The 72,089-nt window shown below is 39.8% G+C and overlaps 3 protein-coding genes across 4 annotated transcripts; 2 read left to right on the top strand and 1 right to left on the bottom strand.

The window, feature by feature from the left end:
- Positions 1-2,203: 2,203 nt before the first annotated feature.
- Positions 2,204-20,815, top strand: LOC143127448 (3-oxoacyl-[acyl-carrier-protein] reductase FabG). The gene is made up of 8 exons (XM_076288966.1): positions 2,204-2,328; positions 7,191-7,361; positions 14,560-14,738; positions 14,879-14,972; positions 15,197-15,266; positions 15,374-15,410; positions 15,529-15,592; positions 20,560-20,815. The coding sequence occupies exons 1-8, from the start codon at positions 2,305-2,307 to the stop codon at positions 20,716-20,718; spliced, it is 798 nt and encodes a 265-aa protein (XP_076145081.1). The 5' UTR covers positions 2,204-2,304; the 3' UTR covers positions 20,719-20,815.
- Positions 20,816-21,444: 629 nt separating this feature from the next.
- rpgrip1 (RPGR interacting protein 1) lies at positions 21,445-50,677 on the bottom strand. Of its 2 annotated transcripts, none has more exons than XM_076288965.1 (25): positions 50,496-50,677; positions 50,193-50,246; positions 47,615-47,738; positions 47,209-47,414; positions 46,900-46,999; positions 46,271-46,393; positions 46,065-46,170; positions 45,293-45,316; positions 44,321-44,467; positions 44,097-44,170; positions 42,199-42,407; positions 41,481-41,587; positions 41,334-41,384; positions 37,467-37,646; positions 37,224-37,341; positions 36,552-37,007; positions 35,747-35,913; positions 33,028-33,382; positions 28,320-28,531; positions 24,168-24,222; positions 23,765-23,859; positions 23,383-23,572; positions 23,191-23,275; positions 22,505-22,632; positions 21,445-22,073 (listed from the first exon to the last, which is right to left on the bottom strand). In XM_076288965.1, exons 1-25 carry the CDS (start codon positions 50,578-50,580, stop codon positions 21,946-21,948), a joined length of 3,579 nt encoding a protein of 1,192 aa, XP_076145080.1. In that variant the 5' UTR covers positions 50,581-50,677; the 3' UTR covers positions 21,445-21,945. The 2 variants fall into 2 exon arrangements, with proteins under 2 accessions (XP_076145080.1, XP_076145079.1); XM_076288964.1 differs by having other exon boundaries at positions 36,552-37,064.
- A 7,307-nt stretch (positions 50,678-57,984) lies between these two features.
- LOC143127449 (uncharacterized) lies at positions 57,985-64,972 on the top strand. The gene is made up of 5 exons (XM_076288967.1): positions 57,985-58,068; positions 59,292-59,615; positions 60,147-60,302; positions 60,411-60,505; positions 64,405-64,972. Exons 1-5 carry the CDS (start codon positions 58,008-58,010, stop codon positions 64,462-64,464), a joined length of 696 nt encoding a protein of 231 aa, XP_076145082.1. The 5' UTR covers positions 57,985-58,007; the 3' UTR covers positions 64,465-64,972.
- The last annotated feature ends 7,117 nt before the right edge of the window (positions 64,973-72,089 follow it).

Genomic DNA, 72,089 nt, shown 5'->3' on the forward strand with positions numbered 1-72,089 from the left:
ACATCTCTCTTGGACACAAATCTACGGCCAGATGCAAGCAATGAAAACTCTGAGAACGGGATGACTGGGATCATCCAGGATCGACCAGGCTTTTTTAAGGGCTGCTCTTGTTCAAGGAAGGAATGTTAACCAAGGTAGCCCTAGCAAGCTAGACTCATTGACAGGGAGGTCACTAGGATTAAAAGACAGGGGGTCCAAGGGATGGGGTCACCCGAAACGTTTGCACTTGCACCTGCACTTTTAGCCTACCTGTATAGTCTGAGCCAATAAATCACTTTTCGATGTGAAACTTGGTTTTTGAAGATACTTTTTGAAGAGCGAGCTCCTTTAAACTAACATAAGTTCTATCTTACATCTCTCTTGGACACAAATCTACGGCCAGATGCAAGCAATGAAAACTCTGAGAACGGGATGACTGGGATCATCCAGGATCGACCAGGCTTTTTTAACCCTTAGAACCCGATTGACGCAAAGTGCGTCAAAAAACACACCCTTTCTTCTCTGTTACATTGCTCCGGAACGGTTCATCGCAGCAAGATGAAACCTTTATTGCACGACAGAGCAGAAGTGGGGCTTTCCAACGAGACTACACACTTGTCTGTACGATCAAGTATGAAAATTAAAAAAAATCATGAAATTAAATCAAATTGCATCATATTTACAGTCTATACTTATCTGCATTCACCTGCACACACATTACTCTAGTTTGAATTACTTGCGAACCCGTGATCGCATCGATATGGCAAGCATATCAGATGAAAGAGGGGGCACAGGGCTATCCATTGGTACCATGTTTATCGATCCTTCTGGCTTATAAAACCAGACGAAGTGACTGCAAAATAATAACGTCATGTACACAAACCAACGCTGCACACTCATTACTCTCGTTTGAATTACTCGAGGACCCGTGATCGCATAGATATGCCACGCATGTCAGATGAAAGAGGAGAGCTATCATTTGATACCAAGTACATCCTTCTGGGTTATAAAACAGACGAAGTGACAGCAAAATAATAACTTCATATAGCTGGACTTACCCCACGTTTGTGTCTGTTCTTGTGGCAAAGCATGTTTATAATCCAATGCTATCATGTGTTTCTCTATGGCAAAGCATGTTCATATTCCGGTTTTGAGATCCTAGCAAATTCCTGCATGGCATCCAATTCAAGGCTCACATTGCACCCCTTTTTGTTCAACAAATAAACACCTTTTTTGCCTTTACTTTGTTCATGGCAATGCCGTAAAGAGTTGAGAATTATTATGACTGCATACACACAGGCACGCAGGCTAACACGCAACCTCGGGTCAAGTCAGGTCAGATCAGTTCGTGTCACAGATATGGAGTGCAGAAAGGTCATTTTTCATCACTAAATAAAAAATGGCATTTATTTCCGTAAATCACACAGCAAATATTTCTGTAAATTGCTCAGCCCCAGAGTATCCCTCCAACATGGCAATTATATTGCCCGATTCCGGACAGTCTGCCCTACACACACATGAAATGCATGTAGAGCTGTGAGCTTGCAGTGGTGAGATACATGTCGAAATATAATAATTTTTATAATACACTTTTTATATTTTAATTCTTTAAAAATCAAAATAAAATCAATGCTAGTATTAATACATGAAATGATGGCAGATCTGAATAGCCTAAACTCTCCTGAAAAAAACAATATATAATATATGTGTGTGGCACTTACAATGACCAGAATAAATCCTTATGAATAAAGGTAGTGAAAATGCCCTAAAAACAGCTTAGGGTTCTAAGGGTTATGGGCTGCTCTTGTTCAAGGAAGGAATGTTAACCAAGGTAGCCCTAGCAAGCTAGACTCATTGACAGGGAGGTCACTAGGATTAAAAGACAGGGGGTCCAAGGGATGGGGTCACCCGAAACGTTTGCACTTGCACCTGCACTTTTAGCCTACCTGTATAGTCTGAGCCAATAAATCACTTTTCGATGTGAAACTTGGTTTTTGAAGATACTTTTTGAAGAGCGAGCTCCTTCCTTGATTTTTGTACTGAAAATACTTTAAATAAAAAAGCATATTACCAAATGCAAAGGTAAAAGAACTGCATCATGTTGGTTTAACTGTCTATTGAACTAAATTAGCATAATTCTTTGGAATAAATGTGGCTTTTATTTTGAAAAGTGACGAATGGCGGCCATATTGTAAACTTTTAATGTTGCACTGACAGTGACGACACGTAGGACCAAACTAGCTGCTCTTGCGGGAAACTGCTATCAGGCGATATTTCTCTGAAACACGCTGAAACGCAGACGAGACGCTAGGACCTGTCATTGTGATGGCATCGGAGGAAACTTTCAAGGTTGCCATGTGGTTTTCTAGCTTACAACATACCCCTAAGCTCTTTCAGTTTGACAATGAAGATAATTAACCGTTTGTGAAATATCTTGTCACTATGCCGTGCATGCTTTATGGAAACGGAGGGGGGTGTCGAATTTTCTCCACGCCTCGAAACGTGAAAACAGCATTTTTGCCTTTTTTCTCTTTGGTTTCAATGAATGACCACCACAATGGTGGAGGAGGAGGACCTGTTTAACTTTCCTGTTGTTTTTGAGGTTGTAACGTTAGTTACTGTAAATGTTAAAGGTTTTGACCACATAACTCACCGTCTAATATGAGTGAATGTAGCCTACAACTTGGCTACCATCACGAATCTGTACAGGGGTATCTACATCACTGTTCTGTCAACTATAGAGCGGCACAGTCCCGCCCACAGCCGATGCCGGATGTAAAAAGTCAATGCAATTTCTCCATTGACAATTGCGGTGTAAGCCATGAAAACTTAACTGCACGTGGTAGACTTAAAACCAGCTACGGTACTAAGCGATTGTATATGCTCCTATAGACACCAAGAGTTCGTGGGGCACTAACCTTGTTTTGAGATAAATGTCTTTTATTCGCGATCTCTTGGATAAGTACTTCATTACCCACAATCCTGAACAATCCCACAGTGATGCCTCTGATTGGTGGAAAGGCCGTTATGGTCATAGTTTGAAACTTTCTCAGCGGAAAAAGATTGACAAAGATGGAGGAGTTTTTTACTTCCTATGGCGAAAATCTTAATGTGATTAAAAACTTTCTTGACGAATATTGGTACTTGTATCAACAAGGATTGGGGTTTATACATCACACGAACTTAGTCAGGGCCAATACACTATCAAATAGACCACTGTAAATGTTAGTTTAAACACTCAAACTTTTCAGGTAGGCTAGCACTAGCCGACAGGCTAACCTTTAGCATTTCCGACATTGTATGTCATTACATAATGCAGCTAACATTAGCCTACATGCTGCAACACAGGTATGAATATTATGTTTTAGTGAGTGTCCAAAGGGGTGAAAGCCACTTTAAATCGGGTCACATTATTGACTGTTGTGTGTCCGAGAGTCAGTTTGTGGGTTTTGTAAGGGTCAGCAGCATGAGGGACAAGCATAGACAGTAAGGGGGACAAGACCTACAAAGTTGTGGTGAGTTAGCTAAGCAGGGAGGTTGTAATGTTAATGCTGCTAGCAGTGCTAGTTAACATTAGCTAGGCTACTGTAGCCTTCATACTGTATGATTCATATTAATCATTAACCTAGGAATACTTCGTGCATTTAATGAACATTTTGTGTAATAATTCACGGCAAATTAATAAACTGAATATGGTGGTCCAAGAGCAGACCATGCATCAGCCCGACTGAGCAGTGATGACAGCATATGAGTCAGGTGATGTTATGAAGCACTGCCGTTAACGTTAACCGCTTTCACACACACGATATAAAATACACGATGATAAATATAAAATTCAATATCAAAACACTATTATTTACACGATTACTCCTGAAATAACTGCTATTAACTGCACATTCACTATATAAAAATCACTGTTTGGAGAAAAGGGTTCGCTGCTGTCGAAATGAACGATTTCGCGCTGGTTCGTGCTGCTTATATATTTTTCAGTGAGGCCCGGTGGTTTATGGGATGAGTAGTTCCTTCGCTCGGAAATGAAAATATGTACACAGTCTTGTACCTTTGACTTTTTTTGGATTTTCTCTTTGTTTTTTCACTCGAAATGATATGTTGTATGCTTATGAGTTATGCCGTAGCTGGTTAGCCTAAGACATGCTGTAAAACTCTTTAGATACGGATTTTTCCAAACGTCAATGGGACAAATGAATGGGAATCTTACATCCGGCACCTGACCGCGTTTTGGCTGTGGGCGGGACTGTGCAGCTCTATAGAGCACCACAGTCCCGCCCCTCCTCGGAGAGCTTAGTTTCCGGAAGTAAATTTCCCATTCATTTCTCCCATTGACGTTTTGGAAAAATCCGTATCTAAAGAGTTTTAGAGCATGTCTTAGGCTAATCAGCTACGGCGTAACTCATAAGCATACAACATATCATTTCGAGTGAAAAAACGAATAGAAAGTCCAAAAAAAGTCAAAGGTACAAGACTGTGTACATATTTTCATTTCCGAGCGAAGGAACTACTCATCCCATAAACCACCGGGCCTCACTGAAAAATATAGACCCTTTCAACAATAAAAACAAAAACAATGCTTGAACGTTCTATTTGGGCCCCAATCTACTTCCTCTGCATTAAGATAACATATGGAATCAAAGAGTATAGAAGTAACTTCTATACTCTTTGATGGAATGTTAAAAAGGAAGTCTTGTGGGGCCAACTATGATGCTGATAATGGAACACTCTTGAAAGGGTCTATATAAGCAGCACGAACCAGCGCAAAATCATTCATTTCCAACCGGCGACAGCAGCGAACCCTCTCCTCCAAACAATGATTTTTATATAGTTAATAGCAGTTATTTCAGGAGTAATCGTGTAAATAATAGTGTTTTGGTATTGAATGTTATATTTACCATCGTGTATTTTATATCGTGTGTGTGAAAGCGGTTAACGTTAACGTTAGCAACACTATGCAGTGCTTCGTATCTGACTGCCATCCTGATGCATGGACCGGTGCATGGTCTGCTCTTGGACCACCATATTCAGTTTATTAACTTGAATTATTACACAAAATGTTCATTAAATGTACGAAGAAGTATTTCTAGGTTAATGATTGATATAGCTCGTACAGTATGAAAGCTACAGTAGCCTAGCTAATGTTAACTAGCATTACCAACCTCCCTGCAAAACTCACCACACAACTTCGTAGGTTTGATAGGTCTTGTTCCTCATGCTGGCCCATACAAAACCCACAATCTGACCCTCGACACACAACAGTCAATAATGTGACCCGATTTAAAGTGGTTTTCACCCCTTTGGACATTCTTGATTTCGTCCTTGAAACTGAAATATTCTAGGGCCGGGGGCATGGACGGTTTGCTAACCATTTTACTGCAGTGTCTACCCGGTGGTAGCATCCAGCTTTGCTATCAGCTAGCTAGCTAGTTCAAAGGTTTAAGTTCTTAATGGGGATATACAGGGCTTTTTATGCCTGTGTAAGTTGATGTTTCATATAAACAACAATTCATGTTCATAGAAACAACAAGGTCACTAAAACATAATATATTTCATACCTGTGTTGCAGCATGTAGGCTAATGTTAGCAGCATTATAATGACATTCTAATGTCTGAAAGGCTAATGATTAGCTAGCCTATCGGCTACTTGAAAAGTTAAGTGTTCAAACTAGCATTTACAGTGTTCTATTTGATGGTGTATTGGCCCTGACTAAGTTCGTGTGATATATAAACCACAATCCTTGTTGATACAAGTACCAATGTTCGTCTAGAAAGTTTTTATTCACATTAAGATTTTCGCCATAGGCAGTAAAAGACTCCGCCATCTTGTCAATAATTTTCGCTGATTCAAGTTTCAAACTATGACTGAACGGCCTTTCCACCAATCAGAGGCATCACTGTGGGATTGTGGGATTGTTCAGGATTGTGGGTAATGAAGTACTTATCCAAAACAAGGTTAGTGCCCCGTTAACTTTTGGCGTCTATATGAGCATACACAATCGCTTAGTACAGCCGTAGCTGGTTTTGAGTCTACCATGTGCAGTTAAGTTTTTATGGCTTATACCCGAATTGTCAATGGAGAAATTGCATTGAATTCTTACTTCCGGAAACTCCTGTGGGCAGGACTGTGATGCTCTATTCAACCCATTGGACGCATGCGCATTACATAAAGCGTGTATGGCCAGAGAATTGTGTCTGGCTAAGAAGTCAACTATCCCAGTCATGAAAACACACAGATCATTATTTAGAACATTGTTTGGACCAAGTCATGGCATATGAAGAAATTGTTTTCAAGTTTTATACAATCCATCATATGGTTGTCTGATTGTCATTTTCTTTGTTATTAGGATTATTAGGACAGCAACATGTTGATTGCAGTAGCCTAAGCTGCATTTTCATTGTTTACATTCTTATAGCCTCAAAAGTTTAAATTATTTTATGGCAACACAATGTAATTCTTTTACTTTAAAATAGCCTAATGGCAAACTCATTTTGATGCTACACTGGCAATATGGAGAATGGAGTCTCTGACATTGGCAATGTAGAATGCCTGATATTGCATAATGTTATGTTGCTGTTGTAAGTAGGAGTATGCCTTATAGCCCATTATGTTGAACATTGACAAAAAGAGAAATTCCTGCACTATGTTACTTTATTATTTTGTGTTGCCATTGGTTATATCACCTGTATAGCTGAATGAAATTAACATTCCTGAGTCTCTCTCATGGGTGAATGGGGCTTTTTTCCCTTCAGGGAAATGGCAGGTAAACAGCCAATGTTGTGGGGTACGCGACAAAACTGGTTTTAAATTAGCTCAGTCTGAATAAACAGATGTAACCAAACAATTTTATGTGACAGATGATGACATGATGATGTCACAGATTACTTTTGTCGCCTGCATAGGCCTACTGTTTAGTTGATGCGAGTTAAAACCATGTGGTGAGATCAGCCATTGAAATCTGTGTGTGATAATGTAAAGCACAGACTGAGGACGAATGGCAATCTCTAGCTCATACTGCATTGCAGTCTTGTGTTTGGGCCATGCTACTGTGAAAATCTGTTAGATTAGTATCACGTAAACATGACACAGTTGCCGAGTAAATTACATTTGTTAGCTTGCTAGTTAGCATTTGCTTTGTAAGAAGCTTATGAGTGTAATTCTTTGTGTGTTTTAATGTTCTGTCTTTAATGTTTACACTTAGGTCAATTCCCTGAAAGACAAAGTGACCCTCATCACTGGTGCCAGCTCAGGAATCGGAGCAGCAACAGCCATATTGTTTGCCAAACTTGGTGCTCGGCTCGCATTAAATGGCCGCGATGTGGAAAATCTAAAAAAGATAGCTGAACAGTGCACCAGCTGTGGTGCCATTCAGGTATTATTAATTGTTTTTCTTCATTATTTAGTCACAGTGGTCTTAATGACCTATTCCAGCCATTGATTAACCCCAAAGACATCTTAGTTTCTCAGAAAGGTACTGCAGGCGCGCCTGCAGGTGTACGTCCGTACGCACTGTGCGTACCATCAGGCTCAACAACGAGAGAAAATGTCCCTTGTGTGTGTGTAATGTGTATTCACACCAAATTGGCCCACCATACCTTCCCAACTATGCACAGTAGGGGTGTAAAGATTAACCGATACGTATCGGTATCTGTTTTTAACGTGCAAGATACGGCTACATCGATATGTGAAGCCCCGTATCGGAATAAAACTGAAATGAACCGGTCGTTATATCGATTTACTTGTTACAAATCGGTTCATAACCTTTTCTGCTCGCTCAGACTCTGATTTACGTTAGAAGCAGCGCGTTCATCCCACTTCCTGTTTTGAAACTACATGTGGCACGGACTTGTGGGTAATGAAGTTCGTTTTGGGCTACACTCATTGCCCAAAGTAGACAAAGAACTTAATTACCCATCCATCTACTGCAACTTAAGCACGTGACAACTCGCACTCTGTCTGTGTTTGACAGATTTTACTCTTTTGTTTGTCAAAATCCAGCGCGAAATTAAACACTTACTATAGCATTCCTAAACGGCCACGATAGTCTGTAGAGTAGCCTTACGTTTGATGAAGGGATTTCCTTAATGTTAAAGAATAATTTGGCCCTTGCTGCTAAAATGATGTACAGATTATTATTATTTTGTTCATATTCACTCAGACTTGGAACAAAATAGGCCCAGTTCATTGATATGTAGGCCTATGTTGTTCTAGCTATGAGAAAAGGCCAAGATAGTCTTAAGCACCGTTTTATTTTATTTCGGTATTGTCTTACCTCAACAATAGGCTACAGCTCCTTGAAAACAATCAGATATAACTCTATAAAATCTATAAAGTCTATAAAAATGTATTTTTATGTTGTATTTGGCTGCTTTGTTTGGCTGAAATGTAGATTATTCTTTTTTCATTTCAATACAATATATGATACAAACCTCAGTTAAGATAATCACATTCACACATTTGTTTTTGCCTAATTGACATGACCATGATAATTTATAATATAAAATTAATTTGCACCTTAAGCAAATGATAAAAAATCTTTCAGAATGCTTTCCATTCTTCAACTGCATCGAACTGCATCGAATCGCATCGCATCGAATCATACTGAATCGTTTTTTATGAACATGTATCTTTTCTTGTATTGAATCGTGCCCATGTATCTAGATGTGAATCGTATCGTCTTTTACATGAGAGATTCACACCCCTAATGCACAGTATCCCATTAGCTGCCATCAGGCTATTTACAATTTTTTATTACGTAACTTAGTGAACACTTATCAAAATTAACGCGCACACATTTTGTTTGAGCAGCAGACACAATACGCATGCAGGCATGTAGGCTACTTGTTTTCTTTTACTCGGCTATCTATCTATATATGGTTATCAGCACACAATGTTGAGCTAATTCACTAATTCAATACTCATGATGGATCACAAGTTTAAACAACAGAAAGTATGGAGGCAGCAAAGCTAGAGGATTTATTCCAGATGGGCAAGAACAAGGTAGGCAATTGGTGTGCTTGTCAGAACGTTAGACTGCATTACAGCTGTTTAAAGCCAGACGTCAAGAACAAAACAAGGTAACTTCAGCCTGCATAGGGCTGTATCAAGTTGTCCAAATGAATAGGTCATAGTAGACGTTATTGTTGTATAATTCAGGGCTCCAGAGTGCGACCAATTTGGTCGCATATGCGACCTACTTTTTCAAAAGTGCGACTAAAAAAAATCGGAGGTCGCACCGGTGCGATCAGTTATTCGAGAGAGGAAAAAGTGTCCGCATTGAAACTCTACCTTTGGTTCAATAACAGACACATATTTGGCCAATATCGTGATTTAAACAAATCACAGATAGTGAAGGGCGGGACCTCTGATTGGCCGTGGCCCAGTGCCTGTGTGTAAATTTGAAAATGCGTGTGCTGCAGAGAGAGAGCGAGAGCGAGTGAGAGAGAGGTCAGAAACCCATCAGATTAACAGAGTGGATGTAGTTGCATTACAGTGTGGTCACATAGGCCGAGATAAATGTCCCCTCTCCCCACTGCCTTTCGGCGGCTGGCAGCAGCAAACCGATCAGACGAGCCCGAGATGATGATCAAGTTTATTGTTGCCTATGATAGGCCTAATAAAACTTCCCTTCACCAAGTTCAGTCCGAAATAATTATTCACCAGAAAAAGAGTTTGAACGTAAACCCGACGTACAGGAATGCCACTTGCGACAAATTTATAGGAGTAATTGCGGATGAAAAATTGCGTCTTAAAATTGCGAACCATGCATACAAGGCCTTCCCGAACGACAGAGATACAGATATCGCCGAAAAGGAGTGCGTCATTGACCGCAGTTACATGCAGGGAGTAACCCGGTTTTCAACAGCAATATTCGTTTTGCTCGCGAGTTGTGTAAACTCATTCTGATGGCATCAATCAATTTAATCCGGTATTTGGCGCAAACCGAATATCGCTGCTACATTTAAATGGCAAGTCATTGCAATAGCCTATAATAATAGGCCTACCATTTCGTTAATGCATTAACCATAGTGATGTTCTTATTGAAAATGTAAAAATACTAAAATTAAAAAGTAAATTGCATGGGGCTGTCAAATGATTATTGCAATCATCATTGCAAAATCACATAAAAATCCCCCAGGCTACTTGGAACATCTCTTTAAATTGTGCTCAAATACATTTCTATGGAAGATGCTAGCATGGCGAGCTGGTTTAGCCAAGGCCTAAAGATCATAAAGGATAAGACATTGAGCCATGAGATGCAGTTTGAAGCCCTTTAAAGACGTGCACTGTTAATTTACTCACTGTTATTTTTATTTAATTCATCTTGAGATGTTTTAAGTTTAAATTTCAGCTCAGTGAAGCACCTAAAGCACCAACACTTCATTAAGTTACTTTTCTTAAGTAACACTTCATTAAGTTACTTTTCATTAAGTAACTTATGTAAATCATAAGTCATAGGACAACCTATAAAGGACAGTAATTAAGGAAAAAAAGTGAACCTGCTGCGGTGTTAAATGCGATGTGGTTGAACATTTGGGTGCACCTAACTTTTGTGCTGGTGCACCTAAGAAAAAAAGTTAGGCACACCAGTGCAACCAGTGCAAAAAGTTAGTCTGGAGCCCTGTAATTGCATGTGGATGTTGTTATGCTATGTAGGCTAATTTTTGCTGACCAATGCACGGCTAAACCGGGAAACGGACAAATATTGTCCACGCGTATTTATTTATTTTTTGCGGGGGGGGGCGATGGGTCGGGTTTGAGTTTGAGAAACGCTGGACTTTGAAAGGCGACAGGAGTTGAGGACTTTGCAAATGAGCCTAACATCAGCATGTTCAAAACAAGTAGGCTACAGGCACTTTGCGCGTCTTACCACATAGGTTACTTCACTTTATCAGTTGGCTTGAACGCTAAAAAAATATGCGTCGTGACTTATTGACCATGGAAAATGACGCACACCTTGATTGTTGATATCACGGGCGGCGGCATGTTCGGTTTAACGTTTTTTTTGTATGAATGAATTACAGTAATGACACGCCGTTGCGTTGTCAACGTGAGACACTTCACTTCATTTATTTCAATTTCCACAATAGGCTACTATATTAGTCAGAGTCTGGACTAGCGTAACCTACTAGCTTATTCCCCCCACTTAGCTCTGCCTAATAATTAATTGCGCTGAAAGCAGGCAGGCACGCAGCTTTGCTGCTGGCGTTAACACTTGCGTGCATACGTGGGTTTAAAACATGCCAAAGTCTTAGTAGCCTGTTTAACATCCAAAGACAGTCATTGTACTTTTCAAGAGTTAATAACATAGAGTTAATATAACATTACAGCCGTGTGAGACCAAAAATAAATAGGCGGTCAATAGTAAAACGACTCTTCGACTAAAAAAATTGCCGTCGACTAATTTTCATGGTCGACTAGGTCGACTAATCGCGGCAGCACTAGTACCATAGCATTAATTCCTGCAGGCGCCCCTGTTGTACAACCCCAAAACAGAAAAAGTTGGGACATTGTGTAAAATGCAAATAAAAACAGAATGTGATAATATGCAAGTCTCGTAAACCAATATTTATCAGCAAAAAGGACATAGACAATATATCAAATGTTGAAAATGGAAAATATGGACTATTTCATGGAAAATATATGTTAATTTTGAATTTGATGCCAGCAACATGTTTCAAAAAAAGTTGGGACGGGAGCATGTTTACCACTGTGCTGCCTAAACTTTTCAATTAACAAAATTCTGTAAATGTTTAGGAACTGAGGAGACGAGTTGCTAGGTTTTGAGAGTGAAATGTTATCCCATTACTCCCCGATAAAGGATTTCAGTTCCTCAACAGTATGGGGTATTCTAAGTCATGTTTTTCATTCCATAATGCACCTAATTTGACAAATCTGGACTGCAGACAGGCCATTTTAGCACCTGGACTCATCATCTATGGAGAAATACTATTTAAATATGTGCAGAATTCATTTTGGCATTGTTTTCCTGAAATATTTAAGGTCTTCCCTGCAAAAATACATTGCCTGGATGGGAGTATATGTTGCTCAAAACCTGTGTACATCATTCTGAATTGATTGTGCTTTGCCAAATGTGCAAGATGCCCATGCTGTAGGCACTATCGCTCCTCCACACCATCATAGATGTTGGGTTTTGAACTGAACACTAAAACAAGTTGAATAGGTTGGATACTTGGATAGGCCCTCTCCTCTTTAGCCAAGATGAGTCCATGATTTTCAAAAAGAATGGCAAATTTTGATTGGTCTAAACACAGGACCTTTTTCCATGTTACCTCAGTCCATTTTAGGCCCAGATAAGATGGTGGTATTTTCTGTATCATGTCTCAATACAATGTTGGCTGATTTGACTGTCACAATTGTGGCTGTAGTTTTTGGATTGAGTATCAAACTGTGCACATAACCAATGGTTATCAGAGGTTTTCCTGAGCCCCAACAATGACAGGTCTGGAAACAGGTCTGGTGTTGATGCAGTGCCAACTGAGGTTCAAATGACCACGGCCATCCAATTTGTTTTACATCTCTTTCCCTTGTTTGCAAAGATTTCTCTGGATTCTCTGAATGTTCTAATGATATTATGTCCTGTAGATGATGAACTCCCCAAATACTTCACAATTGCATCTTAAGAAACATTAAAATTACATTGTTTCATCATTTGTGCACACAGGTTTACACAGAGTGATGAGAATACCCCTACATCTTTACTTCTAAGGGACCCTGCCTCTCTGGGATGCTCTTTTTCATACCCAATCGTGTTGCCAGTTACCTTAAAGGAGAATTCCGGTGTGATTTTGACCTAAAGTGTTTTGAAACATGATACCGAGTGTGAACGTATGTCTCATAGCCCATCTCGGCTTGTCCCCTGCACTCCGAAATCTGGCGCTAGTTAGCCGATGCTACCAACAAGGCGGTCAATGGTGGTGCCTCGGCATCGGCATAGCCATGCAAATAAATCACTGTTTTACACCATTTACGAGGCTCAATGTATCTCCACACTTCATTGGTAGACTTCCAAGGGCCCTGACATTTAAAACGAGACATTGAGAACTTTGAAAAAGCACTGGTAGTTTACTTACAAGACGATTTATACAGACAGTATCTTCTCGAAGTTTAGCGTTTGCAGGCATCTTGAATTTAGTCACGATAAGTCGAGCGACGAGTAAGAATGAACAGGTATGATAAGGGATCAGATTCCAAAAATAATTCCGTGGAAATGCATGGATTCCAGTTGCTGCTACTGGAAGAAACTGTAATCCATGCATTTCCACAGAATTATTTTTGGAATCTGATTGTGGTCCATTTGTGGAAAAACACTTAAGATACGTTAAAACGAACTGAATATGAACATTCTTACTCGTCGCTCGACTTATCGTGACTAAATTCAAGATGGCTGCAAACGCTAAACTTCGTGAAGGTACTGTCTGTATAAATTGTCTTGTAAGTAAACTACCAGTGCTTTTTCAAAGTTCTTAATGTCTCGTTTTAAATGTCAGGGCCCTCGGAAGTCTACCAATGAAGTGTGAAGATACATTGAGCCTCGTAAATGGTGTAAAACAGTGATTTATTTGCATGGCTATGCCGATGCCGAGGCACCACCATTGACCGCCTTGTTGGTAGCATCGGCTAACTAGCGCCAGATTTCGGAGTGCAGGGGACAAGCCGAGATGGGCTATGAGACATACGTTCACACTCGGTATCATGTTTCAAAACACTTTAGGTCAAAATCACACCGGAATTCTCCTTTAATTAGTTGTGAAATATTTTTCCTTTTGTTTTCTTTATCATTACACAACTTTTCCAGCATTTTGTTAGCCCCGTCCCAACTTTTTTTGAAACACGTTGCTGGTATCAAATTCGAAATTAACATATATTTTCCCTGAAATAGTTAAATTTGTCATTTTCAACATTTGATATGTTGTCTGTGTCCTTTTTGCAACGAAATATGAGTTTAAGAAAGTTGCAGATTATTACATTCTGTTTTTATTCACATTTTACACAACGTCCCAACTTTTTCTGTTTTGGGGTTGTACATAATCATGATTTTATCATGAAAAACATCCCTTCGTGGCCTTGAAATAGCTTGTATGGATTTCACCTCTGCCTCATCTTTGATGTGGCGAGTTAATTGCCCCCACCCTTGATGTGGTTCACACCTCTCCCTGCTTATGGCATGGAGTTCTCACATGAATCTCTAACTTTCTGTAAACTCTGTTACACAACGCTACATACAGTAGTGGCAGTTCTAATATTGGAACAACACAGGCTTGATAATAAAGGACTTCACCTATGGGGTACTGTGTGTTTGTACAACACTACATAATAAATAATAATAAAGGACTTCACCTATGGGGTACTGTGTGTTTGTGATAGCATTCATATGTGAGGTCAGGCCTACAAGTCTTTACACACAAGTCTTTACAAGTCATATTATTATTAAATAAATCTGATGCCAAAGGCTGAAAAGTATAGTCCTCACCAATGTTTGCCTGGATAGTTAACTGCTTAAACACTAAACAATATACTTTCAGTTGAATTGTTTTTGTCTCTTTTAGCCCTTGCTTGTGCCTGGTGATCTGACCGATGAGGAGACAGTGAGCAAAACTGTGGACCAGACTCTTGCCCATTTTGGCAGGCTTGATGTCCTTGTTAATAGTGCAGGAATCCTGGCCATGGGCAGTATTGAAACAACTGATTTAGCCCAGTATGATAAGGTCATGAATGTCAATGTCAGGTGAGTAAACGTTTAATATTACAGGGTCATTCCGCGTCGACTTAGTGGTTCCCACTTCATACTTTTGTTTCCTGGTAGAAGAAGAGTGATTATGATGGTGGAGACGGCGGTGAGTCCTTAATTATTTGTTTCTGTTGCAGGTCTGTGTATCACCTGACCCACCTGTGTGTGCCTCATTTAATAAAGACACAAGGCTCTATTGTGAATGTCTCAAGTGTCAATGGCCAGCGATCGGTGGGTGTGCACATATGTATATTGCTGTCTGGCCGCGGTCATAGCTGAGAAAGCTGGCGACTGTTATTGTCCTTATTTTACCCATGTTATTTTACCTGTAAGTGTTATTTCAGGCAAACAGAATAGGTCTGTCTTTGTATAGGTGATATTGTGTTTGTATAACATACTGTAGAATTATCATGTTGATTTCTCATGTCGATCTATTCTTATTGCTTGTGTCATAGTTTCCTGGTGTCCTTGCCTACTGTATGTCCAAATCGGCCATTGACCAATTCACTCGCTGCACAGCACTTGGTAAGACTTTATCAATTTCTTCAAGTTCTAAATGACATAAACATGTATGTAAATACATGCTGTATGAGTAGTGCCATTTTTTATACGGGGTGTTTTGTTTTATGTAGAACTGGCTGAAAAGCAAGTGCGGGTCAATTCGGTCTGGTATGTACATATTTTTTTTTGTCTGTGTGAACATCTGAAATGTTAAACATGTTCTGTAATTTGTGAAAATAAATGTAACAGAACTATATTTATTTAAGAAACTTAATTTTTTTTGCAGCCCAGGAGTGATCATAACTGAAGTTCACAAACGAGCTGGTTTGAATGAAGAAGAATATGCAAAGGTACTGGTGTGGAACTGAAAATTAAATATCTGTTGTAGTAATGGTCAATGACCTTTGTTAAACCAGGCTAAAATATTAAGAACAGCTTATTTACAGTTGCAGCCTGGCAAAATCAAAGCCTCTTCAGGAAGAGAGGAAAGAGCAAAAAAACAAATGACATTTCAGTACAATCAGCAGCCCTAAGAAGAGTTTCGTCTGCTGTCTTTGTTTACTTCTCACAGCTGTTTGAGAATTGCCAGACAGATATGATTAATAGCAGAGGTGGAAAAAGTACGAAAATATTGTACTCAAGTAAAAGTACCAATACCTTGATGAAATATTACTTAAGTACAAGTTAAAATACCGATCTAAAAAAGTACTCAAGTAAAAGTAAAAAGTAGTTCATTTAAAATGTACTTTAAGTAAAAGTTACTTAGTTACTTTTTTTTTTTTGGGGGGGGGGGGGGGGTACCAGAATAACCAGTTTTACCAAAGACTTTCTAATGAGGAGATACAGCACTCAAAAAATCCTCCATAGTAATGCATGGGGTTAGTTTGTAACGCTAATATGGCAGTTGTCTACACATCATATGTCTACACATATCACAACCCTTCCGTGGCAAAACGTCGACATGTGAATACATTGAGTGAATCATGTGGTGTGTTGTAAAATACATTGAGTCAATCATGTGGTGTGCTGTGAAGACATCGTGCCAATCATCTGTTGTGATCTCGCTGCTGGAGCAAGATTGGTGTCGTGAAGCCTTACGCACACGCATTTCTGCTGAAATAAATGCACGATAAGTGCCCAAAAAGTGTTGCAATATGGCCGCCGAGTGGAGGTACTTGCCTGAAAAGGACGTTGAGAAATGGAGATCTATGTGAAAAATCACCGGAGTTCTCCTTTAAGTTTGAGCAGTAGTTGATTTTCAAAGTTAGTTGCACTCATCCTTGGGTCGCTTTGCAGTGAACAGTAATCCAGCACAACTGAAAAGCCCCTCACAGGCAGCTGAGGCAGGCAGGCCAATATTGAGTTGCAGAGAGTTTTTTTTATATTTGGAAACGAGCAGAAGGTTCAGCAGATTAAAGGGCGTCGTACTGGGGGGGAAGTGGGAAGTATAGGGCCCCAATGGAGGAGAGGGCCCGTGAAAAGTGGAATACAGGGGGCACAACATTTTCACCAGGCATTAGTAATAACTCAGGTAATCCACACATAAAAAATCCAAACAACTCCATAAGTAGAGTCATGTAATGAAGTGGAATAACACAGGGGAAAAGTATTAAACACGCTAAGAAAAAACACTAAGGCAAGGAAAGGGAAGGAACGAGCTGGAATCTGTATAGAGAGTAGTTATCCTTTCTATCTGTGCAAATTAATATAAGCTTGGTTAGTAGCCTACATATTGATGGGTATAAAAAGGTTTTTCATTACCAAGGTGTCACACAAGAAACATTTCATGATGGATAAAAGCAAAAAGCTCTCCCAAGACCTTTGCAACCTTATTGTGGCAAAACATATCAATGAAACTGGTTACAGATGCATTTCAAAACATCAGAATCTTCCAGTAAGCAGCATGGGAGCCATTATCTGCAAGTGGAAGAAACATCACTGCATCATCAACCGGCCATGCTCAGGATCTCCTCGTAATATTTCTGACCAGGAAGTAAGAAGGATAGTCAATTCCAAGAGCCAAGGACCACTCGGAGAAAGCTCCAGAAAGACTTGAGGCAGCCAATTCAATTAAATAGTTCTGGAAGTAACTAAAGATCAGGATTCACAAGAGGGACCCCTGGAATCTGTTTAGAACAATGGGCCAAAATCAGACCTGATACTGCGACCAATAAGTTTTGTCATACAGGAAATGTCTTGAAGCTGTGAAGCTGTCAAACAAAGGCTTTTCCACCAAGTATTGAAGAAATTTCAGTAGGCACGTTCAATACTTTTTTCCCTGTGTCATTCCACTTTAATACACAAAACTCTTATGTTTGGATTTTTTATATGTGTGTTAATATAATGTGTGGTGAACATTTCGAATAGACTCACTGGAAGTTTAGGCTAATTACTGGGGGGGGGGGGATAAGCGTTCAATACTTATTTCCACCATATATTTATTTTACCTGAATATTTTAACATCCAAATTAAATGTCGAAATGAATGTCAGACGAAATTTAAAGTTTGACTGACTGGATTTTGTATACAAAACATAGTGAAAACTGTGTAAGGTCACTCTCACTCTCCCTTGCTAAAGAGCTAAATGGTGTAGTCCGCCTGCACGATTCATAAGGTAGTCTATCTTTTGCTTATTTAGTTGAGCATCGCTAGTAGTGGACCGCTAATTGTTTTGCTGCTGGTGCAATGTCTTTCTCCAAGAAAGCCAAGTCAGGTTATTAAAAACAAAGGCCAAAACAGGGAAAAAGAGAGACATCAAAATGAGGGGAAACAACTGCTAATAAACTTCTTTCCAAAGAAAGGTGAGCACAAACGTCAAAACACGAAATCCCATAGTGTTTGCTTAAATATCTCCGCAATCATTAGTGCTAAAACGAACTGAGACAACCGATTGGAATAGCGGAAAATACACTTTCATAGGTTAGGCTAATCTGATGCATTTCGTGATCCAGTCTCCATCACTTTCAGAAAGACTGCATGGCGCCAGCTTGATTCATGTCCTGTTGTAGGCTACATGCTGATCATTGTATAAAGAGGAAAAAACGCACGCACATCTCAATCTAATCCTGGGTGGACTTATAAACTATAACTTGGGAGCATATACTGGTGTTGCGGACTTTTTCCCCCTCTCTTACATGCTGATCATTATCACTAGGCTAATGGTTAAAAAAAGACTAACGAAATTAGGGCGCGATTTTTTTTTCTCCCTTTCCGTTTTCGTTAGTCTTTTTTTTAACTTAAGTAACGGATGGGATTTTTGATGTAGCGAAGTACAATACTTCACTCAAAATGTAATCAAGTAAAATTTAAAATACCGATTTTATAAACTACTTAAAAAATACAAAATACACAGAAAAACGACTCAATACAGTAACGTGAGTAAATGTATTTCGTTACTTTCCACCTCTGATTAATAGGCAGTGTAGAGGATACCGAAGCTTCCTTCAAAACAACAATTACGGGGTAGTTTGAAGGTATCTTGGCAGACAGGAAAAGAAAGTTTGATCCAAGAAGATACAAAAGGGCTTAGGGCGCTCAGGAGACTTCAGATAATTCCTTGCTCAGGTGCTCTTCTGTGACGGGTGAAGTGAGAATCCAAAAAGAAAGAATTTGCAGGTTGAAAAAGTATAAAAAAAGCCTTTAATTTATCATGGCAAGAACTGGTTAAAAGCACATAGTGCCTCTGCAAATTCTTTCTTTTTAGAAAGTTTGATCCATTTTGAACGGCATACACTAGCATAATTTATCAATCTATACTGACAACATACTTTTGTGTCTGCCGGCAATTTGGCACCTAATTGCCACCAATTGTGTTGCACAGGGGCAGCCGTGGCCGCGGCTGAAGTGCCCTTGAGCAAGGCACCTAACCCCTCACTGCTCCCCGAGCGCCGCCGTTGTAGCAGGCAGCTCACTGCGCCGTGATTAGTGTGTGCTTCACCTCACTGTGTGTTCACTGTGTGCTGTTTGTGTTCCACTAATTCACCGATTGGGTTAAATGCAGAGACCAAATTTCCCTCACAGGATCAAAAATGTATATATACTATATATATACTATACTGTTGTATCCTAAGCCATGTTTTATTAATATGGCTTGGTTGTTCTTGTTGCTCACTCATGGTAGAAAGTCCTCAACCAACAACACAATGAATTTAAACATTGTTTCTGGTTCATAGCCAAAGTGGCAGAGCAGTCAGCGTGAACACGAGATTAAGTGACAGGCGGGAACAGTGATACAAGGAACAAGAGGCACATGACTAGGGTTAACAGAGGAGGACATGATAAATAGGAACTGGAAGCAAACCAACGCACATGGCAATCAGGAAGTAAAAACAAGACAATAAAATTAGAGTACAGAAGAATACACTGAAAATACAAAATTCAAGACCACAGCATGTATATAGCTTCATGAAACCCCTGAACTTGCTCTATGATTTAGACAAACATTGTAAATGACTCTCTTTTTCTTGTAAAGTGGCTGACTTGATTTTAACAGCATATTATGCCAGAATTGTGACTTAGGCCTTAGTTTTTTTACAGTGGTGGGTTACAAATAGCCTGGTTTGTTTTCATATGTAAGTGTCAAGTTGATGAAAGTGTCTAATCCCGATTCAGTTTATTTTGGCACTAATTAACTACTGTGAGGCAATATTCACTTTTGATGAAAGGTGCTATGTGGAGTTTGTTTAGTTTTAAATATTTAAATAATAAAGACATTGAAATATCCACAGAACCTGAACAAATAACCGTATTGACATAATGTTAAAAATGCCTATGGCGGCCCCAGCAGTGGCGCGACTGGCTGGGGCACCTGCACCGTACGCCGGCGACCTGGTTTCAATTCCCGCCCCGTGGTCCTTTCCGGATCCCACCCTGACTCTCTCTCCCACTCGCTTCCTGTCAATCTCCACTGTCCTATCTGATTAAAGGCATAAAAAGCCCAAAAAATATACTTTAAAAAAAAAAAATGCCTATGGCCCGTGTTGCCCAGGTATCCACTAAAGTAAGCAGCTAGCATCGGCCTGGCTCTCTTTGATATCTGGTACCTGGTATCAACTTTGCACCACCTGTGGGATATATTATACAATACAATGCTAGTCAAGGGAAGAGTGCTTTTTGGCGGAGTTCAAGACAACTGAATGTCTACGGAACACCACATAGCACCTTTACGACACCACTGACAGTAAAACTCTTCGGTAATGTCTTTATGTTACAGTCTACCTTTTCTATTCAGGATATTCAACACAGTATAGTTACAGCTGTATAGTATTGAGATTGTGAGATGTTTTTTATTTTTTATTTTCTTCAACTTTACTATCAGTTCCTAGAGAAGTGTAAGGTGACCCATGCCCTTGGACGACCAGGGGAGGCAGATGAAGTCGCTCATGCCATTGCTTTCCTGGCATCAGATGCTGCAACCTACATAACAGGGGTCAACCTTCCTGTGGATGGGGGTCGGCATGCCATGTGTCCACGATAATGAGCCTCTCACCTGGAGTTGATCTGGTCTCACTGAAATTATCTGTTTGACTAGCTTTCCTTCTAACAGGTGATAATAAAATTTGATTTTAGTGCTGGCTGCTGAGTGCTTTCCATTTTATTGTTAGATCTGTGGGCGTTGTTGTTACAAATGTTACAAAAATCAATCAGGGACTCTATCAGCCAATAGACTAGGAGTAGGAGTAGGTGGCCAGGATGGAATGAGTCAGGTTTTCAATGTAGCCAGGACCCATATTCTTTCTGATGGAATGCCAATGGATCTTTTATAACGTCTTGACGTGGTCAGAACCTTGGGTTAATGTCTCATCCAAAGAATGGCGTCTCCTACAGTGTCCCTGTCATTGCACTGGAGCATAGACTGCCCCACAGTAGCCCACCACCACCACCATGACCGCATGAGAGGAGACACCTGGGCCTTGAGTTTTCCCACTTTAACTGACTTCTACACGCCATGGCTTTCTTTCATTCTTTTTAGCAATTGCGCTGAATTTGTTAGTTAAAATAAATTTGTAATAATGGATTTAATAATCCTGGGTCCTGTATGGTCTACAAGCCAAGCTTTGACAAAGAGTTCAAATCGAGTGCATTGTATTTGTGAATGAGAAACATAAAAGACAATTGCGAGGCAAATTTCACACATCTAATAAGGATCAACCTGAGCAATCCAGTGATCATCGTAAAAGGAACAGGGAGAGTGGGGCAAAAAGACTTTCGAAAAACTGTTTATTGACGATGCATTCACAAACTGGTTTTGCAATAAAAAAATAAATAACAGAATTGTGTTTCCCCTTGTGTTCTATTCAGCATCTACCTAGCTAAATGAGATCAGCCTTACATCGGCCTTTAACCCTTTCACTATCCAGGGGCGCGTTTCCCAAAACCATAGTTGCTAAGTAAGCAACTTTGTTGGTTGCAATGCAATTTCCCATTGCCAACCAACTAAGTTGCTAACAGGTTAGCAACTATGGTTTTGGAAACACACCCCTGGTTGATTATTAGTGTGGAGCACAGCAAAGAATGACTTCTAAAAAGAAACATGGTTGGCAGTTCTCGATCATCAAGTATAAATCCTCCTAAAAGTGGTTGTGACTGAGTATTTTCATTTATGAGATTTGTGCAATTTTTCAGATAGGCCTATACTCTCTTCATATACCGGTATGTAAAATTGCCCCTCTTGATTAACTCTAGGCTCAACATACTGTAGGCTTTACAATTCTTCACTCTCATCTCCTTCTCTTTTGAAGTATTCTTGGTAAATCCCACTTAAGGCTGTAGCTGCTTCCAAGGAGACTTTAAGTTGACCCATGACCTCTTCATCTTCACTCATGCTTAAAACTTTGAGAGAAAAAGTAACTCAATTAATCGATTTATGGCATTATCACAGTACAATTGGAACCCTAAACAATCCTACAATTTCTAAAATTTTGACATTTGACTGACAGCCACACATTTGGTCAATCCTACTCCTTGATCAAGAAAGGATGTACAGTATAAACTATTTCAGAAACATTGGGCGATCAATCACACCATATTGCAAGTACCCCTGAGGAAAACCCCATATTTTATTGTAAGGTGTAAGCTTTTTACGTTTTTCAATCTTTGATTTTTCCCAGGTGCCTAAAACATGTGCATGGTTAGGTACTATATATGATTTCTGTTTTGTATGTTGATTACAAATTTACAAATGCAGTTTTTGAAGTTAACAATCAGACTATTCAGCATATAAAAAAAAAAAAATATATATATATATATATAGAACAACTTACTATCAATTGGCTTCTCCGTGATATCATTCCCAGTTAACAGTAGCTCCTTTAAATCCAGATAAGCATATCCAACATCAACACATTCCTCTTGTTCATTTAGTGGCTCACTCACAACAGTGAACTTCAGCCTGTATGGGGTGAAATATAAGGTCAATGATATTGCAGCACAACTGCAGGCCTATAGGTTTTCAGTATGATGTGCAACACAGAGGTACTAAACAAATTGAAATGACATAATTCAAACCAATGCTTTCTAGCTTGGGTAAAGTATTGTTGAGAGTTGGGCCCTTCACTGATTAATACTTAGTAACTGTTCACTCAGGTGATGCAACTTATTAAAATAACTATGCCGATACTTACATTTGTGGTAGATTGTGCACGGCACATAATTGCCTGTCATGTTTAAGTAAACTTGTCTGTCAGCAGTTTAAACCATAGCAATGTCCTTGGCAATATAAAAGTGCAAGATCCTTATTTTCTCTAACATAGTTTGGAAATGGTCCATATAACAAGCAATGTGTTGTGAGAAGCATGTGGAAAGGGACTAGTTTCCCCATTAAACAACTTTTAAAAACACAGACAGCAGTATACATACATCACAGGGGTTTACCTTTTATCAGTAGCCCATTCTTAGCAGTAGTATATGATTTATATGATTATAAATATTCCTACTAGCACAGTCTTACCTTCCTTTGTTTGGGTCCGTTCCCTCCAACATAGTATACAGGTAGTGCCTGAGTGGTGCTGAGTCTACACTGTCAACGTAGATCACTAAAGGAAAGTGGGAACCAAAATTAGGCATTTGTCATGTTCTGTAAATTCAGACACCATAACCATTTCATGACCCCCAAACACAGCGTTTTGACTGGGTTTCTTACCCCTTAGGAAATGGTAATGAATTTCCTCTCCATCAACAGGCTTCCGAAGAGAAAGTGGTGTCTCTGTGGTTTCCATAGGAATGCCGAGGAGACGGTATTCTACATACACACGTTGTACAGATTGATCCATGGCAACCCGGGAATTGGGATCAAATGAAAGTGAAAGAATCTCCACCCTAACTGTGTCCCCCTGAAACAGAAATGACATACACACAACATATGACCTTTAAACTTTACTGATTAACTAAACCTAATTTATTCCATTACATAAAAACATTGCATAAGCAAAGCAGAGAAAGAAAAGAAAAGTCTGAGACTGAAAGGTATCCATCCATCCACCGATAGTTTCTAAATCAAGAAACTATGTCCATATTTTCTGTACCTTTCTCCTTGGTTTCAATGAGGGTGGAATAATGATGACATCACTGCTACTGGAGGATCTTGATTTGTCAGATTCTGAAGCTTCAGACACCTCATCTGACGTAGAGAATTGTATGAAATAAAAGTACATTAATTTTAAAAACTTTTATCCAACACAAGAAACTGTCCATTGACGTACACATTACATACCCCAAAAAAGTAATTGGCTTTTAAATGGTTTAACATGATTAGAATTCCTTCAACAACTTTCTAGGCAGGTCTAGAGATAATGCAAATAAAACTGACAGAATAATAAACTTTGTATAAAATAAAATATGTTTTGCAGTGGAAGACCAATGAGTCCATAATGCACCAATAAGATGACCTGTGGTGGTGGCCCCAAATTAAGTGAATGCAAAAAATACCTTTGCTGCTTTCATCATCTTGCTGTTCCTCCTTTTTCTGAACTTTGCTGGCTTCCTGTTTGAGGGGCAAGGACATAAAAATCATATTAAGATTTTTTTTTTTGCTATCTCACTTTACTAGTGAATTGTTACTATAGAGATTAGTGTTTCATGGAGCAGCTGCTAGACATGAAATTGTGCACAAACTGCCTATTTCCCATGCCAGTACATAAATTCTATCCTATTTTTTGATATGCCAATCACATCATGGCTGCAAGTAAGTAAGTACAAACCTGTTACAATACAGGTTACATTTGTAAGACAATTTGTTATACTTATAAGATAAGTAGATAACCTCACATCCTCAGCCCTCACCCTGAACACCGGCGTACCACAGGGCTGTGTGTTGAGCCCTCTCCTTTACTCCCTCTTCATCTACGACTGCACACCTGTACATGGCTCTAACACCATTGTCAAGTTTGCAGACAACACTACAGTGATTGGTATCATCAGCAACAACGATGAAACGGCCTACAGGAAGGAGGTCCAGCACCTAAAATCGTGTGTTCACCGACAACAACCTGGCTCTCAACACCAAAAAGACCAAAGAGCTCATTGTGGACTTCAGGAAGTCAAAAGCTAGCACACACACATCCATCCTCATCAACAGGACTGAGGTGGAGCATGTCACCAGATTCAAGTCTCTGGGTGTCCACATCTCTGAGGACCTCTCTTGGACCCTCAACACCTCTACCCTGATTAAGAAGGCTCACCAGCGTCTCTCCTTCATTACATTACATTACATTACATTACATTACATTTGGCTGACGCATTTTTAGCCAAAGCGACTTACAACATGGTAACAATTTTAAGTTTTAAAGCGATTCTCAACAATTTTTAGGACAATTTAAAGAACAGTTTAAAAACAGTAGAGTACAGTAAGAATAAGTGCATCGGTGAGTGCTGTTACGTCTCAGTTCAAGACGGCTGGTGAGTGCTAGGATCAGCAAGACTTGTTGTGAGTGGTGCTATGAGAGGAGATGTTCTCTAAAGAGCTGGGTCTTCAGGAGTTTTTTGAAAATGGAGAAGGATGTCCCTGCCCTTGTAGGAACTGGCAGTGTGTTCCACCAGCGAGGAACAACAGATGAGAAAAGTTTGGTTTGGCCTGAGCGTACCGGTGGTAGAGCTAGACGTCGTTCGTCTGAGGAGCGCAGCTGTCTGGTAGTAGTGTATGTCTGTATGAGGGCATTCAAGTAGGTGGGAGCAGAACCGGAGACTACTTTGTAGGCAAGGGTTAGAGCCTTGAATTTGATGCGGGCCGCCATAGGTAGCCAGTGTAGCTGGATGAGCAGCGGGGTAACATGTGCCCTTTTGGGTTGGTTGTAGACCAGGCGCGCCGCTGCATTCTGGATCATCTGAAGGGGTTTCACTGCGCAGGCTGGGAGACCTGTCAGGAGGGCGTTGCAGTAGTCGAGTCGTGAGATGACTATCGCCTGAACCAGGAGTTGGGTAGCATCTTGAGTCAAGTAAGTCCTGATTTTCCGTATGTTGTAGAGTGCAAAACGGCATGACCGGGCGACTGAGGCAACATGATCTGAGAAGTTCAGTTGGTTGTCGAGAACAACTCCTAGATTTCTTGCAGTCCTGGTAGGTGAAACAGACAGGGAGTCAAATTTGATGTTGATGTCGTGGTGTATGGTAGGTTTAGCTGGGAGGACCAGCAGTTCAGTCTTTGAGAGGTTCAGCTGGAGGTGGTGTGCCTTCATCCATGTAGCTATGTCTGAGAGGCAGTCCGAGATCCGTGCTGAAACCAAGGGGTCATCAGGTGGACAGGACAGATAGAGCTGTGTGTCGTCTGCATAGCAGTGGTATGAGAAGCCATGTGAACGGATAATCTGTCCCAAGGAGGTAGTGTAGATAGCAAAGAGAAGGGGGCCCAGCACTGAGCCCTGGGGGACCCCTGTGGTGAGATGGTGAGATGCAGATAGTTGACCAAGCCTGTGAGGTAGGATTCAAACCAGGAGAGAGCAGAACCGGAGATTCCCATGTTAGCGAGTATAGAGAGAAGGATGTGGTGATTAACCGTGTCAAAGGCAGCCGATAAGTCAAGCAGAATGAGTACTGATGACCGAGCGGTCGCCCTGGCTTCTTTTAAGGCTTCTGTTACAGACAGCAGAGCCGTTTCGGTAGAGTGGCCGCTTTTGAATCCAGACTGATTTGGATCCAGAAGGTTGTTCTGTGAAAGGAAGTCAGAGACCTGTTTGGAGACTGCTCGTTCAATGCCTTTGGATAGGAAAGGCAGGAGTGAGACAGGGCGGTAGTTCTCGACTTGAGCAGGGTTGAGAGAAGGTTTCTTTCTTCTGAAAGAAAGAAGGTTGAGAGAAGACCTTCTTCCTGTGGAGACTAAAGAAGGTCTATCTGTCTCCTCAGATCCTGGTTAACTTCTACCGCTGCACCATCGAGAGCATCCTCACCAACTGTGTCACAATATGGTATGGCACTGCTCTGCGTCTGACCGGAAAGCACTGCAGAGGGTGGTGAAAACTGCTCAACGCATTAGCGGTTCCTCATTCCCCTTTATCGAGGCTATCCAGGGCAAGCGATGCTTGCGTAAGGTGCGCAGCATCATCAAAGACTATTCTCACTCCAATCACAAACTGCTCACCCCACTCCCCTCCGGGAGGCGTTACAGGTCTCTCTGCACCAGAACCAGCAGGTTCAGAGGAAGCTTCTTCCCAGTGGCTGCCACCCCAAGTGTGTATCCCTCTGCCTGGCACATTCTTGGGGAGGTTTTATTGATAGAATATGTGAATGAACCAAGGTCGTATATAGAGTTAACATTGGCAACATTTGTCATTATGATTATTGTTTTCTTTTTAAAACTAGTAATAGTGTTCCATAGCCCTGCTCTTCCCCTCTTTGTGTTATTGGTTTCCTTTTTGGCATTGATTAGGGATGAATAAATTAGTAAAATCTATGCATCATAAATCTATGCCTGCAAAAATATAAAAACAGTATTAAAGCCAAAAACAACTGCACCCTCGACTAAGCTATGACAAGTTTGAACTAAGTCCTTATTTCCTCTTTTCCAGTGCAGAAAGACTATAAATGTTATTGTTAGCCGGCATTACCCCATCCATATGCCACGCCCTGCCTGTATGAAATCATGTACTGGCATGGGACGTGGGGGTATAAACAGTATTAAAGCCAAAAACAACTGCACCTTAGACTACTGGTCCTTATTTCCTCTTTGCTCCTTTCCTCACTCAATCATGCCACCCACTATTGCTGCCCAATTGACATCATCATGTGCGCTCTCTCTCTCTCTTTCTCTCTGCTACTCTGAATGCACCAAAGTGTAAACATTAGAAATATTATCAATAAAAAGGTTTCTTGTATGATGCTCAGGAATGGAAAACTAGTCATTTCTAATCTATGTATGGCAAATCAAGACATATTGACTAATCTTAGGTCCTGTACTTTAGTGCAGTATTTTGCAGAATGACTTGTTTTCACTAAAAAAATGTTTGTTCTGTCTTCATGCAATTAAGGCCTTGTTTGGTATTTTTAGCAATATATTATTTGTCTGTACAATTACAGTTCCAGCGCAGAAAGACTATAAATGTTATTATTAGAACTTAAAAACAGACATGCAGGGCGTTATCCCATCCATATGTCAACACGCCACATGATTGGTACGATGTATTCACATGTCGACTTTTGGCCGCGGAAGGTGCAGGATATGTGTAGACAACTGCCATTTTGGCTTTACGAACTAACCCCATGCATTTCTATGGAGGATTTTTTTTAATTGATCTCGAGAAACGGAGATCTGTGTGAAAAATTGACGGAATTCCCCTTTAACAATTTGTGATTAGGCTACAGCGGCAAGTGACTATTTTGGACAGTGGTGAGTGACAGGCTAATGTAGTATAACAATAACAATTTATGTTTTTATATGGGGGGGGGGACATGTCCGCCTCAAAGTAGGCTATATTATGATTACGCTGTTGGAAAGAACCCACTGGCACAGTGATGATTAGATTAGTAAACTAGTCCATGCAGCACTTATATACAATGTATGAGCAGGATCAACATAGCAAACATTATAAATACAACAACAAATGCTTTTATCATAATAACGAGTCGGCTTTATGAGATAAACACAATTACCTTCAACCGGGGTTTTGCAATTGGCCTCACTGTTGCATCTCGTCCTTTGTCAACCAATTCCCTCTTCTTGATTTTTGGCATTTCCCTCTCTGGCTGATCCCTCTCTCTGTGATATTGCATTGCTTTCACTGGCTGGAATGGATACTTCCATCTCAGTGACACTCGAACGATCCCCCTGGTATCTCCGGCTGAGTCCCTTAGTGTGTAATCTCCTACAAGCACAAACATTTACATCAAAGTAAAAACACTGTTGCTGTTGCCCTGGCCTCCTAGCTTGATTACTCTCTGGGCACACTGGCCACCCATACCCATACTGCCTGACCACATCCCCAGTCTGTCTTTGTGGTCGTGTAGAAATTGAAATAGCAGAACTATTCAAATAGTCAGTGCTTTCTATATTCAGTAGATCCTGACAAATATTTGTCCATCTGCTGTGAAACAATTTTTTTGGGTATCTGTGCAGTGTGATTGTCATGGGTTTAATAGTTCATATTAGTATAATGTTAATATGAGCAGTGGATGTTTTTTTTTATTTGAAGTCAGAATGTGTTTATTCCAATTTTTAGAGGCTGTGTCTGACAAAAATAAAATGCTCCAATCTGACACTAATCCTGCTGTACACCAGTATCTGTCTCCACTTGCAAAATACACACAGATAGGCAACATTTTTAATTACTTCATGAAACCCGTAAATCTTTTCTGCCATTTAGCCAAACACTCTAAATTACGCCCTATACCCTCTATGAAACAGGTAACTGAACTGTGGCAAGATAAATTTACAACCATCGTCCATCAGGTTTCATCTTGCACCAGAAATATGAGACACCATAAATTGTTTGCAAAGCTCATGCCCTTAATTCCGGTTCCTATCAAGTGATCATCTGCATTTTCCTGCTCAATCCATTTCCTTATCTCCCCTCTTTTTCATTCAAGTGAACTGCACCCAATTTTCTTAACATTCACAGGGTCCCTCATACATACCTACCCTTTAGATTACCATCTCTACCTGTCCTTACATGTTTTGTGCCTTTGTGCCAATAGAAAACAATGTGATCTGATCAGTAGCTGCATGTATGACATACAAAGCAAGACAGAAAAGGAATAAGTTAAACATATTTTCCTTACTTAAGTATTTATATTTTACCTATTTTTACCTACTCTTCCTACTTACAGTATACTTTACCTACTACAATGTGTTTTCATATGTTGCGTTTAATACTATGGCAAAACTGCTGGACAGGCCAACTAATGGACTCTGAACTATAACTGAACTTTGAAATTTATTGCTGAAGTTCAGCTATTTAGTGGATCGAAGTGTAGTAGAGTTCCTTCTGTTTGCTTTGTGTTCTTTCTGTAGTGTTGCTTTGTCTTCCAAAACATGCCAACATTTCTTTGGCCTACCTGCTCCTTTTCTTCTAAAGTATATTTTTGTTGGGCATTTTTGCCTTTAATCTGATAGGACAGTGAAGAGACGGTCAGGAAGCGAGTGGGAGAGAGATGGGGTGGGATGGGATCGGGAAATGACTCGAAACTGTCTACAACCCAGGTCCTCATGGGCACTTGGACCCGAATGGTACAGGCTCTGTTCCCAGTTGTGAAAAAATATATAATGTCCGCAACACTGCTGACATTGACTCCCATATATTTAATGCACAACAGGCAATGCTATTATTATTGGGGGCCAAGCAGCTAATCTGCGAGGCAACCCATAGTGATTCTACGTTTTCTTATTATTATAACGAAATGCTCATTTGCCATTGAACCATACAGTAAAAAGTTGGGAAATTTGGCACATTGATTCGGTACAGTAATATGATTAATTTCACTAAGTTTCATGTCAAGTGCTCTAGCGCCACCAATGTGTCAAATTTTGCATTACATCTATGCGATTAACATTTCAACCGTACACATTGAGGTATATTTGGAATCCTTGGATGAGGCCGAACTCAACGCACCCCATGACGTCAATATCCGCCATGTTGGACCTTCCGCCGTATTGGATTTCATCAAAAACACTTTTCACAGTTTTCACAGGTCACAAAGTTTGTCCAATTTTCACGAAACTTGACGCAGATGATCGTCAGATCATGACTCACAAACGCATTGCGTTTTTGGAGCCATATTCAAAACCGAAGCCGCCAAACAGGAAGTGAAGTGAAATCTCCGCAAAGCTTTCACGTATCAAAACCAAACGCGGTACATGGGGTCATGACCCAATAAGGAGGAGGCTCAATAAATGTGATGCCTTTTGACCCATAGGTGGCGCTATAATTAGCAAAATTACATTTTGGCCTGTAACGGGTGATGTGTTTGGAATTAAAACTTAATAGTGGTGTCTGTTAATACTGTGGGAGGTACTAAGGCCGAGAGATGTGAATATTTGATGTCAACGTAATTGATCCGGCTGCCATATTGGATTTAATCAAAAACACCTAAAAGGTCACAAAGCTTGTCAGATTTTCACGAATCTTGACGCAGATCATCGTCAGACCATGCCTCATAAACGCATTGGCGAGATATAAACTCGCCAATGCGATATCTCAGCAAGGCTTTCACGTATCAAAACCAAAGTCGGTACATTGGGTCAGGACCCAATAAGGAGGAGGCTCAATAAATGTGATGACTTTTGACCTATAGGTGGCCCTGTAATTTGTAATTATAATTATAATGTTTGTCCAATTTTCACGAAACTTGACACAGATGATCATCAGACCATGCCTCACATACGCATTGCATTTTGGAGCCATATTCAAAACCAGTCGCCCGTCAAAGCAAAGCCGCCAAACAGGAAGTGGCTTCATAATTCACCAAGACTTTGACATATAGAAACCAAAGTTGGTACATGGGGTCAGGATCCAATAAAGAAGAGGCTCAATATATCTGGTGACTTTTGACCACTATGGTGGCGCTATAATCACAGGAAATGAGTTTATATCTCGCCAATGCTTTCACATATCAAAACCAAACTTGGTTCATGGACTTAGGACCACATCCTGAGGCTATAATTTGCAACACTTTCTCTTATCGACACCAAACTTGGTACATGGACTCGGGACCACATCCTGAAGACGCTCAATATATTTAGTGTCCTTTGACCACTAGGGGCGCTATAATTATCAACACTTTCTCGTATTGATACCAAACGTAGTATGTGGACTCGTGACTACAACCTGAGGATGCACAATCATGGTGACGTTTGAGGTATGCATATGTGTGGCAGGCTATTGGGGTGTGTGGGGGAGAAGGTTTATCTGTGTATATGTGTGTGGTGGGGTGGGGGCACACAATAACTTTTTGCTTAACGTCTGTTCCCAGTTGTGCCACAGCGCCCCCTGGCTTACCTGCGCTTTACTAGAAATTAAAATATGATCACAGACAAGGAAGGGCAAAAATACATCAAAATGTATTTTAAAATAAAATATAAAATACCCTAATTTTAAGTGTATCAAAATAAACTACAAAAAGCAGTAGCCATGCCATCATGTATCAAAATAAAATACTGTAATGATCTGAGCCTAGCTGTATGACTGTACTCCCATAATGCTGTGCGTGTGTGTGTATAATGTTGATGTTGGTTGTAGTATGAGTAGTGGCGTTTGCCTTGTCGTGTATGTGTTAGCTGGTATGGTCTTTCTTTGTGTTGTACCTCATGTGTTTACCCCGTGTATTGTATGTGACTACCCTGTTTGTGTATCGTGCTTGTTTAATTGACCTCCCTTGTGTTGCCTGTTTATGACGTTCGTGTGTTTTTGGTGCGTAACCAATAAAGACCATTTTGAGACAACCTTGCAGATTGTTACAATACTGTATTTTTGTATTTTGAAAATATTAAAAATACTCTTTAAAGGCAGCATGAAATCACTTGTCAAACCATCTGTCTATTTACCGTAATCTATTCCTTCATCAGTACACTGGCTCTAATTAAGTTGACACAGTTTGAGAGCGACAGCTTTTCTCTGCCTATGAGACATGCCATACTCTAAATCTGTAAACTGTCAACAGATAAACTATGCTGACCTGCCTGTTACATCTCATAGCCTAAATAATGTATCAGAGATGTACTCAAAAAGTCACAACTGAACTTGTAAAGCGGTACAAACTAACCACCAAACCAATTGAGAGAGCCATTGTTTTTCTTTAGGCAACTGGGGGCAACTTGTTGAGCATGTTGCAGGGCAACCACAGAACATGTTTTCAGAATGAATGATCATGTTAATTTGCCTATTGATGAGTAAAGTTCTCATGAAAAATAAGTTGCCCAATATCAAAGGGAATGTATCAGAATGATTAATTTGCCTATTTATGAGTAAAGTTCAAAAGAAAAATAAGTTGTCCAATATTAAAGGAAACGTGCCAGAACGTGCCAGAACAATAGGTGCAGGTGCGCTTGCAGTAATGAATGCTATGGTACGCACATCCATGTAGAGAATCCCCAAACCACGACAATACTGAGGAACACTGCCCAGCAACATTGCTCAGAAAGGTGCCTTGTGTATCATTAGCTTTGGAGGACACATACACATCACAGTCAAAGTTGATCCAAAGTTCTATCAAAAATAGGCAAACCTTTAAGTGTAGGTGAGCATGTAACCATGTGGTTGAGTGAGTTTATTGTGTGTGTAAGTCACCAAAAGTATCGATTTTACAAAAAATATCTGTCCAAATATAACCACCACTCACTCACTACCACAGTATTGGCACTACAAACCTTTAATTGGTCTACCAGTTGCCAGGGCCTGCAGCGAGATGGATGTCTTGGCCAGGTACGCAGGTGGCATCTGATCCTCATGGTCATCGTACAGGTAAACCCACAGTTTGCTGCAACACAGGTACTCACACACATCTGAGGTTACAGTCATTTGATAATTTGACACGTCCTCAAACACAGGATCTGAAGTGCAGTGTATGACAGGAGAGGAATGAGGAGGCAGGTCATACAGCTGGTAGGTTAAGTAAGCATCAGGAGGTTGCTCCGGCCAGCGTGCTCTGAGACCAGTACAGCGATCTAGCACAACCTCCAGTTCATTTGATGTTCCTGTGTCATGTTTCCCCAGCTCCTGTGACTAAAAAGTGGAACAAGTTACATACATACATTCCACACATTCCACACACACACACAAATATAAACATACTGTACACATTAAAAAATATTTGTGTAAAATTCACATTTATTTTATGTTTACTTAAATAGTATTTGTCCTAATAATTATATATAATGTATAATTTTTTCCTCTATTGTAAAATATTGCAGTTTTTAATACTCTCATATTCTAACATAAGCCCTACCACTGGACCTGTCAGTCTCTGTACTGTTGTCCTGTTGCCACCCCCTCCCTTTGCCAATCTGTAAGCTCCACACCTTGTTTAGTTAGTGCAGCAGATTTGTAGTCTGAACCTTTGCTGTTAGCAGAGCAGTGTTGTGTGTAACGCGTTACAAAGTAACGAGTTACAGTAACGTAACTACTTTTTCGAGTAAAAAGTAGTGTAACGTGCTACTACTGAAAATTTGTAACGTTGAAAATTTGTAACGTTGTAACGTAACGTAGTTCCTTTTTCATATCGGCCCAACGTTACTTTCCCAGGGACAGATTTGAAACCGACGCTGCTTTCTCAGCTGCGCGCTTGCGCAATAGGCACAAGCTCCACACGGCAGCCTACGTGACAGAGGCTGGTAGCATGAAGTGCAATCATAGCTCCACACGGTACGTGACAGAGGCTGGTGGCAATGAAGAGCAATCATAGCAAGCGAGACGCAGCCAACGCTAACTTCTGAGGGATGGAGGTATTCACATTACTCGTTGAAACTAAGGGGAGGAATGTGAGTGTTAGTTGTAGCCTACACTGTGCCCTGATTTTGTCCACTGCCGTTAACTCAACTGCCAGCCTATTGATACGATTTGCACTAGCATTGCACCAATTTCGGAGGAGCGCCTGTTTAATGAAAGAGTATAAGGCTATAAAATAAGCCCTCATATATTTTGTTCACCTATATGCCCAAGATGTATCGAGGCTATGTTATTTGATATTGTTTCATAGGGCTTTAGTGGTGGTGTTGAAGCCTATAAGCCCAATGTTTTCTTGTCAAGTGCTCTGTTTGTGGCATGTATTATAATAAAGAGCCCAAAAGAAATACCTGTTATGTTCTCCATAGTACAACTTTATGTAGGCCTACACATTTAGGAACAGATAGGGTTCTGCCCAAAGTCGAGCAACATAAAAGTAACGTAAAACTAACGAGTAACGTAAAAAGTTACTTTCCATAGAGGGTAACTAAGTAAAGTAACGGGTTACTTTCTTGAGAAGTAACGAGTAACGAACAAACACTACTTTTTAAAAGTAACTTCCCCAACACTGTAGCAGAGGGATAGCAACAGGAAGATGAATGTTGAAATGTTTCTGTATTTCTCTCTTATTTTCAATGCTCAATGTTGACAGCTATGCTATTGTTTAAAGTGTAATTCCGGAGTAATGAAGCATCAACAACTTAGTAAGTGTACTGGGAGTTTATTAAAAAGACTGTTCGTTAATCTGTACGCTACAGTGTGGGGAAAGTCCGTACAAGTCGATTACCGAATACATCGGAGTTCAGTTCAAGCAGGAAAATTTGAAAATGTATGGGTGACCGAAGACGGTAGGTAAGTCTTGTAAAGGAGTCTCGCGGGACACTTACTAAGTTCTTGATGCTTTGTTTTATGTGTATGGACCCTATTCATACTACTGCTGTGGTGCTATTTTGAGCATTACTAATGGTTAAAAGATGGCGGTTTGGATTTGTTTAGTGATTGGCTCTTTGTACTTGCACTGTTAGCCATCTGGGCTGTAAGTGCTAAAGCCGGTCAAACTCGGAACTCCTTCGATCAACGTAATCCAGCTTTTGAGGGGGTGTTCGATTTAGTGAAAAAGACCCTGGGTTCAAATTGCTCCGTAATTACACTTTTAATGAGTAGTATGTGCTGTTGCAAGATATTTTTTGTGTATATCAAGATAAGGTACGCTCGTTTTATTAAAATGTGTGTTCATTTTACTAAATTGTACTTTCATTTTCATTTTTGTAAAATGAGCACACGATTTAGTAAAATGATTGCACTAATAAAAAAAATAGCACACTAGGTTGTAAAACGAGCACACAATATGCTAAATTGTGCGCACAATCTAGTAAAATGAGACGTCAATTTAGTAAAACGAGTACACAATCTAGTAAAATGAGACGTCAATTTAGTAAAACGAGTACACAATCTAGTAAAATGAGACGTCAATTTAGTAAAACGAGTACACAATTTAGTAAAGTGAGAGGTCAATTTAGTAAAACGAGTGCACAATTTAGTAAAGTGAGCACACAAATAGTAAAATGAGCGCGGGTTCTCTTAATATGCAAAACATTTGGCAACGAAAGCTCTCGGGCTCCGTAAATTAGGTAATTGTATCACCTCATGGACGTGTTCTCTCCAGTCCTGTGGCTGCTGAGTCATTCTGGGTCCTGTTAGTTCCTCCAGCTGTCTGGCAGCAGCTCTCTCCAGCCCAGCCTTCCTTGTTCCAGTGGGGGGGTAAAGTCGCACCCAGAACTCCAACACCCCAAGGATTGCCCCATCCTTCCCTATTCCACAGTGTGCGTCATAAATGATTATCAAACACTACATTAAACACTGAATTGAAGGTGCTATATGTAAGACATTTATTGTAATCATAAAATGACCATAATATGCCGTCAGAGATTAAAGAAGCATGCTTTCATGTTTTCAAATACTGGCTTCACTAACAACAATGGTACAGCCAGGATATTCACAATTCAATCCTGCAAATACTATTTATGTTTTGAGTTTGTGTTTTGGCCTGCTGCGCCACTTTCAGCCAATTTAACAATCACACAGGCATTAGCATTTCGTCTTTTGGATTGCCAGATTAGCCTACTTAATGCTTTCAAATGTATTGATTTTGGACTGCAATGCCCATTTTAAACCCTAGTGGTCATTCTTATATATAGCACCTTTAAATTGCACTTAAGTGTATTTGAGGAGCATGTACATGTAATATGTCACTCAAGCAGCATACATATTTGCATGGTCCCAGATAAACTTCGGACTTGTTGTTTTGGTTGGATGCTGCTATGTGCAAGTGAATCTAATCCAAATTAATCTAAATGAATCTAAAACACAAATCTAATCTATCAACCTTAAAACTCCTGTACCGGTCAGGCTTTAATTTCTACACAGAAACAAAACAATATATACTGACCTGTAATGTTTGTTGTACCACTCAGTTGCTCCCCTCTGTGTTCCATTGCATCCAACAAGGAAATCTGTGCTCGACCGCAGGTGACAAAACGCACCCCACCAAGCTTCTGGTGAAGATCTGTCATGACAATGCCCCCCAATGCTGCAAGTCTCGCTAAGTCCGAGGGGGACAAGGCGTAACGAGAAGTGAAGCCGTAGTTGGGCTGGACTCCAGTGACCAGTGGTGTTGAATGTGTCTCAAAATCCAACAAAGCATATGTGCAGAAGGTTGTCACCTCTGTGAGTACTTTACGTTCCTTTGACTGTGTCTGTCCCATGAGTCGTAGACCAAGGGGGGTGAAGGTGGCCCCCCGAAGATGAACCTCAAGTAGTGACTCCCCTCTTCGCAACTGAAAGACTGCATTATCTTCCTCGACTGGAAACACATTCTCTTGATCTTTTTCTAGCCACATGTACTCTGTTGGTGTGGAACGTTTGTAGAATTTAGGACTGTATGCCAGTTCTCTGAGCTGAGCTGAAACATAAATAAAACTAAACAAAGTGAGTTGGTACTAAGAATAAACTTGATAAACTTGAATGATTCTGGAACACAGTGACATATGGTAATACTGTAAAAAAAAAAAAAAACTGTTCCACTGTTTGTGCATCACGTCCAACGTGCAACAACACTTACCCTGTAATGTGATTATCTGTCTCATTCTGTTTTTCAGCATTCTCTCTTTCTCTGCCACTTTTTTCTGAAGCTGTTGTTTCTCAGTATCAGCTTTGTGAATGACCATGTTTAGTTCAGTCTGCAAAGGTAAACGAAAGCTAGAGTCAGCTAACAGAGAGAGAGAAGCACTTAGGGATTATTAACATCCTCAGAGTGTAAATAGACGTAGAGTGTGAGTTATTGTGTGTGCATTGATGTACAAACCTGTAGATCATTACTGATCCTGTGTTGTACCAAAAGCAGATCTCTAGTCTTATGCAGTTCAAACACTGTCTCAGCATAAGACGCATGTAGACTGGCCATATCACGAGACTGGTCTACCCCTTTTCCCTTCGAGCCCAATATGTGTGTCCCCTCTTGGCTCTCCTGTTGAAGCCTGAAGGCCTAAGAAAAATACAAAACAAAAACTGAGCCATTGGGGACTATGCTGATGAAGCAAGTTCATCATGCCCAGGTTACAGTATATTTTCATTAGCTGGTTGGATAAAACCATAAGCTTCGGCACAGAGGTGGTTATAAACTTGTTAACCCTTAAAGGAGTACCGTCACACCGGTGTGACAGGAATGTTGGGAAATGAACATTCTAAAGAATATCTGGGTTCATTGAATTCAACATAGAATATTAGAACCTTTAATTGTTGCGGAATGGAATCTTATGTTAGAATGTTCAAAAACCTACACCTTTAAGTCAACCCAGGATTCCCCCAGCTGGTTAAGAGCATGTTCACATAAAAGAGTTGATGTTGGACTTTGTTGGCAGCAGATGGACAGGTCTAGTCTAGAGCAGTGGTTTTGAAAGTGGCGAGAAGGCGCCAAGGGGCTTCAGCAAGTTGGAAGGAAGAATAAAAGCAATAAATAAATAAAGCCACTACAGAGAAACCAATGGTAATACTAAAAACATGAAGAATCAAAATCTGGCTAAAACAGACAGCCAAAATCAAAAAGGAAAGCTGGGCATAAAAATAATGGGTTTCCTAGATGTATTTTAATGGATTTATATTCATATCAGCGTCTCACTAAAATGCTTCCTGTCTTCCTAAGATACCCCCCCCAACACACACACACACATACACACACACACACACACACACACACACACACACACACACACACACGCACACTCCGCCCACTATCCCTGTACTTGTGGTCCAAAGAATGTAACACTATTTTCCAAGAGAATTGATTGGTCATTGGGCTGTGCTTTTTACATTATGATCCCTTATCTCTAACATAGCCTGTTCCAGAGTGGGTTAAGAGTTCAGTATAACTACACACAGAGATTTGCCTCGGTAAAAGAGAACCAGCTTCATATTACTGAAAATCAAGGGTGAAACCTGAAGTGACCTTGTTTACCCCCAAACCCTGACTAATACTAAGAGGCCCCAGATCTGCAATAGCATATAAATGCGGCCATCCCTGCATCCTATATGCCTCAGACATATACAGTAAGGCACATAATGCTACATTTACATGTATTCATTTTGCAGACACTTTTCATCCTTTCACTTTTTCACTTTCAAGTGACTTACATATTTCAATTCTATTACAAGGGACTACATTATCCCAGGAGCAACTTGGGGATAAGTGCCTTGCTTAAGGTCACAACGGTGGAACCCATTGGGGAATTGAACCCACAACTTTTTCAGGCAACTGCATGCTAGCCCAGCTCCTTAACCACCACTACGCTATCACCACTCCACTACATGGTAAAGGGTCCTATGTTCCCAGGGTCTTTTGTTCTCTCTCTCTAACTCTACTGCACATGAACAATCCTGTGCCCCAGCTCTGTATTTGGTTAATATGAGATTAATTGTTGTGGAAAGGAGTGCTATGCTCCCCACCAAGGCTGTATATATTGGGCCTTACTGGGGAATTTATCAAACATCAAACACATGTGATGGCCTATGGAAAAATGAAAAGTAATACATAGCGCACAGTGGCGGGTGTGGGGGGTTGGAAAAGGAAAACTTTTACTAAGAATGTGAAATGGTATGGAGGGAGGTGGGGCATGCTTCCACTCGTGTTAATTCTCCTAGAGGGTGTAGGCTTTTAGAAAATATGTAATTAGGCTGTTCATTTCTAATTAATGTTACAGGCCAAAATACATCAGCCATATACTTGGTTCATCTATACATTATGACTATGTATTGAGTATGATATGGAGGAAGTTGAGACATGTTTCAACTCATGTTACTCACATAGAGGGTGTAGGCTTTTAGAGAATATAGTTCAGGTGGTTCAATTACCACTCTGGTTAATAATCTACCTTACTGCTAGAGGACAAATGTATCAGCCATTGGGCTTGGTATGGAGGAAGGAGGCATATGCTACAATACCAATGGGCATGGAGTAAGGTATCATATGTTTCAACTTGTGTCAAGTGTGTCCTTCTTTGTAGCATCCGCTTCTACATTCCACAATGGGGTGAAGTTCACCTCGTCTAAATAACAATTTCCTCATTAGCATTACACTTGAGGGTGAAGATATTTAGGCACATCAGTTTGTCAAATACAGGAACTTCAAGATACATAGCCTTATGATTCTCTTGTTCAGTTCTGCACTGGACTTGAACACTCATGTCATGAATTAGGAACCTCAGGCACAGATATTGTAAAAACAAAACACATATGATTTTGGCTTATTACTGGTAATTATAAAATGGTTCTCTGACAGCTCTGTCATTTTTTTCTGTGAAGGATTGGAGTTGTAGGCACTTGTTCTTCTTCACTCTTTATTGGACCATTCCAACCTCATCAAAAGGTATAAACTCCTCAGGCACAACTTGTGGTTTCCCACCACTGGAGTCATGCCTAGTAGTTCTAATGAATTTAGGGCAGTTGATGGTGGGAACATGAGCTATACCACATTATAACACTCACCAGACAAATTACTACAGTAACACTGTAAGATTTAGTAGTTCTGGTAGTGTATAATACCTCTATGATGATCTGTAATACCTCTATAATATCCTTACTCTCTAGTGTACTCTATAGTACAGCATTACTTCTATAGGATGTCCCAAAGTACTATAATACTTAATAGTAGGTCCCAAAATTACTATAATATAATATAAGTACTATAGTTCAATTTTGTAAGGGGTGTTTTAATATAGGAAAAGGAGATTTTCCCATCGACAAATGTGGACTATTACAATCCATTGTTGTAGTCAAGGTAGTGAGAATGAGTTATGATTGATGACCAGCTAACCTTCTCTGATCACGTTGCATCAGTTGCCCTGCCATGTACAACATAAGACATGTACAACATGATCACGTTGCATCAGTTGCCCTGCCCTGTACAACATAAGAAAAACCAAGCTGTACTTGACTCAGTATGCTACCCAACTTCTGATACAGGCCATGGTCTTCTTGCAACTTGACTACAGTAACGCCCTCCTGAAAGGCCACCCAGCCTGCATGTGAAACTCTTTCAGTTGATCCAGAACGTGGCGGCGTGCCTGGTCTTCAATCAACCCAAAAGAGCACACCCCACTGCTCATCAAGCTCCACTGGCTGTAGCTGCCTGCATTACATTTAAATGGATAATGCGCTTGCCTGGTCTCCAGTTCTGCACCCACTTATTTGAATGCTCTCCAATGAACACTGCCTGGCTCTGCCGCTCTTACACTCATGGCAATCCAAACATTTCTCATTTGTAGTTCCCTGTTGGTGGAACGCACTACCAGCTCCGACCAGTTCCTACAAGAACAGGGGCATCCCTCTCTGTCTTCAAAAACCTCCTGAAGACCCAACTGTTCTGAGAATACCTCCTCTGCACTACAAACAACTGTGCATGCTGAATCTAGCACTTATCATTAGACACCTTCCCTTGACTTTACTTTGCTTGAACTGTCATCCTTTTTTATGCAAGTAATACTTATTGCAGCACTAACATGTCCTAGCCGCACTGTACCTTGTACTGATTGTTTCCGCTTTGGATAAAAGGGTCAGCTAAACCCCTTTGTGAGTTTTTCTACCAAGTGTGATGCTTTAACCACAAAATTATCAATTTGTGTGTTTAACTGCCCTGCTAAAATGCCTAGAGAATTGTTTTTTTGTTTGACAAACTAACCTTGATTTGGAGTAAAATTTCACTCAGGTCTTCAACACTCATGTCAAACACCTATATATGAGAAAGAGATCAATTGACAATTTACAATACACACATGCTATGCTAATGCATAAAAGCCTTTGTCATAGGCACTTTATAACATCTTACATGAGTCACAGAGTCCAGTCTCTCTTGCAGTATTGTCACCTCTTTTCTGTGCATCAGAATTTCATTCTCTAATCGGCTGTGTTTCTCCCGCAGCGCTTCCACCAGAACTACATGTGGACAGAACACAAGGGACATCGCCGAGTCATTCCTGATCTTCCTTAAAGGAACCGTATGTAAGAGTGTTATAACACTAAACCATCCATTTGTATCCGTAAAAGTAAATAAAAACTAATTTAAGACTACATTCTTGATACATGCATTCATTGTTGGTACCCTCAATAAAGGATTGAGGGCATTGTATCTGTCCATTTGTCCTTCACATCATTACTATAAACACTTGTTACTGCATGCATTGATGTGTGGACAATTGCAAACTAGTCATCATGATCCCGGTGGTGCAGTTAGTAGCATCACTGCCTTGTATGAATGCAACCCAGGTCAGATATCCGACCACACCATGTCTCTGTACCTCGCTTTGGATAAAACCATCTGCTAAATGATCAATTTGTACCTTTTGCTAAACTAAACCTTCAATTATAAAGTAATTTTTTTCTTTCATGAGATGCAGGTTTGAAATGACAAATGAGTAATCCCTTACAAAAACAATTGCAGTTTCATGAACAATTCAGTATCAAGACCCAGACCCAGACATCTGAATGGCCCCTGAGTCCACAGCTAATTCATGCAACGCTGGTAGACTCAGCTTGTCAATTCTTACCCCTTTCGTGTTTCCTCTCTTCGTCCAGCTTTCTGATTTCCAATCTCATCTTCTCCTTCTCTTCTCTTAGCATGTCTTTGTCTTGAGTGTCAGCAGAAAACGTCTCATCCAGCCCCTGTGTGTCCTGTTTCCAGACCACCAGCCCAACCTTTTCTGTTGTGCTTTCTTTTTCCAGTGACCTCTCCTTCTGGCCTTGTGTTGAAAGAGTACTAAAAAACAACAGAATGGATGTAAGAGCTGGGGGAAGTATTCATATCCATTAAGTAAAAGTACAAATACAGCAACGTCCAATTTAAGCTACAGAAAAGTAGCCTACCAATACAACAATAATTCTCTACAATTAAAGTCCTGTGTGAAAAAATACTAAATAAGTATAGCAGTAAACTCTTGGCCAGTTGAAGTTTTAAAGTAAAAGTACTGGTTTGGTTCCTCTGACAGATATACTGTATTCTTGTAGATTAATACTGAGTCATATCCATACCTGTCAACACTCCCGTTTTCCCCGGGTTCTCCCGTAGGCCTATTTCAATGTCATCTCCCAGCACCCTCCCGTTTTGTTATTTAATTCTCCCGGAAAACTCCCGTAATTTGCATGGCCATCAAACTTCATTTTAAAATTATTGATCCATTCATTTTTTCTGTTAGTCTGACATCTCTCAGGTTGCCAGATAGTGTATGAACTACACCCTACACATACACGATCACTTACTTTCAATTCCAACCGTTTTGTCATAGGCTAAAACCTGGCAACCCAAAACAAGGCGACGACTGCGCAGCCTGAGTCTCGCAAGCAAGCGGGCTAGTTGAATAGCCTACTCCAGAACTACATGTAGCTGTTGTCAAATTATTGGCAATTTAAGTGATTAACACATCACATAAACTGTTATTGAGTGTTGTTGATACACAATTGGCAACTTGTGTCCTCGGAACCGAATCTGACAGTAAGCAGCTTTGGAGTTTTGGAAGTAGGCTGCAGGCAGGCAGGCTGGTGGATACATTATGGCAGTGTTTTTCAACCTTTTTTGTGCCACGGCACACTTTTGACACTTAAAATGTCCCACGGCACACTAACATCCTGTGTGAAGAAAAAATAAACATACCATAGCCTAAAATTTCAAATAATACACAGATATGGCCTTATTATGGCTTCTATGCAAGGCCTGCTCAATAAAACAAGCGCCCTCTGTTTCATTTGTAGGTGACTATATCTAATTTAATTGTTGTTATGAACTGGATATGTGATGATTCTGTGAATACTGGATATGGGGCCCCCGTTGTACAATGCCTGCATACCACAAATAGTGCAATCATACAATCAATGAGAGCACATGGTTATAAATTCTTTGATGCAACAGTTGCTTTTCTGGAATAGTGAGTGACATTTGGGTAATTTTCACCTGATGATCTCTCACGGCACACTAGTGTGCCCCGGCACAGTGGTTGAAAAACACTGCATTATGGCATGCATAGGCTTTCGGTAAGGTAAAAGCAACGGCCGAAATGCAGTGTTGAAACACGTGTATGAAACATGTTAAATATGCAAACACTGATCCGGTACAAACACTGATTGCAGCCCCCCCCCCCCCAAAAAAAATAAATAAATAAATCTCCCGTTTTTGAAAGCTACATGTTGACAGGTATGGTCATATCCATCTGTATAATGTAAGAGTCCCCCATTTTCCTAGTAGCCTACTGAAGAAATATTCTTCATATTCCATGGATTCCACGAAAATCATGACCAGACACGTCTCAAATGAAATAACTCAAACACAAGCAGGCTTGAGGCAGGCTTTAAGAGTAGCCAGCAAAAGTCTCATAGAAGACAGGCAAGAACACTCGTTATAATAATGCTTCATTTGTGCATTTTTGGCTCATAAATCAGAAGTCCTCATTATCACCTTTCCACTAGTGTGTTGTAAGATTGTTTCAAGATATTGCGCTCTTCCTCCAGATACGAAACACGTTCCTTGAGCTAGAAATAATTAGGGATAGAATACAATTCAAGGATTAGGGATAGACTGAAACTCAAATGACTCAATTAGCTTTAAATAAAACAGACATAAAAACAAATAAATTCAAAGAAGGAAAGGTTGGTACATAACAGTGCTTGAAGGTGCAGTACCTCCTCCTGGCTTTGTAATGACATGCTGGCGTTGGCCAGCTGATTCTCCAAAGTCAGCCTTCTCTGTGTCTCTTCTTTTAGTTGGATATTCAGCTCCTCCACCTTTTCCAAGAGTGTCTCCTGACTTTCTCGAAGAGCCTTTTCACCCTAATCCATAACATTATTCTTAGGGAAACATCTTCAAGACTGAGCAAATAGAATGTTTACAGAAATGTTCCTATTAGTTTACAAATCAATACTGTACTTAAATTGTATTGAAAACATAGGCATGAAGGGAAATCCTTATCAAGGAAAGATTATCTATGACTGATCATGCTGATTCGTTGATTTTGACAAGTTGCAAAGTTATGGTAAATTTGAATCTATGTAGTACAACTTTCACACAAGGTATCCCAATGGAAAGGACTTTGAAAAACAAATATCAGAATAAATATTCTCTATATAAATTAGGGTAACACTTTACTTGACAGTATCAATATAAGAGTGGCATAACACTGTCATGAACACATGACACTGTCATGACACATGAACCCTAACCCAAACCCTAATCCTTATCCTAACCTCTAACCCTAATCCTAACCCTAACCTTACTGTAACTCTAACCCTAACCCTAACCGTAATCCTAACCCTAACTTGTTATGACAAAAACCGAATGACAGAAGCGTTATGTCATAAACGTTTATGACTTCTTTATGACATGTGCATGACAGTGTCATGTTACTCTTATGTCGATTCTGTCAAGTAAAGTGTAATCTAAATGAGTACTATTAGTAATCTTATTTGTGCAGATTTTCAGAAATATAATTTCTGCACTGAAGGTCTTACTGTCAGGTCAGGTGTTAGCCCATATAGTTTTTTTTCTTTCAAAGAGGATTATCAGTACTAATAATAATCATTAGAAGAGGGATCTTTCTACCACTTAGAATGATAACACATGGATAGATGTGGATGTTTCTGATGAATTTCACTTACCTCTCGTAAATGGCCCTCATATGTCTGTTGACACATAACAGAGGACATCAGGGAACACAAATAGGGCTTTTCAAAGGCATAGCAAAGTAACAGTTTATCTTTTTTGTCAGGGTACTGCTTTAAAGTTTAACTGATAGGTGTTTCACTTAAAAGTAAAGTATTCATAAAACGACACCTTTTATGGGCTACAATGATTTATGTCTTAGTTGATGAATGGTGACAGCTGGTTGATTGCACACTTGTTTATGGGAAGGAAAACAGTCGTGCCTTTGATTCAGAGAAGAGCAACTAGATAATCCTGGATTCCAGGAAGAAAGCCCCGCCTCTGTAGCGCTCTTTGGATTAAAGGCCCCGAGGTGGAACGTGTTGATAATTTCACTTTCAGGCCTGCAAAGCACCAACCTAAGCTAGGAAACCCCTCAGCCACTGCCAAATACGTACAGCTCAGGAGTGGCTTTATTTCAGGTGAAAGAAGAAAGCTATAGCCTGAGTCATCAGTCTTTCAGGGCTACAGAGGACATGTGGTGAGCAGTCCTCACCTGGCATATCAGGCTCAGGTATACCCTGCTAGTTTTGAGGCACCAACCCAATAATTATACCTCTCCCTTATGACCGTGTCAATTCTCACAACAACAAACTTCCTCCAAAGCATATAGATGAAATGGTAAAAGGCCACTGATTGCTGGCAGCCCAGCTGGTATCAGTTGTGGCTATAGGTCAGAAAAGCCATTTCTCTTTATTTGTTTCCACAGTTTTTCAGTGTCTGTCCCACCTCTTGCAGCATGTTGAATTTCTCCTGTATCAACAGGAGCGCAGCACTTTTGTCCGATAGCTGTTTCTGGAGGCGAATAAAGTCTACGTTTTCCCTGATGGTCAGCCTAAGGAAGGTACGCAAAAGGTCATTGATCAAAATGAGTCTGTATTCAATTATATTCATGAACTAAATTCACATGAGAATAAATGTTTTGTTTATTTTACCTGTGTCCATCTGCTTGTTGTTTCTTAATTTCTTTCATACTTTCTTCAGTGTCTTTAAGAGGCTGTGGTGCCTGTTCCATCTTACTAGCTCTCGCCTGCTGAGTTTCAAGCATGTTAGATTTGCTGTGGAAATTGAAAAAGAATAGAGTAGAATATCATTTCCAAAACATGCATATGCAATTCTTTGATCTTTGATCCAAAAATGATGAGTTCATGAAAAGTTTTAAATTAAGGAAAAAGCCTCCATTATAACTTAAGCCAAACCTCAGTGCTTGTAGGGGGGGGGGCTTGAGGCCAGCAGATATTAAAGTTTACATCATGATAAAACAATGAAGATATGGTAAGTTTTCTACTGGTACCAGTTACTGCCACCAGCTATCCCTCAAATGCCACAATCTTTGCAAATATTTAATCTGTGACTGCAAAAACTCTCTTAAGTTTAATTTCACGTCTGGCTACCCTCCATGGAGGTGCACTATAGTATGGTACAGTGTAAGAGGTTAAATATAGAATCATACTGTTGTTCTGAGGACACATTCTTAGGCATTTGAAGCATGATTACTAATTGACATTAAGACTACCACAGTGACGCCCATCTTGTTTGGTCATTTGTTTATAATTGGACCTACAGTCTCTCAGTGTCTCCTCTGCTTTCCTCCAGAAGGGTAAGTTTGTTTCGATAAGATGTCTGCCCTGGATGCAGAACTTCTCCCTCACCAATCAAACCCCCTGTAAAAATAAAAGTGAGAGGCAAAAACCCATTAAATCATGTGTTATTTAAAATACCTTCCTGTCTCATTAGTATCTTTAAAATTCTAGTTTCGAGAGATCTGAATTTTATAAAAACAAAATATTTTCTGTAAAAGAGTAAGGCACATCGAGACATCGAATGGGCAAACATATGACTGCACTCTCTTAATATGTTCTTAGTTCCATACCTTTATGCAAACGAGAGGGGCCACGGCCTCCCATATCCAGTATATGCTGCCTGGCCATGCTGAGTTTGTTCTGTAGTAAAGTCTTCTGGCTCTCCAGAGTGGCCACACGGGCCTCCAGCTCCTGGATGGCATCCTCCGTCTCTCTGTCCCTTCCCACAGCAGTACCTGGCCTGCCCTCCCTCAGACGGAGCAGCTGGGTAGAAAGCCTGACAGAAAAAAATGGAAAATTAATAATATAAAAAATATATAATAATAAACACAGAACAATAATATAAAAAATATATAAACACATAACAATAATATAAAAAAATATAAATAAACACATAACAAACAAGCAAACACATAACTTGCTAAAAGCAAATATATGTATATTTAATATATGCATGGCAGGTGTGATAAAGGCTACCTGCGCAGCTTCAATTCTTGTGCCCGAGTGTGTTGCTTCAAGAGAGTATTTTCCTCTTGCAGTCGCAAACATTGGTCCTCCAGCTGTTCCCGTGGTACAGAAAAAATCCGCTGACGATCTGAAGCTGAAGATAAGAGGGAGAGATAGTGGCAGAGACAGGATGAGGCTGGAGAGAACTTTTCTTTAAAAAAAAAAAAAAAAAAAAAAAAAAAGATTTCAAAACAGGTGAGGTAAAATGTAACCCTGAAAAACCCACAAAAATGACTGATGTTTAAATAAAACCATTAGCACGTATTCTTTGTTGATTACAGAATAATGTTTTTGGAATAGAAATTTTGTCCTATTCAAATGCGGTCATGCTCCACTGTTAGCCACTAGTCAAGACAAGTCAAGTTTTTTTATATAGCGCATTTTTATATTGACAGAGTGCAAACCAAAGCACTCATAAAACACACAATGTCACACAATGATGATAACAATATTGAAAAATATGATAACATTATGACAGACAGAGACATAACAAACATATTAACAATTAAATGTATTTGTCTTGTCTTGATGTCATGGGTACGCTGGTGACTACGCCACTCCATCCGGCATCTTTTGTCTTGTTGTTATGTGTCTTGTTTGTGGAGCGCTTTGGATTGCACTATGTGCATGTTAAATGCGCTTTATAAATAAATCTGACTTGACTTGACTTGACTTGACTTGAATTAAAATGATTAAATTAGAAGATTTTCTTTGAGATACAAAAAGCTCCACTTTGATACGGACTGGACACCCTTTGAAATCTTGATATCAGATATCTTGACACAACATTTAAACATGTGAAAGCACCAATGGAGAATGCCTTTCCCTGCTTTACGAGCTTTCTTACCATCGACGTGCTAGCCGACAACCCTTTTGGGTGGGGGGGTAGTGTATTAAAATGTCTAGTGTTGTCATTGTCTTGTCTTTTCTTTTCTTTGGCCTCCTTATGGGTTTCATGTGGGTGTCATATGTTTTTATGTCTAATGATTCTCCAATAAAACCCTATTTGACAAAATAATAATAAAAAATAAAATAAAAACAAGATACTGAACAGAGCAGCGAAACTACCAGCAAATCACCTATGTTAGGATGCACGTATGGCATAGTTAGTGCCGGTCACAATGTAAGTGTTGGAAACATTTCCCAATCAAGAGTCACCTAACTCTATTCACTTTGTGAATGAGTCTGGATTTTTCCAGGCTAGAGAGCACCATGGCTGGTGGCATCTATGCACAGCATGGGACCTGCTCTACGCTGATCACCCATAAAGCACTGTGGAGAGTCATGCAAACAGCCCAGGCCAAGAGAATAATTAAGGACGCCCCAGCCACCAGCTACAGGCCATCAGGCTGATGAACAATAAGAGGCTGATAGGGGAGCGTATCAGCACGTAGCCCTATTGCATACAACAGTTTCTGCTTGACTGGACGAACAACTGTTAAGTCATAGTGATCATCCATATTCTCTAACAATTTTCCTCCAAAATACAATAATCAATGTTGTCTCTAGTTAGTTTCAGAGGGTGGCTGGTATCCCAATCTTTGTTACTGTAGCCTACTCAACAATAGCACTAGATGTCAGTGTTCATGAAGTGAAGAAATTAAAATGAAATGAAATTATTGTTCAGTGATCTTTACTCTTTTGTGTGCCATATGCTGTTGGCTATTAAAAACAGCAAGAATGATGTACATACAGTATCTAGTCATTTTCAGCAATGGCATTGAGTGTTTAATAATAATAGACTTCAAAGCATGATCTTACGTTGGTTATTTCTTAACAGTGCACTGTGTGGAATTTCTTGGTAAGCACGAGTGAGCTTCCTCTCTGGTGTTTTTTTTGTTTGACCTTTGGTTCAAATATTCTGTCTGCTAAGAAACATAAATAAATAAACATGACCAGCATCTCCTACAGCACAGTGTTTCCGCCACTGCAATGGGGCATTGGGATTGGTTTTTGGCCAGAGGGAAGAATGTCAATTACTAGCCACCCACCAACACCACTTCCAGCCATGGACGGATTATGAAATTTCGGGCCCCTGGGTCCAGTTGTATTAAGGGCCCCCCCACTAATTATCACATATGTGGGAGGGGGGTTTGGGGGTCCTCCCCCAGAAATGTTGATGTTGTTTGATGTGATTTCCTGTATTCTGGTGCATTTTGGGGATGGCCAATACTAAATTCAATCAGATTCATAGCCTACATCCTGATTTGTTGATATTGAGGCAATGATTCCATGCAAAGGCTTGGGCTTCAGGGCCCCCTAACCCCTTGGGCCCCTGGTGAATGCTCAAATTTCAAGTAATCATCATTCACATCATACAATACCATGTCATTGTGTTGGTGTTATGGACGTGACAGTTTTGTGTGGAAATGCCCAAAAAGAAAACAAAGAAATGGAAAAAAAGTGTTTACCGTGATTTGCCCTTTATTTTAGTCCCGCTTTGCAGTACATCTAGTTTTAGTTGAGTTGAGTTTAGTTAAGTAAATTCATGTATCAATTGGCACCTTGGTCATGTATCAACTGCTTGAGGATAAATGAACACTCTTACCTTTAATCTTAAAAACCTGAGGCCTCCGCAACTGTCTCATGTCTCGACTGGAATCTATCATTTTGGGGAATACAGAGATGCTGGTTAACACTCTTTCTCTCTTTCTCTCTCTCTCACTCTCTCTCTCTCACACACACACACACACACACACACACACACACACACACACACACACACACACACACACATACATACATATACACTCAGACGTGCACACACACATACACACACACATATATATATACTCTCTCTATCTCTCTCTTTCTCTCTCTCTCTCACACACACAAACACACGCACACACACCTTGCATGACTGCCATCACCCCTCCTCTCAGGCCAATATCCCTCACTGGGAGATCACCTGCAGTCTCATCCATGGCTAATGACATTTCCAGGATTGTTGTCTCCAGCCAATTAGAAGATAGTATTTAAAGCCATCAGCACAGGCTCCAAAGATGACAGTTGATGTACGGTAAGTTCATCACGGACGCCACGATAGTGCATTAACTCCCTAAACAGGAAACACAAACTTGTTTTTTTCAATGGTCCATAATCACACTTACAGAAGATGCATTAGTAAATCATGGAGATCACACTCAGTGCATTTGCAAAACATACAATAATGTATAAAGTACAGGTACTTCAGGTTCACATGACAAGTTGCTATATCTTGACTTGGGGACCTTCAACAGTATTATCAAACACCAATTTATAAGTTAACACATTAAAATTATATTTTCGTTCATTGCAGTGGCCCTTTAAGGGTCAAATGACTTTTGCCTGTTGGGTTGGTGAGTCCACATACAAAATTTGGTTAATCATAATTCATTGCCTACAGGAACCAGGGTTCCCAAGCACATAAGGGTAAAGGTGCCTATGGTAACCAGTGTTCCCAAACACATATGGGTCAAGTATAGGTATAGATATAAAGCATTGTTCCTATTTGAGGCACAGCCACTGATTTTGATTAGATGCGAAGAACACACACTTTTACAAATCAATTAAAATATTTTTTTAATATATTTTTAAAAAATATATGTATTTGGGGCCTATCTTACATTTTTTGACAGGACAGTGGAGAATAGACAACAATGAGTGGGAGAGAGAGAGTGTGGGATCGAGAAATTCCGTAAAGCTGGACTCAAACCTGGGTCATCATGGGCAATGGGTCCTTTATGTGGTATTTGTGCTACGCCACAGCTCCCCCAAGAGTTAACTTTTGTAACACTTGGTCTAAGGAACTACAGGAAGAACCAAAGTGTCCTGTGAAGAATTTCTAAAGACAATATTCCATAAGGTGGTCACATCAACCAGGCTGATATGTTGCTCATACCCAATATGATCAGCCCCAAGAATATTTTTTGGGCAAACATATCAAAAGTTATTAACCAAAATACACTTTTCTTTGTGTGACACCAGGGCCCACTAGAGGTCAAATGATGCAAAATCTTTGGAGCCTTCCACACAATGGAACTCTAACTCGCAAACTCAGAGGCTCAGAATGGGAGGCGGGCTTGCAAGTGTGGGTATCATATCCACTGAGCTTACCATATCTGCTAGGTATATGTCATAATGAAATGACATGTCACCCCCTCATTCACAAGCAAGGGCGATAAATCTAGACCTAAACCTAGACTAGGCCCAACCAGAAACAACTGATCTATTAGGGTCATTCCACATGAAAACGTTCCTGCTCAACCCCATAATATTAATTTTGCTCACTGATATTGTGTGCCTCTGTACCTCAAAGGCAGGTCTACAAATTGTAATAGTCTGCCACCTATAGACAGCTTTAAAGTGCTAGATCTAACTTTTCTCTTTTACCGTCCACGAAAATCAGCAGCCAAAATGGTTCAGGTGCTGTGGGGCTGAAAATGTAATAGGATAGAGTTGATATGCTTTTGCACATGTATAACATTTTGGAATGGTAAAATCCTTCACCATTATTTCACACCAGTCTGTCTTCCTGTCTGGGTGCCATTTAGGGAAAGCTGCTCCGTTTTCATAACTAAAACACATCTAATCTACTGATGTAAATATGTTAAATCCTTGTAGATCTAACGGTAATCTTAATGACTTTTGGGAAAACTTAAAAAAGTGGAATTTCCAACTTAAACAGAATAAATTTGTCTCAGAGAGAGAAGCCTGCGCTGTCTTTTGGTTTTTTGTGTGTCACCATTTCAGTTTACCGGTCTCCAGTCCTGGTAAATGCATGCTGCACGACTCTTTTAAAGCAGACCTGTGTTGTCATATCCTTTTTAACATGAGCCTCTCAACCCCACAGAGCACCACTGATATCTGCCATGCATCTAGTGCACAAGCTAGCAACACCTCTACCCATCCCTGTCATTTACAGGATGCTGCTCTGTTTTCATAAATAGAATGAATATTATGTTTGAACCAAAACACAGTTCTAATCCACTGATGTGAACATATTAAATCCTTGTAAATCTAAGGGTGACCATACGGACCTTTGGGAAAACTAGACTATATTTGGGAAAAAGTGGAATTTCCTCCTTAACCTAAAAAAGGTTTATACTGTATATACCGGTACTTTACTGTAAGTATTTTTCTTAGAATAAATTTGTTTCAGAGAAAGAAGCCTGTTCTGTATGCATGTTGGCTTTTTGTGAATCACTGTTTGTGGTCTCGAGTTCTGGTTAATGCATGCTGTCATGCTGTCCCACCTGTGTTGTCAAATCTGTTTATCAGAGCCTCATAACCCCTCAGACCACCACTGATATCTCTGTCATCAAGGAAGTGTGCATCTAGTGCACAAGCTAGCAACCTCTAAATAGAATCATAACTAGGGCTGTAGTGGAGGCTAAACGGAAGTAAACACAATCTGTCAACCTCAAAATAGAGAACATCACCTCTTATTAGAGTTTATCCATCACTCAAAAGAGTTTACTCACCAATTGCAACTTTTAACATTAAAATCACTGTATTATCCACATTCACAATGTGTAGCCTAATTTGAAAATAACCAATTCCTATCTTTTCACACTTCACAATTATCCAGAAATATGGGGTCAGAAAAGACCAATTCCTTCATTACCAACAACTGAAAGCAATAATTAAATAATAATTTGTGGGCAGCCGTAGCCCACTGGTTAGCACTCTGGACTTGTAACCGGAGGGTTGCCGGTTCGAGCCCCGACCAGTGGGCCGCGGCTGAAGTGCCCTTGAGCAAGGCACTTAACCCCTCACTGCTCCCCGCCGTTGAAGCAGGCAGCTCACTGCGCCGGGATTAGTGTGTGCTTCACCTCACTGTGTGTTCACTGTGTGCTGTTTGTGTTTCACTAATTCACCGATTGGGTTAAATGCAGAGACCAAATTTCAAAAAAGTATATATACTTATACTTGTACTTAAAACCAAAATCAATAAAAACAGCACCATTGAACAGCTATTAAGAATTGCAGACCATCCACAAAAAACAATTTCTAAACTCCACAAAGTGATTGCCTCTTCAACCTCCTCCATAACATTCCCAAAAGCAAAATGGGAAAATGACCTGGTCCTCCTTCCAACCCCAGATTTCTGGACAAATATCTGCAAGAATATATTCGCTATGACTTCCAACACCAACCTACAACTCATACAATATAAATCCATTCACAGGACACACTTCACCCAAAGCAAACTATTCAAAATGGGAATAGTCGACACAGACATCTGCCCTCACTGCACGTCGGGGAGCACTGACACATATTTGCATGCCACTTGGACCTGTCAGCCAGTCAATCTCCTATGGACATCAGTCACAAAGACACTCTCTACCATCTTGGACTGTAGAATCCCCTCTCCCCCTCACTTTGTCTTCTAGGAGACACCACTTCTATCCTCGTTCCACAGAAACGGAAATATCCAGTACTTGTCTCTCTAACTATCCCTAAGAAAATAGTCTTTCAAAACTGGAAATCTAGATACTCTTGTCACATAAATCATTGGATCAACCTAATTTCAGAACACATCCTTACAGAAGAACTCTCAGCTCAAAAGAAGAACAATACATCAGCCTTCAAAGACATCTGGAACCCTTCCATAATCTTTCTTCAAACTCAATAATAACTGTGCCATTTACACTTCCTACAACACCGATACTCAACATCTGCACTCCCCTCTCTTACCCTGGTTATTATGCTGATACAATCCCCCTCTCCCTCCCTCTCTCTTTCCCTACTTCTCTCTATCACCTCGCACACACTCCCAATTACACACACATACACACACTAACAGCCACCAGTCCTCTCAGTAGATCTGTCTACTCACACAGTAATACTGTATCTGTATATTTCCCTGTCTGTCTGTCTGTATGTATTTGTCTGCCTGTCTGTCTACTTGTCCGTCCATTCGCCTATCTGTCTGTTTTCGTTCTGCTTTTCTGTATATTAGCGTCTGTCTGTCTGTCGTCTGCATCTGTTTTTCTGCATGTCTGTTAGCATCTGTCTGTCTACCGTCTGTATATGTCTGTCTGTCCATCCACCTGTCCGTCTACATCCATCTGTATTTAGTCTAATTCTGTCCAATTTGCCATCAGTTATTGTTCACAAGACTTTTTTTTATTTAATTTTTAATTTTTTTTACATTTTATTTATTATCTACCTCACAATATTAGGGCTATCACAGTATTATCATCATATCATATTATCAAAGTATATATCATTTCTGTTGTAAGTGCATGTTGTGTGTTATGTCTGTATGCTACTGAGACCCTTGAATTTACCCTTGAGGATCAATAAAGTATCTATCTATCTATCTATCTATCTATCTATCTATCGATTAGGGGGTGGATGTGGGTCTATCTGGAGTAATCACTGTTTGTACTTAATACATAATTTGAATTAAAAATAAAGTTGTCCTCCGACGAGGGGGTGGTGGCGGGCAAAAAAGCCCAAACAAAAAAAAACTATATGTAGCCTACTACACCCATCAACATTCTAGGAATCATTTAATTGTATTGTTATAAACATTAGATAATAACCTCCACCATCAACAAACATGTTCTGAATGTCTTTTTAAAAAAATCAGATGCTGCATGGAGTCCACCTTAGCGTGATCACAGAATTCATAGTTTACCCACCTCTTATTTCACTACTACACCCCTGACTATTGTGGAATCTGAAGCTACAATATTTACTCTCTCTGGAGGACCAAGCTCCTAATGTTGCTGGTTACAGTGGAAGCTTGCTGGAATGGAGACACAAATATTGTACTTTTCCCACAAGTTTGGTAAGCAAGGGCTGGTCATAACATTAACAACAAAACAAGGCAATATAAAAGATGCAAGTAAGAGACTGACTCAGAGCTTTTACTTCAGTAGTCTACACCTCACACACACCAAGGCAAAGAGGACAGGAGGAAAGTATAAATATATAAGTTTGATGTTATTTGTCTTGCAAACCGTGTCATGAAATTTCACATATGCGTGTCATATCTGTTTGACGAGAACTATATGAGAAATTCAATTGAGAAGAATGGGAGGGGATTTGGAACCAAAATGTATACCATGGTACACAATTTAAAACGCATGCAATAATATCAAAAAAGTGGTGTCCCTACCGTCCCTACCATAAATTACGCCCATGGAAATATGCAACCTAGTGCTGCTTTAAAGACTTTTATTTATTTATTTATTTATTTTACACCTTGAAATCTGAGCACCGTCTTTAAGGTAGGCTACATATTGTGCTCCCGGTGTTAGTAACCTGAAAATTAATAACCTGAATAAAAATGAATTGTGAGAAAACACAAAAGGAAACATTTTACCTTTTGAATCTGACTGAGTCTTCAGAAGAAACGTTTTCTCTTCTCTATATTGAACAGGTCATAAAATCCGATAGCTGATGGCTTCCATGAGACGGCTTTCTCAGAGCAGACAGTGTGTCCACTGCTTAACTGATGAGTCTAATCACTAGTAGGTTAATCCTTAGCTATCTCCCTCCCCCCAATCCTTAGCGATCTCCCTCCCTCAGATGTGTGTGTCTCTGCCTCAGAAGCAAACTACAGAAAACAATCTATATTTATTATAATCATGTTTTTTGACATGGTAGCAGATTTCCAGTACGCACAAAGCGGCATATGACTTCTATAAGGATTTCATGCGGACACAACAGTTATTTCCTAAAACTCTTACTTACAAATCTGTTATGGTATGGTTTTGTTCATGTTGGCAATTTCATGAGGAAGAGTGGTGACAGTAAAAGGAGGAGGGTCTTATCCAATTAGTATTTTAGTCCATTGATTGATAGTATCTTGTTTGCTGTTAATCTGAAGGGGACTCTTGTGAATAAAATGGCAAGACAGGCTGGATCAGTAAGAAGATTAAATGGGCTGTCCATTGCAAAGCTCTGTAGTCGATGACTACCATCACACATTGAAGCATATGTGAAGGATAATCCATTCATTCAGATGTTGCAGACTGAGTTTAATATCAATTTAATTTTTCAAAGGTATCCTTAATTTGATCTGACAATATAAAACAGCATAGAATTATGTAATGCAGTGAATGAAATGTTGACATGAAATGTTCCTAATTTATCTCTGGATTGCCATGTATATTTGCTATAGGCCTGCCTGTGTTGCTAAGGAACCTGAGACAAATTGACTGTGGTGTCTAGACAGCCCCCAAACCAAGGCCTTTGATGTCTCTTCTAGGCCAGCTGCACGCTCCTTCAGTGTTCATGAAGCAATGCAGCCAATTGGCTGAAAAGTGGGCTGCTTGGTCCGGGGCATGGGTTTGGTCACAGGTTTGTTTTCCATTTACAAAGCCAGGGCAGTGTAATAAGACACACACGCACATGTGCACACACACACACACGCACACACGCCGCACACACGCCGCACACACACACACAGACACACACACACATACGTGCACGCACGCACACACACACACACACACACACACTCACACACCTACACACACGGAGGACCTATCAAGTTGTTGTTATACTGTCTGTACTACTATTTCATTGCTTTGTGAAACATCAAAATGAAATTGATTTAGAGTACGTAATGTAGCACCATACTATAGGTCCTCTGTTTGTGTGTGTGTGTGTGTGTGTGTGTGTGTGTGTGTGTGTGTGTGTCTGTGATATTTGCCTTTTCGCATTAACTACATTTTCGCATTAACTAATAGCATAGCTAAGTGGTGCCGCTCCGCACTGTCCTAATGGCCAAGCATGATGTTGAAACTTTAACTGCTTTGGGCCGACCCAACATCACACTCACTGGTTTGGGGGCTGTCTAGACACCACAGTCAATTCTGTCTCAGGTTCCAAGACAAAATCCAGGGAGACCAGCCAGCACAAAGTGGGCATATAATTGGACATATCAGCCATGTGGGACAGAGACCACGGCTGGTATGCACAAGTGCACTGACTCTAGTATCGATGCCTGAACATTTCCTAAGAAAATAAATATCATACAAATGTGAAGTCACTTAAAAATGCCACTTAATCTTTTAATATTCAGCTTGATGCTGACCTGTGTTTATGTTTGTTGTTTCATTATGAATTGAATATTCAAAAACTGGAAGATGGCGGCAATTCACAAATGAATTAGAAAACACTAAAAAAACAAAATCCTTTCTAATATTCATTTTTTCTCACACTATGGTGTCATGGTGCAATATCACACATGGGGAAAAATATTTTCACAGCTTGTTTGTGAAGCAAGCGCTATGTGAGAGTATGTGTGAATGTCACTCTGTTAACTTGTATTTCTCGGAAACAGAGATGTAATCTGGTTACAGGAAGGAAACGTTGTATTGTGTACAGCATAAACACCACAGGCCACAGGTCTCAGTTCTCAATGATGAACCCCCTGCACGGCCACCAGTGCTGCCTGCTCCTGTTCTTTTTGTTTGCACAAGGTGAGTCTACCCGATGCATCTGTATACAGATGTACAAAAATGTACAAGACTGTGGATTATTTTGTGAAGTGATGCACACTACCGTTCGAATGTTTGGGGTCACTTGAAATTGAAACAAGACAGTGGATTACTTTGTGAAGTGATGTTTTCTTTTTATTGGACAGTCTGAGATATAGCTTTTTTCCCTATATCTCTATCTATAAAGCTAGCAGCCTGAAGTCACCTCTTCTGTTGATGTTGATACTGGTGTTTTGCATGTACTAAAAACAACCCTGACGTGAGGTGTCAGTCTCTCAAACTAGACATTTGTTTGTACAATTTGTCCTCTTGCCCAGTTGTGCACTGAGCCTTCCTCTCCTCTTTCTACTATGGTTAAAGCCATTTAACACTTGTGTTCCTTTGTGAAGGAAGTAGCACGCAGTGTTGTATGACATCTTCAGTTCCTTGCCCATTTTTTCATACAAAATAACTGATTTGTCAGAATAAATGCTTTTTCCCCAATCAGGGCAGCAATTTTCAGACCCGCTAACATAACCACAAAGGGTTTTCTAATTATCAGTTTGCCTTTTTATATGATAAACTTGGATTAGCTAACACAATTGAACACAGGACAGGACGGATAGTTGCTAATAATGGGCTTCACTATGCTTAGATAGATACTGTATCAGAAATCAGTCACGTCCTGCTACAAAAGTCATTACACCATTTTCAATGTCTCCGTATTTTGGTATTGTGTTTTAATGCTCACAAAATTAATTTCCCCCTCAAAAATCAACAAATTTCAAGTGACCCCAAACATTCGAACTGTAGTGTACATTATTATGGGCAAAAAAACAGGTGTTCAGATCACAGAGAACATGTGTGAGCAGTCAAAATTCTGGGAGAGTATTTGACTCCATCTGTCACGTATTGTGGAGGGAATGTTATGGGTTGTGGTATATTGGTAGTGATAAAATGGGACATTTGTATTGGATAAAAGGAATCACGAAGAAGGAAAGCCCTCAATCCAGTTTGTAATGCAACCACCTTGTGAATGGTGTTTGTTTGGAGCCAATTTCCTCCAAAAAGAGGACAGTGACTCAAAGCACAGTTCAAAGCTATGCAAGAAACATGTAGCCTAGAAGAACCAGTCAGCTGGCTGTTATCTCAAATCTCAAAATTGAACATTACATGGATGTAATAATGTATAGGAAATGTTCTAATTTCAACAATCTTTTTTGCAGTGTATTTTCTCTCTGGCACCAAAGAGGATTTCCCAGTTGTACAGTCACCCAATCTAATTCTCTCCAAGAGAGAGACTGCACAAATCAAATGCTCTTGGAATAAGAGTCCAGACAAAATAACAGTAATTTGGTTCAAAAATGAAGCCAAGATTGTTGATGAGAGGACAAATATCTCATCTCAAGAGGATTCATCAGTCCTGGTCATTCACAATGTATCTAGTGATGATTCAGGTTTATATGTTTGCAAAGTTTACAAGGAAATTCCAGTACTCCGTATATACAACGGAACTGGAACACAATTAACAGTGAATTCACAAACTAAAAGTAAGTCCAAAAATATATTACCCATCTATCTGTTTTTTTAATTATTTGATAATGTTGAATAAACCAAATAAGACTGATTTTCTGCATTTAACCTGCATTGTTTCACCTGCCGTATAGCACTTTTTTGTTAAACCAATTTCATCTTCCAAATTTCAATGTGGTAATCACCAGCTCACTGTTCCAAATGAAAATGTTTAAACCTTCCAACATTCTATAACTTAGGGCGCTTTCATACCTATTTTGTTCAGAATCAAAAAACAAACCGCTCTAGAGTTCGATTGAAAACGAGTGGTCCATTTGTTTTGATCCGAAACAGAGAGCAATTGTTGCTTTAACAAATACCCAGTCAAATTGATATTTGGGGAAAATGCTCCACATTCCGATTCAATGAGCCAGGTTTGAAAGCGCCCTTAAATAAAATGATAAAACGTTAAAAAATACATAAAATTCACTTCCTTCCCCCATCACTGAATCCCCTCAATCTCATAATAGGAGCTGCGTTCAATTGATCTTACTTTCCCCCCTATGTAGCCTCCACTGAGAACCAAGCGGGTGCTAAAAACCCTGAAAACGAAAGAAATGGGCTTCCACTACAACTCACAGTGTCTTTGGCTGTTGTTGTGGGTCTACTGGTGATCTGTGCTCCTTTTATCATCTGCAGAATAAAAAGAACACGTCAGCAGCTGGGTAAGATATACACTCACAAATTGTAAACTTAAATTTAAGTGATTTGCATAAAGAGTGAATTATACAGTGTTCCATAATCATATTACCATATTTGTCTTGTACATGAAGGAAATAATGTGATCAGGGAGGCACCTATCGAAAGCGAGGAGCACGGAGAAGAGGTTGAGTCCAGCTCTAACTCCTCCAGGGGTTCGACCCAGTGGGTAAGTCGAGGTTGACGGTTCATTGGCAGTACTTTCAGGTCAATACTCACACTGTGCATCTAAATACAGCTGTAATTGTACAGGCAATTTTTCACACAGGACTCTGTTTCTCACGGTCATCGAGTAGCCTACTGTCAGTACAGGGGGAAAAAAAACTAAGAATGTTACTCCATATAAGTCGAGCAGCCAACAGCTAGAACAGCCTACAGTGCTACATTTTGGGGGCATCTTTAAAAACAAGTGTAGATCGAAGCGCAAGTTTATTTAGGGGATGTCCGAATCCAAGTTTGTTTAACAATGGTCGGAAACCCAGGCACATGTGGTTCAATTGGGTTGTACTTAATTTCCTTAACATCATGTGTGTTTTTGGTGTAGCATGCAACCAATCAATGAGAGTCCCATCTCTCAAATTCAGACATATGCGCCTTGGCACATTGATATTATAATGACGAATTTGCCGAACGAAAATATCTGATATGCTCTGCTTGATTTGAATCAATGAAACAAATTACATTCGTATTCAGAAACTATTGCCAGAAGTGTGTCATCCCCCTGGGAAAACAAAAAAAGACAAACCAGTGGTGGCGTCATGTTGATATTTTGAAACTGTATCCTCAAAACACTCGAAGGACAGAGATCATAACTCCAAAATGGTATCAAAATATTTTAGGCAAAGTAAAAACTTTGGAGTGACAATCAAAAAGCCCTGTCCTTGATCCAACTGATAATATGTAGAACATTGGCGGAGCGAGGGGGTGGCTTCGGGGGCTCAAGCCCCGAATCTTTTTTTAAAAGCCCTGAATCTTTTTTTTTGTAGGCTATGTGTTTTGAATTTCCAACTATTCTAATTTCTAATTTAAATTCCCCTCGGTTTCTCTATAAATGTTACGAAATGTACTATTACTGAGCCAATATCCATTTTTTTCAAAGCCCAATATTGACAGCCTAATCTGATTTCCCACACGATGAGTTTAGGCAATGCCAGAGCCGTGTTGAGATGTAGCGGTTTACGTCATAAACCCAACTGGCAGGTAAGTTCAGAGCGGCTACTGGAGAGGCGCAGTCAGTTTACAGCAAGCCGGTAAGAAAAACTATTGTCAAGACATTAGGCAATTAGGCTACTGTACCCCGGAATACAAAAATAAACTTCAGAAAGACAGAAAGTTTGTTGTACTGTATTCATGGAGTCTCAATGACCGAATCAGTAGATTTACAGTTGAGTTCGTTCATTTATTGTAGGCTAGTAGCCTAGGCAAATATGAAGCGGAGGCTACCGGCGGGATTTTGAACTTGCATGTTTCATGCATTTTAGAGCAAAAAAATGCCTTCCTCGACATCAGCAGATGTTATCCAACACCCCACTTCTCCACTCAGGTCCAGATTACGAGTCGAGCATGAGCCCAGCACAACCAACGTTAATTATTGGCACAGCAGTCAACCAATCAGCAAAATAACTAGCTATGGTAACTAGGCCTACAGCAAAATAAAATATAGCCTAGGCCTACTGATTACAGGGCCTACATTTCAGCGCAGGATTGCGTGTATAGCGCATGATTTATTCAAGTCCCTCAATTCTAGCCATCATAATGCGAGAAATTCCACACATTTTACAGCGCTGTCTAGCCTACGTTAATCTATTTATGGAGCGGCGTGAATGGGACCGGACGGACCAACTTCTGACTTGAATCGAACGTAACCCCATGCAGAGACACACACACACACACACACACGCAGAAAACCACTTTGCAGGTGCGTTCTTTCTCTAGATCTCTCCATTTGAGGAACGTAATCAATTGCGGACGTGCACAGACATCTACAGACACAGAGCGCATAGTAGGCCTAGGCTAGGCTACTTTCACTTTCTAGAGTGCGCATTCATTACGTAAAAGATGCTTCATACCAAAACAACGATCAAACATTATCAAATGTATCATGACGTGTTGTCACAAAGACTTACTCCAATTAGAAAATCGAAACCAAAATCATGTAGGCGTGTTGTTCTCTCATTGACGACTATAATGAAAATGCGATTTCAGTTTGTAAAATGTATCCCCCCCAACTGAATTAATCCCCCTATGTGAAGCACTCAAGGGGGGAATTTGACAAATGAATTTTAAGCCCTGGATTAAATGTAGCTTCATGTGTTCCACTGAACATTATAATCAGTGGGTTCACAGAGTTCAAAGTAAAAATGTATTGAGACAAGGTAGCATCCCATCAGGGTTATCTCAGCATAGTATACTAGCCTATAATATTAGGGCTGTCAAAATAGCTGATTAATTTCGATTAATTAATTTGAGAAAAAATAACTGATTAAAAAAATTAGTGCAGATTAATCGATTCCGTATGACCTTTGACCCCGAGCCGTTCTAGTCAGTAAAAATTAGACTGAAAACGTGCTGCCTGGATCATTGATTGGAACATTTACTTTTAAAAAACGGCCTGATGGTGTTGATAAAAATAAAGTGTTGAAAATAAAGTCCTTTGCAATGTCTGCAGCAAGGAATTTGCATATCACCGGAGTTCATCAACTCTATAGTCGCACATCAATGCAAAGAAATAAGTGTTGACATTGAGGGGAGTGTTAATTTATTTTCATTGTGTCCCCTAGGTTATATCTGTGGCCTGAAATTCCTTGTATGTGAAAAAAAAAACTTCCCGAAGCACTTTTGAATTTATTTCCTCAGCATATTAGGTCATATCATAGATTATTATGGCCATTATTTGAACAGTGAAAATAATAATAAAAGAGTTTTTGAACTTTAATGTCACTAATGCTGATTATTCAATGATTCATTTGAATTTAAATATTTAAAATACTTTCACAGCAAAAATTATATTTGCGATTAATTTAGATTAATTAATTACAGAGTATGTAATTAATTAGATTAATTTTTTTAATCGATTGACAGCCCTATATAATATACAAACCATGTATATTATATCTTATAAGTGTTCTTATTTAACTCATAAGAACACTTAATTAACTAAGTGCATGCTGATCAGATAGGCTATGCCTATAGACCCCTTTTGAAAGACCCAAAACTATAATTTTACACAGTGTGGCATAGTCAGATACCTTGAGTCTCACATTTTGTTTTAATTTAAGTCTCAATGTGTCCATTAGTTTACACAGAATTCACTAAAAGTCATTATTTAAGGGGTTATTTTTCAAAATTTTCTGATGGGGGGGCATGCCCCCGGACCCCCCTAGCCTTCCTGTATGTGACATGGGCTAAGCCCCCAATGTTTCAAATGTCTGGCTCCGCCCCTGATGTAGAACTAAAAAAGGGGTCCACATATCCTACTTGATTCAGTTGCACGACTTCTGCAGGAGGAATGTGCTAAAATTCCTGTTGTCTTGTATTAAGTTTATGGAGGGCTAACCCATTTGATTAAGGGTACATTTATAAATTGCCACTTTGAGTGCTCAGAGACTTTGAATGACACATAAACCCTGTTTCACAAGTGCTGTAGTGGATCCATATTGTAAACTGTAGCCTATACTGTCCGTGACCCCAAATAACAGGGAGTTAGAATGATCATCTTTTTCGACCTTCAGAGCGTTATTCATTTTTGAGAGTGTCAGATTGGATTTATGAACGCACCATACATTTACACATTAAAAAAAATATTAACATGAAACAATTGTATGTAAACTCCTGACCCTCTGAGATAAAATAAATAACATTTGGAATGACATCAAAATATAGTAGTTAGGGCATATACCTTCGAATGAAAAGTAAAATTGTAACAAGCTGACTTTAAATTTAGCCAAGGTGTATATGTAAACTTCTGACCTCGACTATCTTTACAGATGATTTGGTAAGTTACTTTAAAGATGCACTAGCCGAGAGCAAAATTAACCCAACCATATCTTCTTTTTTTGTCTCTCTTAGTGTCAGGTTCCTGTGTATGAAGCTTACTTTGACCATCGGAGAGATGGGGAGGATGGCTGAAAAGGATTCAACATTACAGAAGAAATATTCCATACATTATTTGCTTTTGGAATCTTTTATATGGTTAAATTACCATCCTATTATTACATAATCTGGCAGTCATTCTTGAGGCAAGGGACACAACATGCTGTAAAAATAACCGATTCAATTCATTTATACAGCGCCAATATGTTTCCAGGCACTTCACAGTGCAGGGTTTGAAATGAAACTCCCTATTAAGGTGATAGGGGCAAAGAAAAACGTTCTCCCTTTTAAAAGGAAAAAACCTTGAGCAGAACCATGCTGATTAAACGAGGGAGTCCTACAGTGTACAGAAAGGGTATAGATAGGCTTGTTATATATTTTTTATATATATTTTATTATTCAGTTTCTTTGTGATGTAACAGCTCACAACTCTATATTTTTCATTATTAATGTTCCATGACTTCTATAATCAAAAATATGTTTTAATCAGCTGTTGCTAACTGGTCATGTTTTGTCTCATAAATAAAAGCTGACAAAAAACTAAGATGCTGCTTGATTTTGATTCTCCAAAAATGATTTAGCTTTCTGCTTAGTACTTAATGACAGTAGGGGAGACCGGGGCTGGTTGGAACAAGGGCAGGTTGAGACACTGTTAATATCCAGGCTACTAGAGGGAGCTGCAAAAAAATTCCAACACTAAACTGACGGCCTTATTGAGTAGAGTAAACTCACGTATGTAACTGGTCTCCAGGTCATTAACCCTTTAGGTGAGAACAACTTTTTGATTTTGTAGTGTCAAAACTTAGAATATGCACCTCCCACTAAATACATCCTAGAAGGGTAATAGTTAGGGATATATAAAAAATATTCATTATAATTGATTGCTAGGGGACTCATCTATAATTTAAAATGAAGTTTAAAAACCTGAGGTGACCGATATTAGCAGGCTAACAGCATTGGTGCAAAAAAGTTTGACCTAATGTGGGCGGGGCAGGTTGGCACACTGATTTTGGGGTTGGTTGGCACATACATTCTCTATGGCTATTTTGTGACAAATCTATAAACTTTGTATTTTACATATAAAAACATCATCAATCTTTATTTTAACATTGTTATTGTAATTACTGAACATAGTTTTACATTTGGAAGCATTTCAGACATTTTTAAACATTTGAAGTAAAAAAAAATCGGTAGGGACCAAATTGGTCTTGACGGTGGGCCCTACTGAAGAAAAACACACAGAAAAGAAATCAGCAAAGCCCTACAGGTAGTGATATAAGTGAGCACTTCAAACAAAAGCAAAAGGAGTACTGCAAAGGACTATAACATAGGTGTTCCAACCAACCCCGACTACATGTGCCAACCAACCCCGTGCATGGGGCAGGTTGGAACACGTGCACAACACCACTTTAATCATATATAACTCAAAACAAGGGATCATTTGTTGACATTGAATGTATACATTTTGTAGCTGAGATCCCAAGCTTTCAGTTAATCACAATTTGACCATTTCAACGCATTGTAAGACGGAGAAATATAACCGAGAGTGAAAAGTGTTCCAACCAGCCCCGGTCTCCCCTACATTCAGTGAACAAACTTGAATGTTTACTTTGGCGTGTAAAGACCAAGTGTTGGTTAACCCTGTTCCTAGAGTGTGCTTTAAGGTGCAGTCAGCGATCGTACACGATTTCAAGCCCTTAACATTTTTTGTCACATTCAGCAATCATCTCCTCATGACAGATAGCTGCTCATTCCATGAGTACAAAATGAGTAATGTAAAAAAAAAAAAAACAAAGAAATGTGACTTCCTGCGCAATCACTGACTGTACCTTTAATATTAATGTAAGTCTTTTTGTCTTTTGGTTTATGTGAAATCGTTGTTATAGCCGTCTCTTGTTTACACAACACAATAGTGCCGAAAAACACCACCAGTCTTGTGTCTTGATGTTTTTGTAGCTGTCGTAGGTCTACCTAACGTGAAGTCACCATGCAGATCTGTGGGTTTTGTGGATAACATTTGAAGGTCAGTAACAGGAAATGGAAACAGGCCGATTTGCGTCACGGTTTGTGTTGCAGTGCTTCTGTTAACAACTTTAAACTTAAATTTGTTTAAACCACCCATAAATCACCGATAGCATCAACTGGGCTCTGCAATGCTTTCTATGTCTTTAGGATTTAGATTCATCAAGAATGTCGAGAAGACAACACTGAAAACTGCTTAATTGAAAATAACCCCAAAATAACCCAAGTACTGGGTCAATTTGATCTGGGTTGTATGATGAGTGTGACCCAGCATGTTGGATTATGTTTCAAAAACAGCAACATGGCTGAGTTAAATTTACCAAAAAATTGGGTTGAAAAACAAGCCGAATTCAGTTTTATCATATGACTGTTTGTTTCATATTTATTTAATTATTTGTTTATTGTTTTTTAATGTTAACATGAAATTTGGTCAGTCTGTAGTAGCCTGCTTAGTGGAGTTGCATTTTCTTGAACCCAGAAATGTTGAGTTCTATAAAAGTTGCTAAAAGTTGCACTTTTACTTGCAATAAGATAATTAAGGTGAAACACTACATGTGAATAGGGTAAAAATGTTAAATAATAGATACCACCATGAAACTTTCTCAGTTGATTACTCATGTTAAGATGAGAAAAAATCTATTGCATGTTTTTTTCTATATTAATGTTTAAATATGCAAATGAGGCCCTCTCATTAAATATGCGCTCACTTGCTTACAAACAAAATCAGATTGTGTGATAAAACCAGGCTCAAAATTATTTTTCCAAGGGAAAACACGTATACTTCTTGGTCTGAGTTGGTGAAAACCTTTAACAAACCTGGCCTTCATTGCGCCCATATGAAGAAAAGGATTGATTTTATTGAAGTGGTTAGACTATAAGGCAGGTGTTGCAGTGAAAAGCCCAACAAGCTCTTTATTTAAGCATTAGATGTATGCAGGCAGGCAGCCTGCCATACCTTGTATTGTAATGTCACAAACTGGCCCTGAGGAGTGGGAATCCTGGGTATTATAGGCTTCAGGGGGTATGTTGAGACTGGAGCTGTAACCACGGACAGATCATTAAGGAATTAAGTACCCCTTGCAAAATAACTATATGCACACACACAGAAACACACAGGAACTATATACAGCATGCAAAATAACTATATACAGTATGCACACATACACAAACACACAATAACTATATACAGCAAAAGACAAAACTGTATACAGCATGCACACAGACACACACAAACACATATTAACTACAAGAACTGTATAGGGCATGCGCACACGCACACGCTGTAAAATAACTATACAGTATGCGCACACAATCCCACTCAATAGCCTTCCCCATCTTCATCATTTGTTTCCTCATTCCCTTCAGTCTCATCCTCTTCTTGGTCGTTATATGTATGTATTGTGAATGGGTTGCAGCGGCGAACCTTTGCCCCCTTCACACTTGCAGTAGTCAGTGCAACTGATACTTGCAGCATGGCAGCTGCAGTTTCCTTTGCTGCAAGCCGTCAATGTGCTGCAGCTACAGCTGGTGGCATCAAGCAGATTAACTGGAGCCACTGCCTGGATGGCAAAAGTGGGCATGACAGCCCCTCCATTAGCAACCTCCCACCCAAATTTAGTGATGTCCCTGGCCTCTGTAGGAGGCTCTCTCTGACCTGCAGCCTTCCACAACCTGGAGATGAGCATGCAGTATCTACACTTGTTCCTGCACTCTTTATCCACATGTAGTTTGTAGTTCAACTAGAAATGTCATTGTTAGAGGTATTGTAATTCACAGTGGAAGAGTAAAGTGATCAAGTGGAGAGTATAGTAGCAAGTGACAGTGAAATTCAGTGTCTGGACTAAATAGGTTAATGAAAAGTAAAAGCTAAATATCTAATTCCATAGCCTGGTCAATGAAACAATAACTTATACTGTATAAATAAAAACGTATATATCGATAAGAGACTGGACCACCGAATCTAGCAACTGGATTTGTAAGACAAATGCGGCTACGTACTTATTTACAGTATTTGTGAATTTTTCATTGTTGTGTCGACATTTAAGTTTTCTCCTGTATTGATCATTGAAGAATAGTGGAATGTTATATTAAGTGATTAACAGAAATTTTTAAATTTAGCATGTTTTTTCTTAGTCTTTTTAGTTCATCAAATTATCAATAGTTATCGATATCGATCAATATTATCAAGTAATATCATGATCTACCTCTCAGCCATATCGCCCAGGCCTATAATACCATGTCACTTTTAGACTAATGTTTTAAAGTGACATGATCTGATTTTGTTTGTAAAATATATGCAAATTAGTGTCTGATAGGGCCTGATTTGCATATTTAAACATTAAAATAGAAAAAACATGCAATACGTAAGTAATCAACTGAGAAAGTTTCATGGTAATAGCTATAATTTCACATTTTAACCTATTCACCTGTATTGTCTCGCCTTAATTGTCTTATTATACTAATTATGCAAATTGCCCAAAGTGCAACTTTTAGCAACCAACTTGAATTCCATCCACTAGACCTATAGAAGACATTTATGCAATACAACTTTAGGGTATTCAACATTTCTGGGTTTACTATTGGGCCTATGGGGGGTGCAGCTAGACTAACTGATCTACTGGGCACTTCACACAGCCTGCTTGCTCACTATGGGACACGGCAAAAGTTTTTAAATGAATTACATTTAGCTTGATACTGTGCAGCAGATCACAGTCCCTTAATATGGATCTCTTTATATACACTGGTCACACAAAGAGACACTGAGGTACTGCACTTACGGGGGAGAGTATAGCCTGCAGACTGTAGGGGCGGTATGGGGATGCTGCTGATGACTGAGTGGTGGTGGCACTGTAGCGTGGGAGATGATGTCAGGGATCTTTTCGTAGTTGCTCAGACTGGAGGGGGAATGACTGAGGGATACAGGGGAAAAGAATACAAATAAAGATGACCATTAAGAAGCATTCAGGGGTGGGGACAGCCACAGCTACTGCATTATAATTTTATTCCTTTATTACTAAGCATTAGTTAGTCGTACACTGCAGTAATCTAAAGCATATTACTGGAGGTAACAGTGGGACATTTGATGATCTGCGAGGTTGAATAACTGTTATACAAATGAAGGCAGGATGGGCATCACCAAGGTCCATATGAAGTTTCTGGTATCAATATTCAGCAGGACTGCGTTTCACAACTTTCATTTTTACCTTCCTCTCCTCTTTTAACATGTCTATAGTGTTCTGCCACCTACTGGCATCACATAACAAACCACTTATCACTAGCTGTAAACCAACAATCTTGTCAACCACCAACAACAGTATCAGCGTATTAGAGTGGTGGGCCATGTTGCTGACTTTATCATCAATTACTGAGTGTGCATTGGTAAGAATGCTGGCCAGGCCAGGAGTCTTTCGATCTCAATTCTGATTTATTCTTCCAACTAAACAATGTGTGTGTGTGTGAGTGTGTGTGTGTGCGTGACTGTATGTGTTTGCATGGTTCTGCAAACAAGCAAAAAGGCATACATTAGCACATTACACTACACAACTAGGGCTGCAAAATTCCAAATATTTTCAAAGTTAGAAACTTTCCATTGGAATTTACAGAAATATATGGGAATTAACTGGAATAAACAGGAATAAACCTTTGCACTACAAGTACAAGCTGTTCCACAAGTCACTCTCAATATACTCACATCATTAATGCACTAACTCATTGTCTTCCTTAAGCAGTGTTGGCAGCAGCAACACAATGCTATCTGCATATCGGGGAAATAAAATAAAACATAACAGCATTTCATGCAAATTGTGTCACCTCAACCTGATTAAGACTGTTGGTACAAATGATAGTGTTGGTCTGAAAACTTCATTGACCTTTGACCTCAAAGGATCTGACTGCCTGCATATCACTGATTGCAGGCTGCAATGCCCCTTGTTTACTCCAGGGTTAGATAAGAGGACACATACCCTTATATTCTTTGTTGACCACAGAATAGACCGCTTCGTTTCCATGAATGTTAACCAAGGAATAGTCCTCTCCAAATACTGAACAGAACAATACGCCTTACCTTTGCAAGGACAGTGGACACAGAAGAAGAAGTTGATCAAAATTGTATTGGAGTTTTTGGCTGGGCTCTGTTTAGGCCTTCATAAGACATATTTGTGCTCAACATAGGCTCTTAATTTATTTTCCTTATTGAGATAGTAGAAACACTCTCATAAAAAGCAATGAACAGAAAATAAATTCATTCAGGGTCTGATCAGACCTCACAAGTATGAAAAATCATTTTGGATGTCATTTTCAGAGCACCCTAACACTTTGTGGGAATGTACGAAGATTTTTTAAATATTTTTTTCTTTATTCTCCATGATCCCTTCTTTTTAAAAATACCAATTTGACTTGTCTTGTGCAAATGTTTTATTTTGAAGAGAGAATTTTATTTCCACCCTGAACATGGGCAAAATGCACCATTGAGATCAATATGTTTTGTATAGAGTAACCAAAGGTGGCACTGAAATCACTGAATCACTGAATTTAAAAAGGATATCCCCACCCCTGCTCAGGTACTCTCAGGTGATCACGAATTTGCCTTTGGTTATTTACTCTTTACATCAATGCTATACAAAAGATATTGATCTCAATGGTGCATTTTGTGTTGTTTTGTATAGCATTGATGTATAAAGAGTAGGCTAAATAACCACTCCTGGGTAACGGTACACCTGGTAATTTTTTCAGAATTTTTTGAGACCTAAGTGCGTGGGCCCTGGTTGAATTGACGTGGAATGACCTGTATGAATAATTTTGGGCATGCCATTTTAAGTATAAGTATAAATACTCTTTTGATCCCGTGAGGGAAATTTGGCCTCTGCATTTATCCCAATCCGTGAATTAGTGAAACACACACAGCACTTAGTGTACACACAGTGAGGTGAAGCACACACTAATCCCGGCGCAGTGAGCTGCCTGCATCAACAGCGGCGCTCGGGGAGCAGTGAGGGGTTAGGTGCCTTGCTCAAGGACACTTCAGCCGTGGCTACTGGTCAGGGTTCGAACCGGCAACCCTCCGGTTACAGGGCCAAAGTGCTAACCAGTAGGCCACGGCTGCCCCCTTTTTCATATCTATTTACATAAAACAGTAAATGTTCTATTCTATGTAAACTTTAAATATAAATTTGTCAAGCCTATGAATAAATTCAGCCTCTAGAGTAATCTCATTCCTTTATTACTGGGCATTAGTTAGTACACTGCAGTAATCTAAAGCATATTACTGGGACATTTGATGATCTGCAAGGTTGAATAACTGTTATACAAACGAAGGCAGGATGGGCATCACCAAGGTCTATATAAAGTTTCTGGTATCAATCCTCAGCAGGACTGTGTAGAACTTTTCTTTTCCAAGTCCCGCCCACACACACATCTTCACTGTCATCACTCACATACTGTACATCATACATACAGTACTCTGCTTGCAATAGTAAGTCCCTTCACCATACTTGCAGTACACTGCCCCCCCCCCCCCCCCCTATACACAGCACATTATTTCATCAGAAAGCTTCTCTAACACACATCCCCAACATACTTACAGCACACTGCCCCCCCCCCCCCCCCATACACAGCACATTGTCTCATGAGGAAGCTTCTCC

This window comes from Alosa pseudoharengus, unplaced genomic scaffold (assembly GCF_046254945.1).
Source record: "Alosa pseudoharengus isolate Yale_2024_CS ecotype anadromous, Long Island Sound unplaced genomic scaffold, YU_APseudo_1.1 YU_APseudo_1.1_scf_17, whole genome shotgun sequence".
NCBI lineage: Eukaryota > Metazoa > Chordata > Actinopteri > Clupeiformes > Clupeidae > Alosa > Alosa pseudoharengus.

Coding starts and splice junctions, on each gene's coding strand:
- rpgrip1 (XM_076288964.1), bottom strand. CDS start 50,580: ATGTCATTAGCCATGGATGAGACTGCAGGTGATCTCCCAGTGAGGGAT. Junction 47,000..47,208: donor CCCCTCTCGTTTGCATAAAG/GTATGGAACTAA, acceptor TTATTTTTACAG/GGGGTTTGATTGGTGAGGGA. Junction 42,408..44,096: donor TACAACACACTAGTGGAAAG/GTGATAATGAGG, acceptor GTTGTTTTTTAG/TACTCTTTCAACACAAGGCC.
- LOC143127448 (XM_076288966.1), top strand. CDS start 2,305: ATGGCATCGGAGGAAACTTTCAAG. Junction 14,739..14,878: donor GTCATGAATGTCAATGTCAG/GTGAGTAAACGT, acceptor TTTCTGTTGCAG/GTCTGTGTATCACCTGACCC. Junction 15,593..20,559: donor ATGAAGAAGAATATGCAAAG/GTACTGGTGTGG, acceptor CTTTACTATCAG/TTCCTAGAGAAGTGTAAGGT.
- LOC143127449 (XM_076288967.1), top strand. CDS start 58,008: ATGATGAACCCCCTGCACGGCCACCAGTGCTGCCTGCTCCTGTTCTTT. Junction 58,069..59,291: donor GTTCTTTTTGTTTGCACAAG/GTGAGTCTACCC, acceptor TCTTTTTTGCAG/TGTATTTTCTCTCTGGCACC. Junction 59,616..60,146: donor AGTGAATTCACAAACTAAAA/GTAAGTCCAAAA, acceptor CCCCCTATGTAG/CCTCCACTGAGAACCAAGCG.